Source organism: Pholcus phalangioides, unplaced genomic scaffold (genome assembly GCF_987345545.1).
Source record: "Pholcus phalangioides strain wild (caught in Gottingen) unplaced genomic scaffold, Ppha-v1.0 ptg000047l_1, whole genome shotgun sequence".
Lineage (NCBI taxonomy): Eukaryota > Metazoa > Arthropoda > Arachnida > Araneae > Pholcidae > Pholcus > Pholcus phalangioides.
In genome coordinates this window covers 86,164-158,252 of record NW_028301632.1, presented here as the reverse complement: position 1 = coordinate 158,252, position 72,089 = coordinate 86,164, and the positions used below count along the sequence as shown (strand labels likewise).

At 41.5% G+C, this 72,089-nt stretch overlaps 1 protein-coding gene across 1 annotated transcript; it reads right to left on the bottom strand.

Moving 5' to 3' along the window:
• Positions 1-12,350: 12,350 nt before the first annotated feature.
• LOC149063737 (uncharacterized) lies at positions 12,351-71,567 on the bottom strand (the record flags this gene model as incomplete). Its single annotated transcript, XM_089255667.1, has 17 exons — positions 71,327-71,567; positions 56,063-56,151; positions 48,167-48,253; positions 47,903-47,986; positions 46,494-46,610; positions 45,631-45,670; positions 44,829-44,899; positions 41,470-41,556; positions 41,286-41,366; positions 39,328-39,444; positions 38,406-38,445; positions 35,339-35,415; positions 31,907-31,993; positions 27,078-27,161; positions 22,500-22,616; positions 21,752-21,791; positions 12,351-12,854 (listed from the first exon to the last, which is right to left on the bottom strand). Coding segments are annotated over exons 1-17 (1,789 nt in total), but the record flags the coding sequence as incomplete, so codon positions are not given.
• Positions 71,568-72,089: the final 522 nt, after the last annotated feature.

Sequence of the window (72,089 nt, the reverse complement as noted above, 5' to 3'; positions counted from 1 at the left end):
GCCGTCTGTTGGCGGTTTCGCTGTCGTGCCTGGAACGATTGGTGTTGTCCTCACGGTGAGGTCAGTTTCGTCGACGGTCTCTATGCCCATCGAAATGGCCTCGCTGATAGTGATGACGCCGTATAGCTCATCTCTTGCTGGTGCCGTGATCACTTTGGTGTAGGTTGTTCCGTTCACGACCCATAGCGTCTTGTCGGGTGCTGTTATTCCATATGCCTCGCCGTCTGTTGGCGGTTTCGCTGTCGTGCCTGGAACGATTGGTGTTGTCCTCACGGTGAGGTCAGTTTCGTCGACGGTCTCTATGCCCATCGAAATGGCCTCGCTGATAGTGATGACGCCGTATAGCTCATCTCTTGCTGGTGCCGTGATCACTTTGGTGTAGGTTGTTCCGTTCACGACCCATAGCGTCTTGTCGGGTGCTGTTATTCCATATGCCTCGCCGTCTGTTGGCGGTTTCGCTGTCGTGCCTGGAACGATTGGTGTTGTCCTCACGGTGAGGTCAGTTTCGTCGACGGTCTCTATGCCCATCGAAATGGCCTCGCTGATAGTGATGACGCCGTATAGCTCATCTCTTGCTGGTGCCGTGATCACTTTGGTGTAGGTTGTTCCGTTCACGACCCATAGCGTCTTGTCGGGTGCTGTTATTCCATATGCCTCGCCGTCTGTTGGCGGTTTCGCTGTCGTGCCTGGAACGATTGGTGTTGTCCTCACGGTGAGGTCAGTTTCGTCGACGGTCTCTATGCCCATCGAAATGGCCTCGCTGATAGTGATGACGCCGTATAGCTCATCTCTTGCTGGTGCCGTGATCACTTTGGTGTAGGTTGTTCCGTTCACGACCCATAGCGTCTTGTCGGGTGCTGTTATTCCATATGCCTCGCCGTCTGTTGGCGGTTTCGCTGTCGTGCCTGGAACGATTGGTGTTGTCCTCACGGTGAGGTCAGTTTCGTCGACGGTCTCTATGCCCATCGAAATGGCCTCGCTGATAGTGATGACGCCGTATAGCTCATCTCTTGCTGGTGCCGTGATCACTTTGGTGTAGGTTGTTCCGTTCACGACCCATAGCGTCTTGTCGGGTGCTGTTATTCCATATGCCTCGCCGTCTGTTGGCGGTTTCGCTGTCGTGCCTGGAACGATTGGTGTTGTCCTCACGGTGAGGTCAGTTTCGTCGACGGTCTCTATGCCCATCGAAATGGCCTCGCTGATAGTGATGACGCCGTATAGCTCATCTCTTGCTGGTGCCGTGATCACTTTGGTGTAGGTTGTTCCGTTCACGACCCATAGCGTCTTGTCGGGTGCTGTTATTCCATATGCCTCGCCGTCTGTTGGCGGTTTCGCTGTCGTGCCTGGAACGATTGGTGTTGTCCTCACGGTGAGGTCAGTTTCGTCGACGGTCTCTATGCCCATCGAAATGGCCTCGCTGATAGTGATGACGCCGTATAGCTCATCTCTTGCTGGTGCCGTGATCACTTTGGTGTAGGTTGTTCCGTTCACGACCCATAGCGTCTTGTCGGGTGCTGTTATTCCATATGCCTCGCCGTCTGTTGGCGGTTTCGCTGTCGTGCCTGGAACGATTGGTGTTGTCCTCACGGTGAGGTCAGTTTCGTCGACGGTCTCTATGCCCATCGAAATGGCCTCGCTGATAGTGATGACGCCGTATAGCTCATCTCTTGCTGGTGCCGTGATCACTTTGGTGTAGGTTGTTCCGTTCACGACCCATAGCGTCTTGTCGGGTGCTGTTATTCCATATGCCTCGCCGTCTGTTGGCGGTTTCGCTGTCGTGCCTGGAACGATTGGTGTTGTCCTCACGGTGAGGTCAGTTTCGTCGACGGTCTCTATGCCCATCGAAATGGCCTCGCTGATAGTGATGACGCCGTATAGCTCATCTCTTGCTGGTGCCGTGATCACTTTGGTGTAGGTTGTTCCGTTCACGACCCATAGCGTCTTGTCGGGTGCTGTTATTCCATATGCCTCGCCGTCTGTTGGCGGTTTCGCTGTCGTGCCTGGAACGATTGGTGTTGTCCTCACGGTGAGGTCAGTTTCGTCGACGGTCTCTATGCCCATCGAAATGGCCTCGCTGATAGTGATGACGCCGTATAGCTCATCTCTTGCTGGTGCCGTGATCACTTTGGTGTAGGTTGTTCCGTTCACGACCCATAGCGTCTTGTCGGGTGCTGTTATTCCATATGCCTCGCCGTCTGTTGGCGGTTTCGCTGTCGTGCCTGGAACGATTGGTGTTGTCCTCACGGTGAGGTCAGTTTCGTCGACGGTCTCTATGCCCATCGAAATGGCCTCGCTGATAGTGATGACGCCGTATAGCTCATCTCTTGCTGGTGCCGTGATCACTTTGGTGTAGGTTGTTCCGTTCACGACCCATAGCGTCTTGTCGGGTGCTGTTATTCCATATGCCTCGCCGTCTGTTGGCGGTTTCGCTGTCGTGCCTGGAACGATTGGTGTTGTCCTCACGGTGAGGTCAGTTTCGTCGACGGTCTCTATGCCCATCGAAATGGCCTCGCTGATAGTGATGACGCCGTATAGCTCATCTCTTGCTGGTGCCGTGATCACTTTGGTGTAGGTTGTTCCGTTCACGACCCATAGCGTCTTGTCGGGTGCTGTTATTCCATATGCCTCGCCGTCTGTTGGCGGTTTCGCTGTCGTGCCTGGAACGATTGGTGTTGTCCTCACGGTGAGGTCAGTTTCGTCGACGGTCTCTATGCCCATCGAAATGGCCTCGCTGATAGTGATGACGCCGTATAGCTCATCTCTTGCTGGTGCCGTGATCACTTTGGTGTAGGTTGTTCCGTTCACGACCCATAGCGTCTTGTCGGGTGCTGTTATTCCATATGCCTCGCCGTCTGTTGGCGGTTTCGCTGTCGTGCCTGGAACGATTGGTGTTGTCCTCACGGTGAGGTCAGTTTCGTCGACGGTCTCTATGCCCATCGAAATGGCCTCGCTGATAGTGATGACGCCGTATAGCTCATCTCTTGCTGGTGCCGTGATCACTTTGGTGTAGGTTGTTCCGTTCACGACCCATAGCGTCTTGTCGGGTGCTGTTATTCCATATGCCTCGCCGTCTGTTGGCGGTTTCGCTGTCGTGCCTGGAACGATTGGTGTTGTCCTCACGGTGAGGTCAGTTTCGTCGACGGTCTCTATGCCCATCGAAATGGCCTCGCTGATAGTGATGACGCCGTATAGCTCATCTCTTGCTGGTGCCGTGATCACTTTGGTGTAGGTTGTTCCGTTCACGACCCATAGCGTCTTGTCGGGTGCTGTTATTCCATATGCCTCGCCGTCTGTTGGCGGTTTCGCTGTCGTGCCTGGAACGATTGGTGTTGTCCTCACGGTGAGGTCAGTTTCGTCGACGGTCTCTATGCCCATCGAAATGGCCTCGCTGATAGTGATGACGCCGTATAGCTCATCTCTTGCTGGTGCCGTGATCACTTTGGTGTAGGTTGTTCCGTTCACGACCCATAGCGTCTTGTCGGGTGCTGTTATTCCATATGCCTCGCCGTCTGTTGGCGGTTTCGCTGTCGTGCCTGGAACGATTGGTGTTGTCCTCACGGTGAGGTCAGTTTCGTCGACGGTCTCTATGCCCATCGAAATGGCCTCGCTGATAGTGATGACGCCGTATAGCTCATCTCTTGCTGGTGCCGTGATCACTTTGGTGTAGGTTGTTCCGTTCACGACCCATAGCGTCTTGTCGGGTGCTGTTATTCCATATGCCTCGCCGTCTGTTGGCGGTTTCGCTGTCGTGCCTGGAACGATTGGTGTTGTCCTCACGGTGAGGTCAGTTTCGTCGACGGTCTCTATGCCCATCGAAATGGCCTCGCTGATAGTGATGACGCCGTATAGCTCATCTCTTGCTGGTGCCGTGATCACTTTGGTGTAGGTTGTTCCGTTCACGACCCATAGCGTCTTGTCGGGTGCTGTTATTCCATATGCCTCGCCGTCTGTTGGCGGTTTCGCTGTCGTGCCTGGAACGATTGGTGTTGTCCTCACGGTGAGGTCAGTTTCGTCGACGGTCTCTATGCCCATCGAAATGGCCTCGCTGATAGTGATGACGCCGTATAGCTCATCTCTTGCTGGTGCCGTGATCACTTTGGTGTAGGTTGTTCCGTTCACGACCCATAGCGTCTTGTCGGGTGCTGTTATTCCATATGCCTCGCCGTCTGTTGGCGGTTTCGCTGTCGTGCCTGGAACGATTGGTGTTGTCCTCACGGTGAGGTCAGTTTCGTCGACGGTCTCTATGCCCATCGAAATGGCCTCGCTGATAGTGATGACGCCGTATAGCTCATCTCTTGCTGGTGCCGTGATCACTTTGGTGTAGGTTGTTCCGTTCACGACCCATAGCGTCTTGTCGGGTGCTGTTATTCCATATGCCTCGCCGTCTGTTGGCGGTTTCGCTGTCGTGCCTGGAACGATTGGTGTTGTCCTCACGGTGAGGTCAGTTTCGTCGACGGTCTCTATGCCCATCGAAATGGCCTCGCTGATAGTGATGACGCCGTATAGCTCATCTCTTGCTGGTGCCGTGATCACTTTGGTGTAGGTTGTTCCGTTCACGACCCATAGCGTCTTGTCGGGTGCTGTTATTCCATATGCCTCGCCGTCTGTTGGCGGTTTCGCTGTCGTGCCTGGAACGATTGGTGTTGTCCTCACGGTGAGGTCAGTTTCGTCGACGGTCTCTATGCCCATCGAAATGGCCTCGCTGATAGTGATGACGCCGTATAGCTCATCTCTTGCTGGTGCCGTGATCACTTTGGTGTAGGTTGTTCCGTTCACGACCCATAGCGTCTTGTCGGGTGCTGTTATTCCATATGCCTCGCCGTCTGTTGGCGGTTTCGCTGTCGTGCCTGGAACGATTGGTGTTGTCCTCACGGTGAGGTCAGTTTCGTCGACGGTCTCTATGCCCATCGAAATGGCCTCGCTGATAGTGATGACGCCGTATAGCTCATCTCTTGCTGGTGCCGTGATCACTTTGGTGTAGGTTGTTCCGTTCACGACCCATAGCGTCTTGTCGGGTGCTGTTATTCCATATGCCTCGCCGTCTGTTGGCGGTTTCGCTGTCGTGCCTGGAACGATTGGTGTTGTCCTCACGGTGAGGTCAGTTTCGTCGACGGTCTCTATGCCCATCGAAATGGCCTCGCTGATAGTGATGACGCCGTATAGCTCATCTCTTGCTGGTGCCGTGATCACTTTGGTGTAGGTTGTTCCGTTCACGACCCATAGCGTCTTGTCGGGTGCTGTTATTCCATATGCCTCGCCGTCTGTTGGCGGTTTCGCTGTCGTGCCTGGAACGATTGGTGTTGTCCTCACGGTGAGGTCAGTTTCGTCGACGGTCTCTATGCCCATCGAAATGGCCTCGCTGATAGTGATGACGCCGTATAGCTCATCTCTTGCTGGTGCCGTGATCACTTTGGTGTAGGTTGTTCCGTTCACGACCCATAGCGTCTTGTCGGGTGCTGTTATTCCATATGCCTCGCCGTCTGTTGGCGGTTTCGCTGTCGTGCCTGGAACGATTGGTGTTGTCCTCACGGTGAGGTCAGTTTCGTCGACGGTCTCTATGCCCATCGAAATGGCCTCGCTGATAGTGATGACGCCGTATAGCTCATCTCTTGCTGGTGCCGTGATCACTTTGGTGTAGGTTGTTCCGTTCACGACCCATAGCGTCTTGTCGGGTGCTGTTATTCCATATGCCTCGCCGTCTGTTGGCGGTTTCGCTGTCGTGCCTGGAACGATTGGTGTTGTCCTCACGGTGAGGTCAGTTTCGTCGACGGTCTCTATGCCCATCGAAATGGCCTCGCTGATAGTGATGACGCCGTATAGCTCATCTCTTGCTGGTGCCGTGATCACTTTGGTGTAGGTTGTTCCGTTCACGACCCATAGCGTCTTGTCGGGTGCTGTTATTCCATATGCCTCGCCGTCTGTTGGCGGTTTCGCTGTCGTGCCTGGAACGATTGGTGTTGTCCTCACGGTGAGGTCAGTTTCGTCGACGGTCTCTATGCCCATCGAAATGGCCTCGCTGATAGTGATGACGCCGTATAGCTCATCTCTTGCTGGTGCCGTGATCACTTTGGTGTAGGTTGTTCCGTTCACGACCCATAGCGTCTTGTCGGGTGCTGTTATTCCATATGCCTCGCCGTCTGTTGGCGGTTTCGCTGTCGTGCCTGGAACGATTGGTGTTGTCCTCACGGTGAGGTCAGTTTCGTCGACGGTCTCTATGCCCATCGAAATGGCCTCGCTGATAGTGATGACGCCGTATAGCTCATCTCTTGCTGGTGCCGTGATCACTTTGGTGTAGGTTGTTCCGTTCACGACCCATAGCGTCTTGTCGGGTGCTGTTATTCCATATGCCTCGCCGTCTGTTGGCGGTTTCGCTGTCGTGCCTGGAACGATTGGTGTTGTCCTCACGGTGAGGTCAGTTTCGTCGACGGTCTCTATGCCCATCGAAATGGCCTCGCTGATAGTGATGACGCCGTATAGCTCATCTCTTGCTGGTGCCGTGATCACTTTGGTGTAGGTTGTTCCGTTCACGACCCATAGCGTCTTGTCGGGTGCTGTTATTCCATATGCCTCGCCGTCTGTTGGCGGTTTCGCTGTCGTGCCTGGAACGATTGGTGTTGTCCTCACGGTGAGGTCAGTTTCGTCGACGGTCTCTATGCCCATCGAAATGGCCTCGCTGATAGTGATGACGCCGTATAGCTCATCTCTTGCTGGTGCCGTGATCACTTTGGTGTAGGTTGTTCCGTTCACGACCCATAGCGTCTTGTCGGGTGCTGTTATTCCATATGCCTCGCCGTCTGTTGGCGGTTTCGCTGTCGTGCCTGGAACGATTGGTGTTGTCCTCACGGTGAGGTCAGTTTCGTCGACGGTCTCTATGCCCATCGAAATGGCCTCGCTGATAGTGATGACGCCGTATAGCTCATCTCTTGCTGGTGCCGTGATCACTTTGGTGTAGGTTGTTCCGTTCACGACCCATAGCGTCTTGTCGGGTGCTGTTATTCCATATGCCTCGCCGTCTGTTGGCGGTTTCGCTGTCGTGCCTGGAACGATTGGTGTTGTCCTCACGGTGAGGTCAGTTTCGTCGACGGTCTCTATGCCCATCGAAATGGCCTCGCTGATAGTGATGACGCCGTATAGCTCATCTCTTGCTGGTGCCGTGATCACTTTGGTGTAGGTTGTTCCGTTCACGACCCATAGCGTCTTGTCGGGTGCTGTTATTCCATATGCCTCGCCGTCTGTTGGCGGTTTCGCTGTCGTGCCTGGAACGATTGGTGTTGTCCTCACGGTGAGGTCAGTTTCGTCGACGGTCTCTATGCCCATCGAAATGGCCTCGCTGATAGTGATGACGCCGTATAGCTCATCTCTTGCTGGTGCCGTGATCACTTTGGTGTAGGTTGTTCCGTTCACGACCCATAGCGTCTTGTCGGGTGCTGTTATTCCATATGCCTCGCCGTCTGTTGGCGGTTTCGCTGTCGTGCCTGGAACGATTGGTGTTGTCCTCACGGTGAGGTCAGTTTCGTCGACGGTCTCTATGCCCATCGAAATGGCCTCGCTGATAGTGATGACGCCGTATAGCTCATCTCTTGCTGGTGCCGTGATCACTTTGGTGTAGGTTGTTCCGTTCACGACCCATAGCGTCTTGTCGGGTGCTGTTATTCCATATGCCTCGCCGTCTGTTGGCGGTTTCGCTGTCGTGCCTGGAACGATTGGTGTTGTCCTCACGGTGAGGTCAGTTTCGTCGACGGTCTCTATGCCCATCGAAATGGCCTCGCTGATAGTGATGACGCCGTATAGCTCATCTCTTGCTGGTGCCGTGATCACTTTGGTGTAGGTTGTTCCGTTCACGACCCATAGCGTCTTGTCGGGTGCTGTTATTCCATATGCCTCGCCGTCTGTTGGCGGTTTCGCTGTCGTGCCTGGAACGATTGGTGTTGTCCTCACGGTGAGGTCAGTTTCGTCGACGGTCTCTATGCCCATCGAAATGGCCTCGCTGATAGTGATGACGCCGTATAGCTCATCTCTTGCTGGTGCCGTGATCACTTTGGTGTAGGTTGTTCCGTTCACGACCCATAGCGTCTTGTCGGGTGCTGTTATTCCATATGCCTCGCCGTCTGTTGGCGGTTTCGCTGTCGTGCCTGGAACGATTGGTGTTGTCCTCACGGTGAGGTCAGTTTCGTCGACGGTCTCTATGCCCATCGAAATGGCCTCGCTGATAGTGATGACGCCGTATAGCTCATCTCTTGCTGGTGCCGTGATCACTTTGGTGTAGGTTGTTCCGTTCACGACCCATAGCGTCTTGTCGGGTGCTGTTATTCCATATGCCTCGCCGTCTGTTGGCGGTTTCGCTGTCGTGCCTGGAACGATTGGTGTTGTCCTCACGGTGAGGTCAGTTTCGTCGACGGTCTCTATGCCCATCGAAATGGCCTCGCTGATAGTGATGACGCCGTATAGCTCATCTCTTGCTGGTGCCGTGATCACTTTGGTGTAGGTTGTTCCGTTCACGACCCATAGCGTCTTGTCGGGTGCTGTTATTCCATATGCCTCGCCGTCTGTTGGCGGTTTCGCTGTCGTGCCTGGAACGATTGGTGTTGTCCTCACGGTGAGGTCAGTTTCGTCGACGGTCTCTATGCCCATCGAAATGGCCTCGCTGATAGTGATGACGCCGTATAGCTCATCTCTTGCTGGTGCCGTGATCACTTTGGTGTAGGTTGTTCCGTTCACGACCCATAGCGTCTTGTCGGGTGCTGTTATTCCATATGCCTCGCCGTCTGTTGGCGGTTTCGCTGTCGTGCCTGGAACGATTGGTGTTGTCCTCACGGTGAGGTCAGTTTCGTCGACGGTCTCTATGCCCATCGAAATGGCCTCGCTGATAGTGATGACGCCGTATAGCTCATCTCTTGCTGGTGCCGTGATCACTTTGGTGTAGGTTGTTCCGTTCACGACCCATAGCGTCTTGTCGGGTGCTGTTATTCCATATGCCTCGCCGTCTGTTGGCGGTTTCGCTGTCGTGCCAGGAACGATTGGTGTTGTCCTCACGGTGAGGTCAGTTTCGTCGACGGTCTCTATGCCCATCGAAATGGCCTCGCTGATAGTGATGACGCCGTATAGCTCATCTCTTGCTGGTGCCGTGATCACTTTGGTGTAGGTTGTTCCGTTCACGACCCATAGCGTCTTGTCGGGTGCTGTTATTCCATATGCCTCGCCGTCTGTTGGCGGTTTCGCTGTCGTGCCAGGAACGATTGGTGTTGTCCTCACGGTGAGGTCAGTTTCGTCGACGGTCTCTATGCCCATCGAAATGGCCTCGCTGATAGTGATGACGCCGTATAGCTCATCTCTTGCTGGTGCCGTGATCACTTTGGTGTAGGTTGTTCCGTTCACGACCCATAGCGTCTTGTCGGGTGCTGTTATTCCATATGCCTCGCCGTCTGTTGGCGGTTTCGCTGTCGTGCCTGGAACGATTGGTGTTGTCCTCACGGTGAGGTCAGTTTCGTCGACGGTCTCTATGCCCATCGAAATGGCCTCGCTGATAGTGATGACGCCGTATAGCTCATCTCTTGCTGGTGCCGTGATCACTTTGGTGTAGGTTGTTCCGTTCACGACCCATAGCGTCTTGTCGGGTGCTGTTATTCCATATGCCTCGCCGTCTGTTGGCGGTTTCGCTGTCGTGCCTGGAACGATTGGTGTTGTCCTCACGGTGAGGTCAGTTTCGTCGACGGTCTCTATGCCCATCGAAATGGCCTCGCTGATAGTGATGACGCCGTATAGCTCATCTCTTGCTGGTGCCGTGATCACTTTGGTGTAGGTTGTTCCGTTCACGACCCATAGCGTCTTGTCGGGTGCTGTTATTCCATATGCCTCGCCGTCTGTTGGCGGTTTCGCTGTCGTGCCTGGAACGATTGGTGTTGTCCTCACGGTGAGGTCAGTTTCGTCGACGGTCTCTATGCCCATCGAAATGGCCTCGCTGATAGTGATGACGCCGTATAGCTCATCTCTTGCTGGTGCCGTGATCACTTTGGTGTAGGTTGTTCCGTTCACGACCCATAGCGTCTTGTCGGGTGCTGTTATTCCATATGCCTCGCCGTCTGTTGGCGGTTTCGCTGTCGTGCCTGGAACGATTGGTGTTGTCCTCACGGTGAGGTCAGTTTCGTCGACGGTCTCTATGCCCATCGAAATGGCCTCGCTGATAGTGATGACGCCGTATAGCTCATCTCTTGCTGGTGCCGTGATCACTTTGGTGTAGGTTGTTCCGTTCACGACCCATAGCGTCTTGTCGGGTGCTGTTATTCCATATGCCTCGCCGTCTGTTGGCGGTTTCGCTGTCGTGCCTGGAACGATTGGTGTTGTCCTCACGGTGAGGTCAGTTTCGTCGACGGTCTCTATGCCCATCGAAATGGCCTCGCTGATAGTGATGACGCCGTATAGCTCATCTATTGCTGGTGCCGTGATCACTTTGGTGTAGGTTGTTCCGTTCACGACCCATAGCGTCTTGTCGGGTGCTGTTATTCCATATGCCTCGCCGTCTGTTGGCGGTTTCGCTGTCGTGCCTGGAACGATTGGTGTTGTCCTCACGGTGAGGTCAGTTTCGTCGACGGTCTCTATGCCCATCGAAATGGCCTCGCTGATAGTGATGACGCCGTATAGCTCATCTATTGCTGGTGCCGTGATCACTTTGGTGTAGGTTGTTCCGTTCACGACCCATAGCGTCTTGTCGGGTGCTGTTATTCCATATGCCTCGCCGTCTGTTGGCGGTTTCGCTGTCGTGCCTGGAACGATTGGTGTTGTCCTCACGGTGAGGTCAGTTTCGTCGACGGTCTCTATGCCCATCGAAATGGCCTCGCTGATAGTGATGACGCCGTATAGCTCATCTCTTGCTGGTGCCGTGATCACTTTGGTGTAGGTTGTTCCGTTCACGACCCATAGCGTCTTGTCGGGTGCTGTTATTCCATATGCCTCGCCGTCTGTTGGCGGTTTCGCTGTCGTGCCTGGAACGATTGGTGTTGTCCTCACGGTGAGGTCAGTTTCGTCGACGGTCTCTATGCCCATCGAAATGGCCTCGCTGATAGTGATGACGCCGTATAGCTCATCTCTTGCTGGTGCCGTGATCACTTTGGTGTAGGTTGTTCCGTTCACGACCCATAGCGTCTTGTCGGGTGCTGTTATTCCATATGCCTCGCCGTCTGTTGGCGGTTTCGCTGTCGTGCCTGGAACGATTGGTGTTGTCCTCACGGTGAGGTCAGTTTCGTCGACGGTCTCTATGCCCATCGAAATGGCCTCGCTGATAGTGATGACGCCGTATAGCTCATCTCTTGCTGGTGCCGTGATCACTTTGGTGTAGGTTGTTCCGTTCACGACCCATAGCGTCTTGTCGGGTGCTGTTATTCCATATGCCTCGCCGTCTGTTGGCGGTTTCGCTGTCGTGCCTGGAACGATTGGTGTTGTCCTCACGGTGAGGTCAGTTTCGTCGACGGTCTCTATGCCCATCGAAATGGCCTCGCTGATAGTGATGACGCCGTATAGCTCATCTCTTGCTGGTGCCGTGATCACTTTGGTGTAGGTTGTTCCGTTCACGACCCATAGCGTCTTGTCGGGTGCTGTTATTCCATATGCCTCGCCGTCTGTTGGCGGTTTCGCTGTCGTGCCTGGAACGATTGGTGTTGTCCTCACGGTGAGGTCAGTTTCGTCGACGGTCTCTATGCCCATCGAAATGGCCTCGCTGATAGTGATGACGCCGTATAGCTCATCTCTTGCTGGTGCCGTGATCACTTTGGTGTAGGTTGTTCCGTTCACGACCCATAGCGTCTTGTCGGGTGCTGTTATTCCATATGCCTCGCCGTCTGTTGGCGGTTTCGCTGTCGTGCCTGGAACGATTGGTGTTGTCCTCACGGTGAGGTCAGTTTCGTCGACGGTCTCTATGCCCATCGAAATGGCCTCGCTGATAGTGATGACGCCGTATAGCTCATCTCTTGCTGGTGCCGTGATCACTTTGGTGTAGGTTGTTCCGTTCACGACCCATAGCGTCTTGTCGGGTGCTGTTATTCCATATGCCTCGCCGTCTGTTGGCGGTTTCGCTGTCGTGCCTGGAACGATTGGTGTTGTCCTCACGGTGAGGTCAGTTTCGTCGACGGTCTCTATGCCCATCGAAATGGCCTCGCTGATAGTGATGACGCCGTATAGCTCATCTCTTGCTGGTGCCGTGATCACTTTGGTGTAGGTTGTTCCGTTCACGACCCATAGCGTCTTGTCGGGTGCTGTTATTCCATATGCCTCGCCGTCTGTTGGCGGTTTCGCTGTCGTGCCTGGAACGATTGGTGTTGTCCTCACGGTGAGGTCAGTTTCGTCGACGGTCTCTATGCCCATCGAAATGGCCTCGCTGATAGTGATGACGCCGTATAGCTCATCTCTTGCTGGTGCCGTGATCACTTTGGTGTAGGTTGTTCCGTTCACGACCCATAGCGTCTTGTCGGGTGCTGTTATTCCATATGCCTCGCCATCTCTTTTCTCTGTTATGGTCAGTTTAATACAAATTTCTGACGAATTTCCCCTTTTCGATGGCTCCTCTATTTGGAAATATTTGTTTCTTTTAAAGTTATCCCAATTCTCGCATTGTAATTCTTCAAATGGCACACATTCGTGTGAGAGACTGCTATCACATTCGTGCTGAGGAACTTGGTCTTCTGATAGTAAAGCTCTTTTCGCCTTTTTTTCAACCATTTGTTTAGTTTTATTTTCTCCCTTTTTATTTCTTTGTTTAGCAGCGTTAACGTTCATCTTGTTTTTTTCGTCTTCATTATTAATCTTTATTATCTTTCGGTTTTTCGGTTTTTTTTCAAGTTTTGGTTTGTTCTCTTGCGATAATGCTGTGAATGAGATTAAAACTTTTCTATTAATTTTTATTCATCTAAAATGCATTTGATCGGGAAGTGGGTACTAATGAAAATATTCTAGGAAAACTTGTAAATCTTTCATGTGCATCATGATAGTAATATATTCTGGCCGGACTGTTTTATATATAGTGGAACCCTCCATAACGGACACTTTTCTGATCCCGGGTCCCGTGGAATAGTGCTTTAATGTATTTTACTCCCCGTTAGTAGACATTTTCGATAGCGGACAGTAAAATTAGGCAAATTCAAATATTTTCCAAACTATGATTTATTAATTTTTGTCATATATCGAAAATTTATCATATTCAACTATGATTATGTTTATCCTGAGCTCTTGTTGATAAATTGCCAATTAATTATTCAATTAACGGAACATAACTTTGTTCAAGAATGGTAAATGTGAATGGTTATGTTGGTTTTGTTGGTACGTGTGAGTAAAGTCTTCTAACATTAAAAGACTGATAACATTTTTTCATCTTATTCACATTTATTTTAGTTTAATTTGTACTACTCCATTTGTGAATTATGTATGTACCAGTGAAAGTGATAATTGAAGTTAAATTTAATCAAACTTTCTTTATCGAAACGATTGTTAATAATGCGGCGCTCTCACCACCGGGAGTGGGGGACTGCATCACTTTTACAGTAACTGATCATTTAAATGTATAAGAACCAATTGCGACCTAAGCCGAACGTCGCGTAAAAGTGAAAGGCGTGAAAAAACGAGGTTCCACTGTACATCGTATCTCTCCATTGGCGGACAGAATGGTTTTCCCATGGGTGTCCATTATGGAGAGGTACTACTGTACATAGTTGAACTTGGTTGATTCGAAATTCAAAATGGACAAAAGCTTCAAATCATTCAATTGTTTCGCATAGGATAACCATGGTAATACTGAATGGTAAGATACTCTTGATAGTTACTAAAAATTTGTTTCATGTGCGTGAAAACAGAAAAAATTTAGTTACAAACACGCACACAAAATATTAACAGGCTACGGTCGTTATGATTTTCGAAATTAGTTCTAGATGTTGCAAACATTTGGTAGTGACTTATTCATACTCGTCTGTCAGCAGAAACTAATTCTAGGCACCACCACTTTTGTTTAGGACTGAGGAGGTTAAGAAAATTCATATTTGGACGAAATATAAATTATGTTATTCACACTAGTTATAATACTTGTCGCTGTCCCAGTTTTCTCCATATACTGGCAGCATTTGGAAACCTTGTAAAGGGATATAACCCATATCTCAAAAACGCTTATACAAATACAAATATAACCCCTCAACAGGCAAAACGCCCAACGAGGTGCTGAGAAAAAGATGTCCATAAAAAATATGAATGTCATATATTTAAAAAAATACAGCAACCCAATTAAAAATGCAATTACAAACAATATACATATACAGGGTGGTAACTATCTTCCGCCCAATAATTACACACGTGATTCCTTGTGAAAAACTAATATAGAAAAGTGTTTTCCATTTCTCGATCGGACGAATATTAAGTGAGTTATAAGCTTTTAAAATTTTGCGACGTGTCATTTTTCTAACGGTCACAGTTATATGCTAAACACCGAACCAAAGTGCATTTCTCCGCCAGCAGCGGGTTGTCACTTCTTGAAAATGAGCTGAAATATTCAATCCCATTAGAAGCCAAGTTCGTCCTTCTTCCTTCACGATTGGCGCTTCTACTCTCAATGCAGTGTGATAGTATAACCTCGTTGTTACGTGTAATTACGTATTAGTTTCATCCACTAAATTGGCAAATTTATCACCAGATTTTTAAAGTGTTAGCCAAATGAGATCTACTTGAAAATTTTTTTTAACCAAATCAATACTTTTTGCCAAAATGTGGTAATTTGTTCTCTTTCAATATCAAGTCAACATTTTTGGGGAAGGTGCATACAGTGCGTTGTGTTGACTATGCGATCGTTTTTATACGCTGTCGTTTTAATCAGATTAATATTAATCAATGAAACAGGACAATATTTTTTGAGTTATTTTAAAATCTCATCGAAACAGTCATGTGTAATAAACTTCAAAGAAGATTGCAAAAATGGTAGCTTGACGAAGGTGACTTGTGAAAACAGTAAAATAATAATTTCAATCAGAAACTTTCAATCAAAGTAGTCATTTTATGAATTGGCATATTCAAAATAATTAGTGGTTTCTCGGATATTTTCTATTGATTATTCATCGAGTCACATTTTCATACCGATTTCTGCATGTTGCAATGGCGGTTTTTCATTTCCTTTTGACTGCAATTGATTTTTATCGCGATGAAATATTAATAAATTTTTACTTTATCTTTTCACAAGAAAGATTTGGACCACTTTGAAATTTTTATTCAGGGGCGTATTTATTCGATTGGACTTCGACTTTTGTAGTGCAAGAACCAATTAGGTCAAACTGCGCCAAAACAAATGACCAATTGAAAATAATTGTGCTTGTCATGTCAGGAAAGGAGGCAATTGCCCTGGCACCCCTCTTAACAGAGACGGACTTCAGGATTTTGCCGCCCCGTTGCTCTTATATATTAGATTTTTTCCGAAAAATCATGCTTCCCCCCCCCCCCCCGGTTTTCAATTTCCGAAATTTGAGAATTTTTTATCATCACGTCTTTACTGTCAGTTGCTCCAAATATGGTTTTGAGTAGAGCCTACTGTTTCATACGCACATTCATAACATAAATGTGATGCCGTAAAAATTTTAAACTGTAATCGTGAAAATTTGTAACTGTGACCGATTTCATTCATTGTGTTTGTTGTGTTACTCAGTTAATTGTGTTGCAGAATTTCAATCAAAAGCTGTGATGCAACATGTAAATCTTCCAGAACGTCTGAATTGGAACTGGGAAAAAAAATCTCATCTTAAAATTGTAGGAGATGATTTCTTCATTTAAGGGGTGTCATGACCCCCCGAAGTCGAATTTTCAAAAACATGACTTTAAAAAATATTTCATTCAATCGTGAAAATCAGATTCAAAAAATTTCTTGTCAATCGGGTTAATTTTTTTTTTCAAAATAAAATTAAAAATTAATGAACTAAAGTGAAAAGAAACTGGTTTACTTTCTCCATTGCATAGGGTTATAGCATTGTGCAGTTTAAAAAAACGCTAAGTTATACATTTGGTGAATTTGGCCGGATTTTTAAGTGACGTCATCAATTTTTAAAGCGTTATAACTCATTAATCATGGGTCAGATAAAAAAAACGGAAAACACTCTGCCATATTAGTTTTTCACAAGGAATCACGTGTGTAATTATTGGGCGGTCGATAGTTACCACCCTGTATATACGGGGTGATTATAAAAAAACTATCCCGACATATGGGCCCCTAACTATCATACCATTCACAGAAACTGAATGAAATTTTGGCATAAGGTATTTTGAGGTATGCGCTCAAGAATGATATGGAAAACAACAGTGTCACTCTAGCAGTTACGGTTACAGTGAGAAAATTTCGAAAATATCAAACGGCAACACCAAGTTTTTTGTATTGGAATGCGATCTCCATACTGAAAAACACTAAATAGCATTGGAATGGCACCTGTAGCACGAAAATCCCCGGAGCTAGGCAAGGAAAAAGTAAAAAGGACTTTGCCGTGCACAAGAAAAAAACGATCAAGTTTATCATTACTTAGCACGCTTCATCTGGCAGTCGATGTTGGCAGTAGTAGCCACAAAAAGTTTCCACACACACACACACAGAAACTATTTCACACTACAATTCAACAAAGTGTAACGATCGTAGTTGTTGCCATCAAATGCCCAGAAAATATTCGGTGAAGGTGGCATATCACAGACGTTTTCAACAACATCCTCGATCTCACTATAAAAATATTCCTGGATTTTGTATAGAGCAGTACAGAAGGCCAGAACTATTTTTTGAAAGCAGTTCCTCTAAAATGGTATTGAAGAGCTGCGTTCATATCATACGTGTTGCCCTTGCGCAAAAGGAAACGTTCGTGTGCTCTTGATCATGTAACTGTCGGTGAGCGATCTCAAAATAATAATAATAATAATAGTAATAAATAAAAATAAACGAGTCTCATATGTCAGGTAACGTAAAAATGTGGAAACAAAACTGTTAATTTTTGCATGGGTTGCACAACTTCAACATGCGATGGATATGCAAGAATAATGAAAAAAAAAATTGCTCCACTGCTCATCGTAAATTCCCCTCATCAGTAAAAAATAAAAATACTTATTTTTGACAGAATCACATTATAGACTTTTTCATATTCAATTTGTCACTCTTATTTTATATCTTTGTCGTATTATAGGATTACTGAAAAGCGTTTTTGGACTGAATAGAGTAAATAATGTATACTAAATCTTATTTTTAAATGAAGGAAAATAGAATAGGAAAAAGGAAAATAGGATTTATAACTACACTGCTCAAAACAATTTGGGGAGCACATGGTTTTAACAAAATTACGCAAAGATGTATACCGATAAGTAACATAAAATGAATCATCCATAATTTAAAGCCTAGCAGGAAACGGAAGAAGAAAACTTCATATTCAAATCAAAGTTCATGACGTCAGAAAAAGGAGATAAGGGCAGAAATCGGGATGTTGCAGAAACGTCTGTTTTACTGCCGTAACTGTGAAATTCGATTGCGCAGTATTGTTTTTTGAGACAAGGTGACTTGAGGATGTCTCAACAACGTGATTTACCGGAATCCATGGCATGGCGTGTTATAGGCAGACTGGAATCCGGGCACACACAGCGTAGTGTCGCGGACGCTGTTGGAGTCGCCAGAAGTGTTGTTGCAAGGCTGTGGAATCGATTCCAAGAAACAGTGCAAGGTCCGCCACGCGCCACTACAGCAACTGATGACCGGTATGTACGGTTAACAGCCCGTCGAAACAGAACAGATGATGCTACGCAGCTGCAAAGACTGTTTCTCTTGGCAACAGGACGAAGGGTGTCCAGCCAAACAGTACGTAATCGGCTTCATGAGGGAGGGCTCTATGCACGTAGGCCAATGGTCTGCATTCCGTTGACCCCACGCCACCGTGCGGCCCGAAGAAGATGGGCTGCTGAACATCGAGATTGGGAGCAACGTGATTGGAGCCAAGTGCTGTTTACAGACGAGTCCCGATTCAGTCTCGATTCAGTCTGGAGTGTGACACCCGACGTGTTCTGGTATGGAGGGACAGGGGCACTCGAAATAACCCCACATTCGTTCGTGAAAGGTCACAATACAGACGAGCTGGTTGGATGGTATGGGGTGGAATCAGCATAGGCGGACGTACGGACCTGCATATCATTCGGAATGGCACTTTGACGGCCCGAAGGTATGCAGACGAGATACTGCGACCTCATGCCATTCCTTACGCTGGAGCCATTGGAGATTCCTTTGTTTTCCAGGATGATAATGCCCGACCGCATAGAGCTCGTCTGGTGGAGAACATGCTTGAAGCTGAAACAATACAGCGTGTGGAATGGCCAGCGTGCTCTCCTGACCTGAATCCAATCGAGCATGCTGCGCGACCAAGGCCGCCTGTTACTGTCCGAGACTTGCAGATTGCACTTCTTGAGGAGTGGAACAGTATTCCTCAAAGTCTGATCGATAACCTCATCGCATCCATGGCAAACAGGCGTGTAGCAGTCGTAGCTGTTCGAGGAGACCACACGCCCTATTAAAACTCATGCATCATGTCTAAACAGTACTTTTTTTTATCGTTTACATGTAACCAAATTGTTGCCCTAAATCATCTTTTCATGTTTTTTCCATATTTTCAAAGAATTAAAGCTTAATTCCAAATTTTTTTACGTGTTTTTTCTGTATTGCGCATTGATACGCGTGTACTATCCATTGTATGCTAATACGTGGCTGTCTCGCACGGTTTTCTTCACTTTTTTGCTTGCTCCCCTAATTGTTTTGAGCAGTGTAATTAGTCATTCAAATTCGTGAAAATTAGTAAAAATGCGATTTCTATTATTTTCATAAATTTGAAAGCCTGTCATTTATTAATGACAGGCTTTCAATAAATCATTACGGTCATTACTTATCATTTTATTACTAATCAATTACTTTCATTTAAGTCATTACGGTCCCGATGCTAATTGCAATCATAATTAATTAACTAACTATTCGTTCAAGTTCACGAATTTTTCTAATTTCCCGCACACCATCGAGTGCTCATGTTCCGGATATTTTAATGATAATTGGCATTAAACTGTAATTACAGCTCACTTCGGTCTTTTTTCACCTCGGCAACAACCAAAACCAATCGGCGAGTTTTGGAAAAAATATGTTATTATACAGTTGCGATATCAATCGTAATAACTGTAATTTACGAATTCTGAAAATGATTGATTACGATTGTCTTGGCAAATTCATTGAATTTAATTTATAGTAATTTTGCCAGATAATTTTTTTCGAAATAGCCAAAAATCTTATATTCCTATTAATTATCTTTAAATGAATTTCCAAACAAAGTTGGTTCAAAGAATTATTCTCTGAATTATTGCCATTCCTTAAGCAGCGTGGGTTCCAAGCGCAGTGGGTACGCGTTGTTCCATTTTATTTTCTGCAATTTCTGGAACAGCTAGAAATCCTGTGTGATAAAAAAAGCCAGCCAGATCCAAAACCACTTTTATCAATTATTTTGGAATTATCACTTCATACCATTAATTCTGGAATTCTTGCTTACATTAATGCTGAAATTACCTCTTTCATTGATTTAGGAATTATCTCTTTCATTGGTTTTGGAATTCTCTTCCATTATTTCTATAATTTTTTCTTTCATTAATTTGAAATTATATCTTTAATTAATTTTATAATTTTTCTTTCATTAATTTTAGAATTATATCTTTCATTTATTTTAGAATTATATCTTTCCTTAATTCTGGAATTAGCTCTTTAATTAATTTTGGAATTATCTCTTTACATAATTCTATTATTTTTTTCATTAATTTTGGAATTATTTCTTTCATTAATTTTGGAATTATCTCTTTCATTAATTTTGGAATTATCTCTTTCCTTAATTTTGGAATTATCTCTTTCCTTAATTCTGGAATTCTTGCTTTCATTAATTCTGAATTATCTCATCGATGCTGAAAATAATTTCCTTCATTCATTGTTTTAAATTCCTGTGGATGCCATAAGAAAAATAACGGGGGATTGTGTGTGTTTTCACTGAGTCACGTGATCTTCCGGCGAATGAGATGTTGGGGGACACCGTTCTTACAGCATTGCCAAGGCGGAGACCGCTGACGTCATACTTTCTCCAGTAATATAAGCTCGATGGTTGCCATCGATCCTCCTTTTTGGTGTCGTTTCAAGAGCGTCCTCTTACGTTTTAGAAAATTTGTCATTTCGAAGATTTTGGAATCATTTTCTTTTCTTTCAGGGGGAAATTTCTTTTTTCACTCCGAAACACATATCTCTTCATAGGCATTGGTGTTTGCACGTGTTTTTTTTTCCACATATTTTTACACGCTTTGACCAACGCCCTCGAAATTCCCAGAGGAATCCAAGTTGCCTCCAAGCGGGACAGATGGTATTCTAACCGTGGCCCAGCTTGCCCCAGGAATCCTGGGTCGCAGCTAGGGGGGAGCAGGTGGGTCTCGTGCCCCGGGCGCTGAACCAGAGGGGCGCAAATTTTATTCTCAAACCTCTCCTTCAGCATTACAAGGGGACGCCAAAATGCGCCCTTGCCCCGGGTGACCAAGCATCTAGTTTCGGCCCTGCCCAGGATAACAGGAAAAAAGCAGTCGGAGAAACATCTCTTTCAACAACCTCTCTCTGGAAGAAAATCGCAACATCCATTTTAAGAGTACCATTGTTTGTTCACCAACAGCAGATGCCGTGTACTGAAGTGGGTATATAGGGGTTACTTATTCCATTCAGAAATAAAGAGAACACGATGCAAATAACGCTCGATGCTGATTCCTCTGGCAAAAAAAAAAACCATTTCCAAAAGATAAAATAAAAACTTCTGAGGGTATAGAAAGAAAACTCCCTCCTTGCTCCAAGCGAAGTAATAAAACTGATCAGAGATGGGTGGGCACAGTTCATTAAAAGCGAGAAGAGATTCCTTCTTTTTTTGCTCCGAGTCATGATGTCTGTGATAGACATGCCACAATGTCGAGATGATCGCGAGGCGAGATGAATTTGACTACCGCATAGACATATGCCGTGCATCCCAAGGTGGACATATTGAGCCACTTTAATTTGGTTTGTTTAGATTATGATTTATTAAGTTTATTAGTTTATTTTATCAAGTTTACGATTAGCCATGTAATATAAAATTAATCGTAAGTGTTTATGTTCAATATTTTTCCTAATATATTTCCGCATTTCAAACCGAGCGATTCCTTTTGAAACACCCTGTATAAATTTAAACTTTCGCTTCGAAATTTCTTAAAACCCTAAGCACGATCAAAATTTTTACTCGTGAGCGAAAACGAAATGGCCATTTTGACTTGACCACACTTGCAAAAAATGATTTGAGCCTAAGCAACCAGACAGAAACCCACACAACAAATGATTTGCAAGTAGTATAGCTTACATTGTCTTGTGTTCATCAAGAGAACTGGAGTAGAAGGGAGTTCAAAGAAGTTCCTTGAATTTCTCATTGGGAGAATATGTGTAAGCATTTATTTTTTTAATTCATCTCATACTCAAAAATTTCGAAGTCAAGAAAAATTTCCAACACTAAAATAATATTGAAGTTCCTGAAGCCGAGGGAAAGGAAAGTTTCGACTTAAACAGATATTCCACTAAACAGAATTCGACTTATCGAGGATTGACTGTATGAGCAAAAAATGAATAAAACATACAAAAATTAATGTAAGAAAAATAAGGAAAGAGGTAATACAGTATTCTAGTAATTTTAATATTTACACTCACCTTTACATCCCTCACGATAACAGTATCCACTTGCGCACACCTAAGGAGAAAATTAGAACGTCTCTAAATCTTCATCAACAGTAATTTGTTTACACGTACATATTTTACTATCCACCAAGAGAAGAATATTTGTTAATATTGTTCCGGATAATATATATATATATATATATACTCTTAAAGTCAACAATAGCTTTAAACTCAAATATTTTTTTTTCAACGGCGATTACACCCAGGGGTGTACGCAGGGAAGTGCTCAGGGAACCCGTGAACCCCCTTCCCCAAACCGACCAAAAATTACAAAAAAGTAATATTTCGGAGTAAAAATTTAAATATCGAAAAAAAAACAACATTTTATATGCTAAATTAACCCATTTCTGTTAATTTAAATGCTTTTTGCAGGATAATAATTCAAAATTTCTCGGGAGGAAAATTTTTGTGCCCCTCCAAAGGTCGATCCTGCTTACGCCCCTGATTATACCCAACTGAAAGAAACTACTTCACTAAACACCAACTCTGGCCATATAGCTATATTGCCATTAATGAGTTGGGTTGGAAATGAAGGCGCCATCTACCGGCGGTCGACTCAATTTCGTTAGGAGAAAATATATAATATATGTAGTCTCCCCCGAGTTTTTTTTGAACCTGGGACCGTGGCAGCAACCTTCACGGCGGTAGACGACCATCTTACCACCACGCCACTCGGGTGCCAACCAACTGAAAGAAACTGGAAAAAGGATGGTGTACTTACCCCAGAACGCAAGCAATCCAGACGAAAACAAACAGTTCCGTTGGAGTAAGTCTCGTCGTAACCTCCACTCTTCGTCTTGCTGTTGAAACAATGCACGTGGCAAGTGTTGTTTGGATTCTGTGGATGATGGAAGGAAATCACATTGAAATGCACCACAGGATATTTACGTCACAATTAAATTTTCTCTGCTCGTACTAACATGTCTAAAAAAATGGTTGAAAGACGTTCCCAAAGATATTTCACTGTTCTCTAGGGTGATTTTGGGTTAGGTAAAATTTCGATGGTAATGGTAAATACATAGTCAACATACAAACCAGATTGAAAAAAACTGCATTATAAATAAATACGCTTCATTTCATACCGTGCACCACCCTGGATGAGGTTCTGGGCGGTGTCAGGTGCTTTATTATGCATATGAAAATGTATTACATGCACGACATAAAACACGTTACAAAAATTACGAAATTAAACAGTTACAAATAGCAAAAATTAACAAGTGTATGGCTTTGTATCTTTAGTAAGCCCTTTGTTGTTTACCGTCGCCAAGCCAGGTCAACCTGGACCACTTCTACTCTTCTCGGCCTGGTGGCTCGGGGTGAGCCCTTCGCGTAACTTTGGCCAGCCCAGGGGCCAAGCCACATCTTCCGTTTTGGCTTGGTGGCTCTAGTGAGCCCTCTACCTACGTGGCCAGAACAGGTCCTGTATATCACTTCTCTACTCTTCTCGGCCTCTATAAACAAATATGGTAAATCATCGGCAAATATATATCAGGGAATTTAGGGTGATTTTAGGGCGTTGAGTCCGAATCTGGCATTTGTTTTGTCAGAGTAAGATAAAGTGGAAATTAAATTTCAGGCAATACATAAGCAGTATACAAACCACATTGAAACTGTGTGCGAAATGTAAATCAATAATAAACTTGATATCAATACATGAAGACCACTGCAGTCTGATGATGATATAAATGTAACAATACATTGAATAAAATGAAATAAAAAATCATAAGAAATTTAAAGTAAAAAACTTCAACGCAAAAATAGACTGCAGACTATTTCGGAAAATATGTTGAGAGCCCCAATACAGTCGAATCCCGTTATAACGAACTCCAAGAGACCAGAGAAATCACTTCGTCATTATGAAATTTCGTTATAAAGGAATTACAGGTTTTTGCATTGTTCCTATGTAAACTTATCTGGGGGATTAGAAAAGTATTCGTTAAAACGAGGTTTTTTTTCTTTTGCTATAACGGTATTCGTTAAAACGGGATTCGACTGTATACCGTAAAACCTTTAAACTTTCTCTGGGAAGATGAATTTTTTTTATTATTATTTTTTTTATTGAGCAGTGTTATGATGAACACAGCCCTTAAGAGGGCTGAACTGATATTCGCTGCTAGTACCTTACAGTCAGAAAGAGTCTTATGAATATATCATGCCTACATAGAACGCGCCTACATAAACATGTATCAGGACGTTCTAAAAATTTCATAGGAAAGACTAGTAATAATTGTTAACTGTTCTTCATTCGTGTTTTTGACCCCAGGGGCAGCAAATTACTGCTCGCAAGATGTTAATTGGGCTTCCGATCTTCGGAATTTTGAAGACAATAAATGGGGGTGGACGGTTGGTGCCCCACGGAGGAGGGGGCGGGGGACTCCGACCGGGCTCGTGGCTGGATGTCTGAAGGTGCTTCTCTCTCGCGTTGGGGGGGGGGGGTATTGTCGTCTTAGAGAGGAGATGTATAATTTATTTCTCCTCTTAGATTATCGTGGCGTCAACCCATTATGGTGCCACAGGGCCGTAATTAGGATTTTGGCCGCCCGGGTCAAACATTATTTTGCTACCTGTACAATTTTAAAATTCAGTAAATTAAAATTCTCTAAAATTCGATAATTTCACAACGGTGTCCTTCGTTCGCACTTAAAAAAAAAAACTGCCGCCTATTAAATTTTGCAGCCCGGAGCAGTCCCCCCCCCCACGCCTTCTATAGTTCGAGCCCTGTGGTGACATGTTACTAGGCCGGGGGATGAAATATATAACTTATTATCGTATTTGTTAGAACAAGTGACGCTGTTAAAGAAAGAGGAGCAACCAAAGAGTAGCCAAAGATGGGCATTGTTCCCTCAGAGACAAAGGACTCAAGCGGGACTCAGGGAAGCCGATATTATTTAGCGACAGCCAGTGGCGTCGTAGCCATGGGTGCTGTGTGTGCCAGGTTCAAAACACCTGCCAAAGATGAGCATTGTTCCGCAGAGACAAAGGACTCAAGCGGGACTCAGGAGACAGAGGGCTTACCCAGGGAAGCCGATATTATTTAGCAACAGTCAGTGGCGTCGGAGCCATGAGTGCTGTGGATGCTAGGTTCAAAACACTTGCCAAGGATGGGCATTGTTTCGCAGAGACAAAGGACTCAAGCGGGACTCAGGAGACAGAGGGCTTACCCAGGGAAGCCGATATTATTTTTCCACAGCCAGTGGCGTCGGAGCATGGGTGCTGTGGGTGCCAGGTTCAAAACACTTGCCAAAGATGGGCATTGTTCTGCAGAGACAAAGGACTCAAGCGGGACTCGGGAGACAGAGGGCTTACCCAGGGAAGCCGAAGTTATTGAGCAACAGCCAGTGGCGTCGGAGCCATGGGTGCTGTGGGTGCCAGGTTCAAAACACTTGCCAAAGATGGGCATTGTTCCGCAGAGACAAAGGACTCAAGCGGGACTCAGGAGACAGAGGGCTTACCCAGGGAAGCCGATATTATTTAGCAACAGCCAGTGGCGTCGGAGCCATGAGTGCTGCGGGTGGTTCAAACAACTTCCGCCAAAAAAAATCAAAATCCAATCCAAACACTTCCGTCGCCCCTGGCACCAGCTATGTCCTACTAGTGACTGTGAAGTACACCAGAGATGCGGCTAAAAAAAAGTTGATATTCGGGATTTTAACCAATCGGAGACGACGCGGGTTTCCAGAATCTGAAATACGGGCGCACTATGGTCGCACCCTTAGGAGGCAGCGAAAAAAAAAATCTGATTTATCTCAAAAGCAGCCCATGGAAATCTCAGAAAAGGAGCTGAGATCAAATTATATCGATTATCAAGAAACTATTGCCGCCGATCGTGGAGATTTATATGTTTATAGTTTAATAATTTATTTATAGTTTAATAATTTATTTATAGTTTAATAATTTATTTATAGTTTAATAATTTATTTATAATAATAATTTATTTATAGTTTAATAATTTATTTATAGTTTAATAATTTATTTATAGTTTAATAATTTATAATTTATTTATAGTTTCTACCTTCAAGGAAATAGACTTTTTTGGATATTATGCCGAGGTGAACTCAGAAAGAGACGTCACCTGGTCTTGCCAGAAATCGAACGCAGGTCCTCTTGCAAAAAAAAAAAGGAATGCATTGTCGTGTCATTTGCCCGGTTTAACCCTTTCAGCGGTAATCCCGAGATATCTCGTCAAACTTAATGTTATTTATTTCAGTAACCCCGAAATATACCCCGGCTTCTAAAACGCATTGAAGTTGTTTTTGCAGTGAAATAAGTTTTCCATCTTCCCCTTATGTTTTTTCGTTGTTAATTTTTATTGATAATTTTGTCTCGTTTATGTTGTACGTGTGTCTTTTTTTTTAATGTTTCTGTTAATGTCGTATTTTTATTTTATTTTATCGATTAATTATTATGTAAATTTTCAATCATTCGTACAGGCATCATAGCCTCTGAATGATAAATATGTTTTACTCTTAATGTTAAATCTCTGTATGTTGAAAATGGGTAAATTTGATTTGATTTGAAATTTGCGAAGGTGTTTCGCCATTTCAAATGCGGCGGAATCGGGAAAGTTTTAAAAACCCCTTAAAGAATTAAAAGAGGACCTTTTAATTCACCGCTGGGGAAATTCACCGACCGTTCAACACGAGGGAGTGAGCTAGTGAGTCAGTGAGCAAATGAGAGAGCGAGTAAAAAGTGAGCAAAAATGATTCAGTGAGTGAAAAAAAGAGCGAAATGGAAAAAAAGAGTGAATGAGCGAATAAGAGTGAGTCTATAAATGAGCAATTAAGTGAGTCTATAAATGAGCAATTAAGTGAGTCTATAAATGAGCAATTAAGTGAGTCTATGAATGAGCGAGTGAGTGAGCAAATGATTCAGTGAATGAGCAGTTAAGATAACGGGTGAGTGGGCAAGTGAATGAGAAATCAAGAGAGTGGCTGAGTGAACGAGTGAACAGAGTAGCTCACTCTGTCCTTCACACGATCGCTCACTAACCACTCTGTCACTCACTGACTGACTCACTCTGTCATTGGTCGCTCACTTGTTTGCTCAAATCACTAGCTCACTCACTCACTCGTGTCGAACTGTTCTCGGTGAATTTTTCGTCGATGGATTTTCCGGCGGTGAATTTTCCGTAAATCGCCTCTTGTGTGTTTTCTTATTTTTAGCGTTGATACGATGCCCAACACACATCTCTCATTCCTAACTTATGAATGCAAACAATATAAGCCACGGCTTTAATTCCGGGCGATGACGTTACAAGCATTTCGCAAGAACAAAACAAGAATAATTTGCATATAGTTACCAGAATCCCGATGTAATCTGGACCGTGGGTCTCATTGCAGGAATTTTTTTCCGTTTTCTTCCAAATCTTGCCTCCGAAACAATACTGTTGATGAAAATTGAATGCTATTTGTTATCAAAAATAAATAAATAAAATAAAATCACAAGAAAAACAAGCACCAAAAATCCACTGCCATTTGTTATTTAGAAGTTAGATGCACGGCACTGCTCTGACATCCCTTTTTCCAGCATGTACCGCATTTTCCTCCGTATAATCCACCGATTATCTGTTGAAAAAGTGCGGATTTGTCTACCGCTACTGGCAATCGTCAGAAAATGACGTCATTCAGCCGGATGAGCATTCTGGTGAGTCTGAATTTGAAAGTTTTCGATTGAACTGTAAATTTTGTTTTGCGTGTAAATAATTAGCATAATTTCATCAATTAGCGTAAAAATGAATTGATTATTGAGAAACACAAAGAAGTTAAGTTTTTACTATTCCTTTTTTAAATCCTGTGGATAATACGTTGTTTCTTTCCCCTTTCTTCAAATTATTCATGCGGATTATACGCCGGAAAATACGGTACCAATTCGTTGAAAAAGATGTGTACGAGATACACGCGGTTCAGTTCAGCATATAGTGGAAATTGTTACACGTGCCAGCTGCGGTTTCTCTCCGTTGGCGACTTTTCGGTGCCAAACACGTGCGACGGCCCGATGAAAAGTCGCCAACGCCGTAACTGAATCTATGGGCTCGCACGGGTTGCGTGTATACACTAGCGTGCCGATCTTGTAGCGTACGACCAGCACCTCCTAGAGATAGGTCTCCGCAGTCAGCTGGTGACGTCAGTAAGTAGTCCATTTTCCCCTCAGAATATTCAGGGAAAAAAAATTCCCTGCTCGTGACAGTATTATCGTTGTGAGGAAAAGAAATGATCGGGCTCAGAATTGGTGATTTTTATTTCCCACATCCAATCACAATGCGGTATTTGTGAGCCAATCAGAAAAATTCTACGCCAAAATAAGAAGAAACGAAATAGGATGCTGTGTTTCAAAATGTGTCAAACTTGCTAGGAAGTTTATGGCAAACAGTGCAGAGGCCTTCTATCTCTAGGAGGTGCTGGTATCACCCTCTGCACCTGCAGCGGTTCTAATCCACTCGTGGGGACAAAATTCCTTTGTGTTCGTTAGAAAAACCGATTCCAGGTGGGTCCAGTGTGAAAACAGCTCAAGAATCGTTCACAACACCGTACAAATTACTGAACAACCAATTGCGAATGCTTTCATTGCATTATCCGCGCGTCAATGTATACGTGCCTCTATAAAAAACGCCAATCTCGTGTACGCGCGCGCTCGTTGGCGCTTCTGTTGAGCCGCAGATTTTCGTGTACCACGTGCACGATTCTTCCTATTCGGTAGGGATTTTTTAAAAGGACAAAAGTCATTTTGATGGAGTTCGCATTCTCGTGTGAAATATTGTTTAATATCAATGTTATTTACATAAACACGATATTATCAATTATTTCTTTAATCAATTCCTGAATTATTTAAATTTTCTGAATTTTTATTAAATATTATTGTGTTTTTTTATTAGTTTTGACTTTTCATTAGCTCTAAATTTTCATTCATTATGGGATTCATTAATTTAGGAATTTCCATTGATACACCGAGTTTTCACTAATTGTGTGATTGTTTAATAATTCTGAATTGACATTAATTCTGAATTTTTCATTAATTTTTAGAGAAAAAATCCACTTTTATGTTTTTAATTAGCCTACGAAATAATTTTCATCAAATTTCTGAATTTGGCTTTAATTCCGAATATTCATTAACTATATTTCATCCATCGATGGAGGAATTATTTTTCATTAAATCTGAAATTTAATTATTAATTTCACTAATTCCGGTGTTTCATTAATCTAGTTTTATTCATTAAATATAAATTTTCAGCAAGTTTTGGAATTATTAATTTCAAATTATTAATTCAAATCCTTTCATTTGTTTTGACTTTCCACAAGTTCCAAATTTTCATTCATTATGGGAAAATTTTCCATTAATTTCGAAATTTTTATTCATTCCAATTTCTATAAATTATATAATAATACATAATAATCTTTATTTAATTTTATTAATTGTGTGAATCATTTTAAATTTTCATTAATTTATGAAAATTCACCGTTAGTTTTTTTACTTTATTTTTTCATTACGGAATAATTTTCCTTTACTTATGAATTTTCATTAATTATGATATTTCATCAATCAAGGCATAATTTATCAGAAAAATCTGAATTTTCAATAGTTTCATTAATCATTCACTAATTTCGAATAGTCATCAACCCTGATGTTTTATTATTTTTTTAGTGTTCACGTTTTTATAAACGGTATTTTAATAGATATTTTTGAGCATTCCCGTGCTTTTTATTTTAATTAATGTTATGCCTTCATGTTAATGCCAACTTTAATGGCCAATATTAAAGGCTCCAGGCCTTTTCTTCCGAAAACGCTCGTTCACTCGGGCCAGAGTTCGCGAATGAACTGCGTTCCAATATGCCCATCCCCTCGCTACGCGTGGGACGTGTTGACGTCATCACACTCGGGTCCCGCCCACTCACGAATGCAGCACGCGACTCAGTTTGCGCTTACAAGGAAACGCTCCTAAGCTAAACTCATAGAATTCGACGAAAATTTTACAGGCGTTAGTAGATGGCTCAAAATATGTACTGTGAGAAAAGTAGCTGAGGAATTACAATAGAGGAGTAAATTAATGTTTACAATTGGGTCTGGGATGCCAAACACGTACAGTTAGCATCAATTGGCGACTTTGCATTCCTGAAAAGTAACAAAAACATCTAATGCGTTTATATTATCAAAACGTGCTTTATGCTGTATTTAGAGGCATTAATATTTGAAAAATAGCTTCTTAAAATTATCACTTGAAAATCAGAATATGCAGATTAGATTCACCAGTACGCAAATAAATTCAGGTTCTTTCAAAATTTCCATTATTTTATTTTTTAAATTTATTTCGCCTTCTGTAAAGTCTGTCGGGCTCCGTTTCTTGAACAGAGAATTCGTGGTACAGCATCCACACCACGGTGAACACATTAATACGTGGTGACATTTTCTATTTGAAAGCCACAGCTGGTTTAAAAAAAATCGATTCAAAAACAACGAGGTTCGAGGTATACAACAATGCAATTCATACGAAAGACTTTTCAACATTAAACAAAAACTTATTGCAACTCGCTAATTCGTTTCACTTGTTATTACTTTTTATGTAAAATAAAAGTGTAGGAAATGTACGATTTTAAGACTAAAAAATATGTAATCAAACTCAATTTCAAACACTTTTAAATACCCAAAAAATAACTTTACAATAGATTTCAACTCATTTGGAGGAAACACGGACAGTTCATTTAAGAATTTGCCGCTTTTCTCTGAATCCTCGCCAAGTAGGCGTCATTTGGCGTTAAAAATGATCACTTTTATTCATTTTTAAGAGACAGACAGACATGACCGCTGACCGCCCAGAGAGACCATCTTGGGATGGTTTGCGCTCTTTCCCAAAGGGATGGACGGTCTCGGAGAGTATTCATTTTCAACAGCTTTTCTGTTGCAATTCCGCAGCTACTTTTTTCACAGTACATATTTTGAGCCATCTACTAACGCCTGTAAAATTTTCGTCCAATTCTACGAGTTTAGCTTAGGAGTGTTTCCTTGTTAGCCTTTAGTGATGAGCCCGCTAGTATTTCTAGGTTTCTTAGAACTCAGATTACGGCTGCGTATTCACCACTCAGCGTGCTGAAACGCGGATAAGTTCCAAAACTCGTTTCAGTTTTAACACGAATCGGTATGTATTCTCCAAACAGAACCAAGTGTGTATCAGGTGAAACTCGGTTCAGTTGGGCGAGTATTTGACGTGCGTTAGCTTGGCGAGAGTGGACTCTATGCTGATTGGATGAAAAGTTGAAGTAGAAAACTCGACTGTAGTATTATTTTGATTACGTTACGAATGTTTGGTAAACGTCAGAGAAACGTTCTGTGAAGAAAAACTCGAAAAACAGAAATGTTAAGTTTGGAATGTCAAGGTTTTGAATTATATTTCTTTCTTCCGGAGTTTGGTGAGGGAAATTTTTGAGTTTTGATCAGAGGGAAGTCAAAGATATGATCAAGCAGATTTTGCTGGCAATCTTATATTTTATGTTTTATATAGTGCATAGGGTAGTTGTCGAGATGTTTGCCTCCGAATTCGGAAGACAGGTGGCAGCACTTCTTTGAAACATATCACAGGCATTCCTCAGAAACGAATTTCATGTTAGGTCCACAACACATACAAAGCACATTCCGACATGCTTCAATTCGAAGTTCCTCTGAGGAATATTTACGAGGTAAATCAGCACCTCTTAGAGATAGAGGGCTTCTGCAGTGTTTGCCATAAACGCTCTCAGACTACTTAGTAAGTTTGCCATATTTTGAAACACAGCATCCTATTTCGTTTCTTCTTATTTTGGCGTAGAATTTTCCTGATTGGCTCACAAATACCGCATAGTGATTGGATGTGGGGAATATAAATCGCCAATTATGAGCCCGATTTCTTTTCCTCGCAACGATGATACTTGTCAAGAGCAGGGAATTTTTTTTTCTCTGAATATTCTGAGAGAAAATGGACTACTTACTTACGTCACAAGCAGACTGCAGAGGCCTTATATTTCTAGGAGGTGCTGGGTGAATGTACGGCTTAGTCGTGGTAGTGTGAAGAATTCATCGCATTCATTTGTCTCAGGCAACTTCTGAACAAGATAATTATCACAATTTCAGCATATTATCGAACAATAAGATAAATAACCTTACCAAATTTTCGTCATACAGGGTGTAGTCTTTTTCACGAAACCTCCTCTTTCCGCCCTTGCAACTGCACAAATACGAGCATGGCGTCAGCTGTAGGAGTGTACAAGAAAAACAGCTCTTACAACTAATTCTACAGTGCGATATAAACATTTATAAATAAGACTTTCTAGGCCTATTGGTGCTCATAATGACTATTGGCGTGTTTATAGTGTTAGTTCAATAAGGAATGGTGTTCATCGTCTGATTGTAGGTCCGGTATAAACTGTCCGTTACGGGCCTACATTTCGTATTTTAACCATTCATATTGAGCTATTAAATAATGATTGATATACAGGGTTGATATTATCGACCGCCCAATAATTACACACGTGATCCCGCGATATGTTCAGACAGATATGTACATCCATATATTACATCCCAGATATGTTCCAAACTAATATGGGAAAAGTGCTGTCATTTTTGTGATTTGGCCAATAATTATGGAGTTATAACGCTTTAAAACTTGATGACGTCACTTTTGAATCCTGCCAAATTTACCGAACTCGCACCAAACGTATAACTTGGCGTTTTTAAACTGACAGCAATGCTGCAACCGTGAGCATAATCAAGAAAGCTCAATTTATATATACATTGAAGAGCCAAAAAAACTGGTACACCTGCCTAATATCGTGTAGGGCCCCCGCGAGCCCGCAGAAGTGCCACAACACGACGTGGCATGGACTCGACTAATGTCTGAAGTATTGCTGGAGGTAGTTGACACCATGAATCCTGCAGTGATGTCCATATATCCGTAGGAGTAAGAGGAGGGGGTGGAGATCTCTTCTGAACAGCACGTTGCAAGGCATCCCAGATATGTTCAATAATGTTCATGTCTGGGGATTTTGGTGGCCAGCGGAAGTGTCTCAAGTCAGAAGAGTGTTCCTGGAGCCACTTCGTAGCAATTCTGGACGTGTGGGGTGTCGCATTGTCCTGCTGAAATTGTCCAAGTCCGTCGGAATGCACAATGGACATGAATGTGTGCAGGTGATCAAACAGGATGCTTACCTGTCACCTGTCAGAGTCGTATCTAGACGCAGGGGTCCCATATCACGCCAACTGCACACGCCCCACACCATCACAGAGCCTCCACCAGCTTGAACAGTCCCCTGTTGACATGTAGAGTCCATGGATTCATGACGTTGTCTCCATACCCGTACACGTCCATCAGCTCGAAGCAATTGGAACCGAGACTCGTCAGATCAGGCAACGTGTTTCCAGTCCTCAACAGTCCAATGTCGGTGTTGTCGGGTCCAGGCGAGGCGTAAAGCTTTGTGTCGTGCAGTAATCAAGGGTACACGAGTGGGCCTTCGGCTCCGAAAGCCCATATCGATGATGTTTCGTTGAATGGTTCGCACGCTGACACTTCTTGATGGCCCAGCATTGAAATCTGCAGCAATTTGCGGAAGGGTTGCACGTCTGTCACGTTTAATGATTCTCGTCAGTCTTCCCGTTCTCGCATGATCTTTTTGCGGCTGCAGCGATGTCGTAGATTTAATTTCTTACCGGATTCCCGATATTCACGGTACACTCGTGAAATGGTCGTACGTGAAAATCCAAATTTCATCGCTACCTCAGAGATGCTATGTCCCATCTCTTGTGCGCCGACTATAACACCACGTTCAAACTCACTTAAATCTCGGTAACCTGCCATTGTAGCAGCAGTAACCGATCTAACAACTACGCCAGACACTTGTTGTGTTATATAGGCGTTGCCGGCCGCAGCGCCGTACTCTGATTGGTTCCATATCTCTTCATTTGCATACGCATGCCTGTACCAGTTTTTTTGGCTCTTCTTATATATGTATGCAAATCAGTTTTTTCCTTTCCCTTAAAAAAATTATCACATTTTGGCAAAAAGTGTTGATTTTGGGAAAAGAATTTTTATAATAAGTCTCATTTGGCTAACGTTTTATAAATTTGCCAATATAATGTTGTGAAGGTAACTCGTAATACCTGTACATTACGAGTGTACAAGGTTAACATCACTCTACACTAAGACGAAAAAGCGCCAACCGTGGAAGAAAATAACTGAACTTGGCTTCTAACAGGGTTGTACATTTCAGTCCATTTTCAATTAGCTGCAACCTGGGGAATTTTTTTTTTTTTCGTTGGGTTTTTGGCGCGTAACTGAACATTAGAAAACTGACACTTCACAAAATGTGTTGCGATTGCTCTCGAATTTCTACTCCATTCCCCTAGTTTTGGAGGTAAAAAGTTATTCCCAAAATTTTTTTTCCGGAATAAGTCCGTTGCCTGTATCGCAATGCCCCCAAGGAGCGGTTCTTGGACCGAGAATACCATGTCACAACCAGGGCTCACTACTGCTCTCAACACAGGAGGGACACTCGAGTTGAAAATATGTGGAAAAAAAAAACGTGGTCGGGGGTTTGAAATGACCCCACATACGTAAAATAAATTGCCGCCACTGTGCCGAACCACGAAGAAATGTTTCATTTTAGCGAGGAAAAGGCAAAATTCGCTAAATAGCCAGCGCCAGTTCAACCTCCCCACAACCGAATCGGCGAAATGATTCATGTCCTTGATGACCATATTCGCCGTTTAGTCTATATGTCCCGTTTTTTTTTTGGTTTTCTTGTTGGCCCGATGGCGATTTTGGGTTGCCCTGATTTCGTATTTCAGTGTGATATTGGCGGGTGATTCACTCCACTGTTTAGCGGATACTGACAACTTTAAGCTAATTGATAATGGCTAGCAGGGGGGAATGTCACGTTTTTCCAAAAGAGAAAATTCCTCATGATTTTACTTTCAAAAATAAGAAAACAATCATTATATATAATATTTCGCCCTAACGCCAGTGGAATAAATTCAAACCAGAGTGTGTTCTCTGTGTTTTCTTTCCTCTCTCCTCATCACCGCGAAGCTTTTATTGTAACCTATTTAACCCCTTTAGGAAGTTTTTTCTCCAAATCGATTCTTCTATTCTTCTGTTAGTAACTTTCTCCCCCTACCATATCTTTATACATGGAGGAACGGAATCTGAACTCTACTGCTGTTTCTTTCTTTCTTTCTTTTTTTCTTTTTCTTCTCTTTATTTATTTCTTTCCACTTCTTTTTTATTACGTATGGTTAGGATTAGGACGAAATTACCAGATTTATTGACGATTCGTTGAATGGAGAACATCTAAATTTGTTGCCAAAAGCTTGTACGCGAAGGGATTAGATTTTAGTCTGTGTACGGTTTTTTGCACGGGATTCCATCCCGCACGAAAATATCCCTAATTCTCATTCTCTGAAGTTGATAGTACACTTGAGAATCGAAAATTCGCAAACAAAATATTTTGTGCAAAGAAATACCTAAATTGGAAAACAAAATTTCCAAGAGTCAGGCCGTTCTGTCTGAAAGAATAATATTTAATCATGTTGAGTCAAACCTACCTGTATTTCACTAGCGGCTTCGCAGCCCCGGTCCAAGCATTTGCTTGATGCTCCTCCTTTTTGTAAGCAGTTTGGTCCTGTAATAATAGAAAATTAAAATAAACCTGTTCTTATCCTTCACACACAGAAACGAATTTACTTTCATTTTTCCAATAGCTTGTTACAGTGAACCCCTCTTAACGGTCACCCCTGTTGTACGGCCAAATAAAAGTATCCCGACAAAAAGCCTATTTAAATAATGTATTTCGAACCCCTGTTTAACGGCCACGGACAACATTTCCATCATTCCTTCCATTGGACTAAAACCACTGTACGGAGACCAATAATTGCAATTTTGATTCGAATTATGCTCACTAGATGGCAGGAAAAGTTTAAATATTTGATCAACTTTTTTTTATATTCGGCTACTTCTGAATGAATTTTTTGCCTGAAGTTTGTTAATTTTTGGCATCTCTGATGTCCGTTTAGAACCCGAAGTCTTGCGTTGCTGATTTTGCTCCTATATTTTGCATTATTCCCCGCTGTTTAATATGGCTGGCTCTAGAAATTGTCTCTCTCTATCACTAAGAGGGGAAAAAACTGATGTCTCAAATACAGTAAAAAAAAGTAAAATTGGAGTTCGGCTCTTGTAAATGAATTCAAAGCATTGATTAAATAGTTTCCTGTGAATGCAATGACGGAAAGCCACTGGATTTCGTCTTTCAGCTTAAAATACATTCTGAAGGCGTTGAAGTACTCAGTAAAACCCATCACAGTGCGATTGATCAGTTTTTCCAAAAGATGTTAATTCAGTACGTAAACTTCGTATAATGCAGTATTTCCTTTGTAATTTTAATTTCGTATCCATCCAATTATGTATTTTCATGACTTTAAACGAATGTCATGTTGTTAGAATTTCATTCATATTCAAATAAAGAATAATTTATATAAGTTACGGTTAATACTATGTAATGCAATCAATAGAGGAACCCCCGCTTATACGGTCACCCCCCCCCACCCTGTTTCACGGAAATTTTTTTTTTGTCCCACGAGTGTCGGCAAAAGAGGGGTTTTACTACATTTACATTCAATAGTATGGATTTGCTGGGGAAGAAAAGCACGTGGTAAGTTAGTTTCGCGCTCTTTTGATGTTTGTTTACCTACATCTATATATATAAAATTGATTTTCTGTCTGTCTGTCTGTGTGTATGTTCTCTATACAAATCTACAATTTTAGATCGATCGTCGCCAAATTTTGCATATATACCAAATGGGACCCGGCTTGAACGATAGGCTACTTTAAAATTTCGTCAGAGCAGGGCAAATGCCCCAAACGGGCAAAAAACTGTCGGGCAACAATGGTTTTTGGGGCCTCAACAATCACTTTCCGAACGTTTACTTTGGTTACCGTGGTTCCCTAGCAATGCGTTTCAGACGTGTATAAGCCTTTACAACGGTTTGTCACTTCTTTAATCCTGTTAGTATATGTATAATAGTTTATGCCTTTATAATGGTTTGCCACTTTTTCAATCCTCCCAGTAATGAGGCTTTTCGAATAGACGTCATAATCATCATCAGCAATCGAGGGTCAGGCAAAGGATGATTCCCATAGAAATCAGTGTTATAATTGCCGATTTTACTGTAGAAATGCGGAAATTTGGTGGGATTTTCCGCCCCATCAATAATTTTAAAAATTGTATTTAATCCTCGATATTTGAAATATTGAGTTCGCTTAGAGATATACGAAGCCCAGGAGATTGAACATGAAGTAATTATCCGGACCTACTTTTGAGTTGGATATCCATCCATATCATTGATTTCAACTTTTTATTTATATCTTCTCAAGCATGAAAATTAATGCCTCCGTATAGTCTTTTGATATTTATTTTCATGAATTCATGTAGGTTAGGATATTTTAAAATTAATTATGAGCCCGTAAAAAGTGGATCGAAAAAACTCCACAGCTTTAATTAAGCATTTTTTAGAAGCTGAAATAGGCAGATGGGTAACTTGAAGTTCAGGGGGGATGGAGGTTTATCGAAATACCTAGCACGCCTTAAAAAAAGAAAAATATATATTCATTTCTACGTTTCTGTAAATCTAAATTTGTTCTTCACAGGGCTGGCATCCGCGTCTTTAATTCACTGTGACGCAGATTTGCATACTGTTTCTTCTTCCCCAGGTACATTTGCATGCATGGTGTTCTTTTTCTCCCGATAAATTTCAACACAGGAATGTCGTTTCAACGTTTGCGGAGCGGCCGTTTCGAAGCGCGCTAGCGCGTTTGCGTTTCATGTTAGACTAGTGTTTCCCAAAGTGGGCAATATCGCCCCACTGGTGGGAGATGGAGTGGTCCAGTGGGGCGATAGAAGCTACAAATATAACCTAGGAGCCTATGGCTTCGCTTGAGTCGGGGGCGATGAGAGAAAAAAAATTCTGAAGAAGGGGGGCGATGGAACAAAAAGTTTGGGAAACTATGTGTTAAACCATGCATTCTTTGATGACAAAAATTGTTTGTATTGGTGTGTACTATCACCTCTTTTTCCCATATTTTCTGAATCATCCTGTTTAATGTACGCACGTGTATAATGTACGTACGTCGTATAGGTAGCGGAGAGTGGCATCATTCTCGGATAATATAATGCATATGTTATGGACAACGCCCGAAACAGGCCAGTTTGGCAATGGGTCGATTTCCCTATAAATTGAGCAGCCAATGACCGACCGATCTTTCCCCGATTTGGAGCTTTGACCAGCCAGTTCGTGAAAAAGCATGGAGTAAAACGTGAGATAGCCGGCCAATTCGCAAACTGACTGGACTTCGGGCTTTGGCCGTAAAATATATAGTATGTAATGCTACTTGGAATAAAAGAAAAATCTATGAATTCATTGAAAAGAGAAAATTGAGGCCAATGGTTTTTCACGGCCTGGTGCCACCACATGGCCAGGTCTGGGTCTCCCCTCGCAGTATTTATCGAAATCTATCTTTGGTGAATGAAAAAATCCATCAAGTATAGGTGTGGTCAGGTAAATAAGGTCGCCGACTACTGGTGTGTAAATCATGTGGTTTGAGTTTAATAGGACTTACCATCGCACATACTTCTTCCACAAGTTCCATTGCTGCATACCTGAAAAAAAAAAAAAATTATATAAAATTATACAGGGTGTCCTGTAAATGCTAATGAGGCCTTCTTCTCATCAACTGTACGTCGTAGAGGTATGATTCCAATTTTAAAAAAAAATGCTCAAAAGGCGTTCAAAAATCACCTTGCACCAATTTTGAAAGTGGGAATACAGTGTGTCAAAAACAAATCTACATTTTTATACGATCCCTTTGTCCTTTAAGTTTCAATTAGAAAATTGTTGCCCTGTATTTCCCGAGTCTAACTGCAATATTAGAATTCAAAAATTCGAGGGCGGGGGGGGGGGAAAGTTGGCAAAGGACTGCATAATGAGAGAAAGGAGCGTTATCCTTTAGTTTTTGCTGTTATTTTTCAACTTTTCTCCGGTTTGTGAATTAATATATCTCAGTGAATATTGCAGTTAAAAACATGGTATTTTTGGGGGTATCAGAAGAAACCAAGACAACAAATTTTCAATTTGAAATTAAAAGAAAAGGAGACCGTATGAAAATTTAGATTTTTTTTTATCACACTGTATTTTCTCTCTGAAAACTGGTACAGGGTAATTTTTGAATGCCTTTCGAGCATTTTTCAAACTGGAATCATATCTCTACGACGGACGGTTGAATGAGATAAAGGCTGCCCTAACACTTACAGGACACGCTGTATAAAATGTATATTTAATTCGTTTGAATGTAACCAATATGCTTATTGGTTGCATATTTCCATTTTTGTATTTAAAAAAAACGTTTATAAATTTTTTTATAAAAGAACGTTTATAAAACCATTATAAAAGAACTCTCATAAAACTTTTATGAAAGAGCTTTTATAAAACTTTTATGGTGTAGACCCGGCCTATATAAAACTTGTTTTCAGCATGCAACTTACGCCGAACGTTCTTCTTTTCGTGTCGAAGCAAACTTTGCCGTTCGAGTAATTGGTGTCGTGAACCTCTTCTTTATTCTCTTCATTGAAACATTTCACGTGGCAAGTGTTCCCGGGATCCTGAAAAGAATTATTACGCATTATTTTCTTGTCCTAATCGAAATTGACCACTTGACGTACAAGCGTTCGGCAAGAAATCTTGATTATCTCTGTTTCACGAATCGGCGATAAATATGGCAACCTTGTCCTAAGCTATCCGCAAGTTTGACAAAAGGGGAGAAAGAAATATGAAAGGAAAAAGCATAATAGATGGGAGTTTTTTTTTTAGAGCCATGTTTTCACCCTCACTCTACGTGTTCTCTTTCGCTCCTACATGTATGTAGTAGAAAAATGCATTATGAAGAAAGCAGGGAAGAGAAAGTAAATTACTCAGATAATAGAGTTACTGTAAAGATTCGAAATGGTGAAGAGAAAGAGAGAGGTAATGATTTAAGTCGCCCGCAACACAGTCCCAAATCTATGTAAGTCAGTTGGTCTCAACTAGGGGGGGGGGGGTAAATTCAGGGGGGAGGTGGTTACGGGTGAAAATCAAATGGAAGGGGAGCCGTGAAATGTAGTTAATGGGGGAGGGGAGGCACTGAGAGCTGCGAAAAATAAATTCACATGAGAAGAAATCACGCTTATAAGTTAGATTTGGTGGTAAAAAGTGTGACTAATTTCAGAATCCAGCGGATTTATACATGGGCAACCCTTTGCTGCCCGACGCCTTCCTCATTTTTAATGCATTTAGGCATAGCCGCCCTTCAGAAACGCCTACACTTTCCGAACCATGCATGGGGTTCCCCCTGATGAAGACCCACTGCATATAAGTTCTATTTCGCTCTCATAAAATTCAATTTTATTTCCTTTTTTCTTAAAATAATATTCTTTTTTGTATTGCCCCCTCCCCCTGGAAAAAGTTGAAATGACGGACCTGGTCAATCGTCGGGCCTACATGTTGAGTTCTGGTAATACGATTTTCGAAGGCAAGTTCTAAATACTTGCCCCCCCCCCCTCCCGATGTTGAGACGGCCTTGTACAGAATCTCCACGAGAGGGAAGCTCACTGAAGCCCAGGATCTGGAAGTCGACGTTTCTATAACAAGAAGAGGGAGGCAAACCTGTAAATCCGCGTTGCTCCTGGATAAGTCCGGGAAGGGGGCTGGGGCACGAAAAGAAAATATAGTTCAAAGTGGGCCATGGATGAAAAAGAGATTAAGAAACTCACTGACTTAAGTGACCAGGCGGAGAGAGACTTGACAGTCTGGGGGAAGGACACGGTGAAGATGATGATGTTATTTCATATATACGCATGTACGGATCAGACGGCACCGCCTTTGACGCTGAGGGAGCAATGTGCCCCATGCCTATGCCGCAGCATATTTAGGTATCACTTGAGTGACGTACACGGCAAAGCTCCAGAGCAATTAAGCAACCTACGCCACATTTCAATTCACTTGAGTGATTTGGAACTGCGTTACATGCCGCCCGTTATGTTACTAGTCACTCAAGTGATTTGTAAATGCGTCCCCCTTTATACAAAATTAGGTTTGAGGTCGTAAGGCCACTTTGGATGCCACATTTAGCTCGCGGTCCATAGTTTGAGCATATATGCTTTAAGTAGAAGGGCACGGGTTCACGAAATTTCTATGATTGTCATCCCATTTGACCGTAGAATTTTTCATAATTTTCCTGAACTTTGAGTTACAGTAAAAAACCCTCTTAACGGACACCCATCAGATGCGGTCACCCCCCTCATTCACGGCCAAATAATAATTTCCCCTCGTATAATAAAAGTATGCATTTAAAACCCCGGATTAACGGTCATTCCCCTACTTTTACGGACGAAATTTTTTTGTCCCGTCGGTGTCCGCAAAAGAGAGGTTTTAATTGTATTTTGTATAATATTGCACCAGAACTCACCACAACACCACTGAAGCTTTTGCCATAGCTTTCGCAAGGATAGTCAGATGATCCTTTCCATATAGCACCACCGACGCAAAACTGAATGTAAAATGATAATTGGTATGAGTTACGCTTATTTAGATATTGATAACAAAATTGCAAATCTGAATGTTCAATGCTGTTTAATTGTCTTTATACTCACTCTATTGGCACCGATATGCGTGAAATCTTCTTTATGGAACGTTTTCTTACTACCACTGCAATTGCACGAGTAAGAGCACTGCCCAAGCTAAGAAAGGGAAGTACATTGTATGATAATGTCAACTATCAATAGCTGTTTTGATTAATTGACGAAATTCGAAAACAATTTAAAAAACAACTCGTCAAAATTTAAAAAATAATTCATAAACAATTTAAAATGTAATTCATAAAAAATCTGAAAAACAATTCATAAAAAAATTTAAAAAATAATTCATAAAAAATGTAAAAAATAATTCATAAAAAATGTTTAAAAAAAATTCATAAAAAATGTAAAAATAATTCATAAAAAATTTAAAAAAATAATTCATAAAAAATTTAAAAAAATAATTCATAAAAAATTTAAAAAAATAATTCATAAAAAATTTAAAAAAATAATTCATAAAAAATTTAAAAAAATAATTCATAAAAAATGTAAAAAATAATTCATAAAAAATGTAAATAAGGAGCCGTTCAAGTAAGCACATTTTTAGACATTTTTGACGCCTTTGTCAGCAAAATTTCGTCATCAGCTCTGCCCCTCTGAATCCTAACTGCCTTTATATATGTTATTATAATCAATTTCTGTTAATTTCAATGTTATTTGAAGGCTATGAACTCAAAATTTATCTTTAATAAATTCATTGCGACCCACCTCTAAGCCAGTGGTTCTCAACCTTTGTAAGCTCGCGGCCCGGTTGAGTATTTTTTTTCGAGGGTAAAGCCCGGTCATAAGCACGACTAATGGGAAATGAATGGGGGAAAATTAAACGATGAATCACCCTCTCTCTCTCACGGCCCAGTTTGACTGATGTAATGGCCTAGTACCGGGCCGCGGCCCGGCGGATGAGAAACGTTGCTCTAAGCCATACAATGATAAATCGCATAAAGGCCCTTGGCCTGCGGACCAAATATGGCCCCGGGGAGTTATCTGATGCGGCCTGCCCTCCTTAAACCTAATTTTGTAAGAAAATGAACTAAGCGACACATCTACAGATCGCTTAAGTGTCCCGTGGTACAATTCCAGAACATTTAAGCTGCCCGTGGCTCATTTTCAGATCACTTAAATGACCCGGGACACAGTTCCAGAACACTTAAGTGATTCGCGACACATTTAGAGATCCCTTGAGCGACTGAACGTAGTTTTAGAGCACTTAAGTGCCCCCCCCCCCCAGTGCGGTTCTAGATCACTCAAGTGACCCGCGGCACATTCTCAGATTATTTAAGTGATTCGTGGCATATAATTACGGATCACTTGACTGATGCGTTTCACAGTTCCAGAGCACTTAAGCGACCCGGACACATTTCCAGATCACTTGGATCTGCAAAACAGTTAGAGATCACTCAAGTGGCTCTGTAGTGTACTTATCAATAGGGGGATGTTACTTCAAGTGCCCACAAACTATCGAAAGGTTTTTCCCGTTTTTGGCGCACTGAATAAGATGCCATTAAAAATATTTCATATTTTCATAAAGGGTGGTTGATGGCGTAAGCATTATCCAACCCCCCCCCCCCATCAAAAGTCAGCAAATCGGAATCCCCCATCGATGCTGACGTAATACTTGAACGGCTCCTAATCATAAAAGAATGTAAAAAATAATTCATAAAAAAATTGATAAGTAATTGAGAATTTCATTTCGGGGTTTTCGTTAATATTGGATTACTAGTGTCTTAATCGTGGAGTTGGAAGACCATTTATCTCCTAGACTACGGTTCCTTAATCAGTAATCCGTGAACCAATAAGGGGTTCAAACAGACTTCAAGAGATTCCAGGGGTTCCGGGAGCTTGGATGAAAAAGCAATTAACTCATTGTTTTTTACTCTGCTATACAGCAGGGGTGCACAACCTCCGTCCCACCAAGGGGTTTCACCTGTCCTACTGAAGGTGTTCCAGTAGAAAGTATCAGTATATAATAAAAAGCTGACGTTCCCTTCATAAAAATACGAAAAATCGGGGTCCATAGTTTCTTAAGACAGAAAAAATAATAATAATAACTCACAAAACAGCCGATAGGTGGCGCTGACGTACACAAGTCAAAGAAAAGATACACAAATAACGAACAGAATGCCTCTAAATCGTTTATTACAGCAGTAGGTGTTCCAAATGACTAGGCTGACCATATTTCATCGAGCGAAATACGGGAAATGGGGATTCCAAATTCGGGAAAATACGGGACATCGCCAATTATCGCCAATAAACTTTTTTTTTTTTTTTTACTTGTGTGCGTCAGCGCCACCTATCGACTGTTTTTTTAGTTTTTTCCTGTCTTAACTTGTGACCTAGCGATGTTTTACCCTGCAAAATGTTTTTATTTCGGTTATTTTTCCGGTTTTTTCGCATTTTCCAAGTTTTTACGAACTTTTTGCCCACCCTGTACAATAACTAGCTGTTGACCACGGCTTCGCTCGCGTGGATTTCGTAATCTGAAAATTACTCGGTGTGATGATTCCCACTTGCAACATTTCAACACCTCATGACCCCCATTGGGGGTTGAATTTTCAGAAATCCCGCTTCAGTGTGTATCTAAATAATAAATTATAATGTACTGGCCGAATTTCATATTTTATAGTTTCAGTGGTTTCGGTTCCGTCATGATTGCTCCGTATAACCTTTGAACCGCCTTATGACCCCTCTAAGAGGTTCGAATTTGAAAAGTCCCTCCTTAATGAGTCTCCAGATCAGGTATGTTCAACCTGGTGCTCTCTGAAGTACTCAGAGTGCTTGATGCTCGTGTCCGATTTCGTGCTCGCGAGCACTTGATCAACGGTTCAATTAAACACCTTGGAGCGATTGCATTCAAGGATTGAAATCATCGCCGTTTCATTCATTCATATGTCAAACTTGCCGTAAGGGTGCTCTTCTTTTGATGATGGGTAGAGGCAGTGCTCGCGGCTGGAAAAAGGCTCAACTTTAGATCATAAAATGAAATTACTGAGTGAACTTCATATTTATAGCTTCAGTGGTTTCGGCTAGGCGGTGATGAATCAGTCAGTCATCCAGGGCATGTTTTGACAGTCGATTCCCGTTTCAACGAATACCGTTATAGTGAAAATCTCGCTTCAACGAAAACTTTTCTAATTCCCCCAGGTAAATTTACGTAAGAAGAATCTAAAAATCTGGAATCCCTTTATAACGAAATCTCCGGTCTTTTAGAGCGGCTTGTCTGTTTGATTTGCGAATTGGCCTGACCGGACATTGGCTATTATAATTATACAGGTTTTGGTTGGATTTACACACACACACACACTCACACACACACACACAGACTAGCGTATTTTTTTTACCAAACACTCTTTTCACTGCGATAAGATACTATATCGTACCTCTTTATAACTGGATTCCTCGCATCCATTTTCTGAGCATTTTTGATCCAACGCATTCTTTGACAACTTTTCTGAAAAATAAATTTTATATATTGAGTATAAGGCCGGGACCAAACTACAAAAGTTTTGTAAAATAGCTTTTATAAAACTTGAAAAACACAGCCAATAAGCTGATCAGTTACATTCGAGCATATGCAACCGATCAGCTTACTCTGGCAGTATTTTTCAAGTTTTATAAAAATAACTTTTATAAAACTTTTACAGTGTAGTCCCGGACTAAGAAGATTTGTCCGGCACAAGATCTTTCCCTTGACAAGAAGATTTTCAGGCCACTGTGGCCTTGCTTAGGCTAACGTTTGTAACGTAGTTCTTTCATATCGAAAATACTCCATGCAAATACTTATAAGAAATCGCACCAAACTGAGTAAGACGGAAATACAATTTAAGGTAAAAATTATCGAACATTCCTATAAGAAAATTTTATCAATTTAGAGATAACTGTAGGAGGGAACTGTGTATTCTACCCTTATAGTAAGTAATTAAAAAAAATATCCACTCTAATTAATTAAATTGTTGCGTTTGTATATTGTTTCCATTGAAAATATGCTGTAAATGCATCAATTTTCACCCGTCTTTGAATGAAAAATAGTAATTTTCCCATCTCGCGCACTTTTATGGGGGGGATGAACCATTGCTAGTTAAGTACTGATAAATTAATTTAATTTAATTTAATTACATATTTTAAGTAAAAATGTAGGTAAATTCTGTCGTTAAAATTATGAAATATAATAAAATTTCTCACCATCATCGCTTGATAATTCACATTTTTTCCGGTGACAAATCTGTAAAAGTAAAAGTAATATCTCAAGATTATTCTCGCCATTTATTGTCAGAATATGGACGAGGTGCATGTGTGGTTTAGTAGTAACAACTCGTCATAGACTCACAACTCAACATAGGGGTGTCGGACCAGCACCTCCTAGAGATAAAAGGCTTCCGCACGGGTTGTAATAAACGTCATTCAGACTACCTAGCAAGTTCGCCGCATTTTGAAACACAGCATCCTATTCCGTTTCGTCTTATTTTGGCGTAGAATCTTCCTGATTGGCTGACAAATACCGCATAGTGATTGGATGCGGGGGCATAGAAATCTCCCATTCTGAGCCCGATCATTTCTTTCCCGCACAACGATGATACTGCCATGAGTAGGGAATTTTTCCCCCCTGAATAGTCTGAGGGAAATGTACTACTTACTAACGTCACAAGCAGAAAAGCAGAGGCCTTCTATCTCTTGGAGGTGCTGATTGGACACACTTTGGGAACCACGGTTCTAGATATTCATGCCCTTTGGGACGCATATACTCGTTTTCCGTGATGTCTGCTACGAATTTATTGTTAAACATTGCTTTGAATAATAAATTGTTTTTGAAAGCATTGAAAACGATTTCAGAGGATCGAGCGAATCGTGGGGGTTCCAAAAGTCACTGATGATTTACGAATTAACTTATTCACGTTAAAAACTTACGATCGTGTCTTCCCATAGCCTAAATTAAGTTTTCGTGTACCCTGTATATTTAAAACAAACCGAATTCGTTCGAGTAAGTGTTTTTGTAGTCAATGTGTGTTCGAGTGTAAAGGCTTTAAAAGTCACAAAATAATACTCACTCCTATTTTTTCGGATGCAGAATCGAAACAAACTTTCCCGTCTGGATATGATGTGTCCCGAAACTTTTTTCTGTTTTGATGATTCATGCATCGCACATGACAGTTATTTTCTGGATTCTTGGCCACCGAAAAAACAAGAAAGGTAAGAAATCAACGAAAGAATAAAACATTCTTAATTGATTTATCATTAATTTAATCGATAACTTAACTGTTACGCCACACTCGGCGTGCTCAAGCTGGTACTTGAGTTTAGGAAATGGCCGGAGGGGTTCTGAAATGTAAGGGTGTGATGATGATGATGCCTCCGCAGAAAAGGGAAGAGAAAAAAAGGAGAGAAACGGACCAATATCAGCAGATAGCGGAAATCATTACCTCGAGGTGGAAACAAACACGGTTGTTCGAATCGCGTACTACCTCGTTGAGTGCATCTTTCCCTTCCTCTCGAGTATGTGCAGTTTAGAACAAAGCAAAATGTTTGTTGTTGCAATTGTTTTCGTCCCTAGTCTCCATTATGCACTTCCGTACCTCGTCGGTTCTTCCCCGTTGATCCGATGGATGGGGAGTGACGGATGGTGCCGTCCTGCTGTAGGTCCGGCGGGACCATGGGCTGCCAGGGTGTTCTTACTGGTCATTTGCGTGGGTCGGAAGTCCAGTGATGCGATGCCGGCCGGCGTTCGACCGGTGGTCTTCGTGGCTGGCGGGGCTTTTTCAACATGGCCCAGCCGTAAGGTAACCTGCTTATATTCCACAAGGGACAGAGCGGGGGGGGGGACATGTTTGGTGTTTGAGTACTTCCGTACCTCGTGCTCGCCTCGTATTCGTCCTAAGGCAGCAACCGGTACTACTCCCCTCCCCAACCCCCAAGAAACGTTGTCAGAGCATGGAGATGCAGAAGATTTCACTGACAACGATGACGACTCGGACTTTCTCCCATAGTCACTGGTGGCTCCGAGGTGCCACAGAAAGGCATGGGATAGCGAGTGACCAAGTTAAACGTGTACGTTCTTGAACTTACTTGGACAATTTTAAACTTTTGTGTCCATAGCCTCTTGATAGTCGTATTTTTCTGTGGCCCCCCATGCATTTGTCATACACTGTCCCCAATATTACGTTATCCAATATGTCTGCACTGTTTTTTGATATTTAATTTTTTGTGGGCCCATTCGTTTGTTTTGCACCGTCCACTGTACTGCTTTGCACTTCAGCCGACTGACTACCACTGTGTCGCAAACGGGGTTCAAAAAGCCTGACGTGTTTTCTGGAGAGGAAACAGTCCCGACAGCACGCGTTAATGCCATCTTCACCATAAGGACGGACTTTGAATACGATATCGTGGCTATTCATGAAGTGATTTCCAATTCTTCTCTGTCAGCAAATCGTAATTAGTCTGAAAAACGATGTATACGCACCACTATAGCTGTGTATCCCTGTCCATGGATATGTTTACATGGAAATCCGGGGTCTTCTTTCCATGGCTTTCCGTTAACGCAGAACTACGAAAAAATATCGAAACGGACATTGAAATATATTCATATTTTATCAACAACGTGTCACACAAGCACACATATAAAGAAATAGACTGACACAAAAGGTTTCATCTCATACGATATCATAATAGAACCTGATAGGAATGCAACCGGAAGAACAGGTGAAATTAGTGGTCTATTACGTACCTTATGGGGTTCATATTGTGTGTTGTCCTCCAACGTGAATGTTTTGCGTTCTTCATGACAGTTGCATTCATATTTACACGGTGAAACCTGGTGGAAAAAAAGCAACATTCTCTTGATATGAAGAATAAGTAATCGCAATATATAATGAATATAATTGCGTAATAGTTGATATATAATGAATATAATTGCGTAATAGTTGATATATAATGAATATAATTGCGTAATAGTTGATATATAATGAATATAATTGCGTAATAGTTGATATATAATGAATATAATTGCGTAATAGTTGATATATAATGAATATAATTACGTAATAGTTGATATATAATGAATATAATTACGTAATAGTTGATATATAATGAATATAATTACGTAATAGTTGATATATAATGAATAAGTTCCATTCCATTATATTATTGAAATTTTAAAAAACAAAAACGTGATCTATATTAAGAGCCAAAGTTTTGTTTCTAACTTTTCTGTTATCTGGTGACTCAAAATAAAATTACAAAATACAGTCGAATCTCGTTTTAACGAATACCGTTATAGCGGAAATGTCGTTTTAACGAACACTTCTCTAATCCCCCCAGATAAATTTACATAGGGACATTTTTAAATAACCTGGAATTCCTTTACAACGAATATAACGAAGTGATTTCTACGGTCTCTTGAAGTTCGTTATAACGGGATTCGACTGTACATAAAGATTCCTCAAAGGATGTATTGATTAAAAGAAAAGTCATCACGTATGGAGGAGAACATTGATGTACCGTTTATGTGCAGGGGCGGCTCAAGCTTACCTGCCGCCCCTATAAACGCCCCTGGTGGGAGACTGACAGGGCTTTAGCAAGGTGGTACCCTGTAATTAATACAATCTTCTTTTAAGACAAAGCCGTGAACCGTTGTTTAATGCAGAAAAATGTCTGTGGTCATACGTCCCGCTTTTAAAGAAACTTCCCGTGTTTAAAGCGAGATTGGTCTGCTCTTTTTGTCCCTGAATTAATTTAATCTTACTTATGTCAGATAACTCAATACTTGCTCCTTGTGATGGAGTGCATTGTTTCTGGTAATACGGTCCCAGGCCTTCACTATTCTCCACAATTTCGTGGGTCCAGAGGCGGTCCATCCAGAGGCGGATTTAACGGTGCACGCCCGGGGTCTCCGACCAACTTTAATCCACCATTGCCTATGGCTCAAAAGCGTGATGTCATGTGAATTTTTACTATAGGAAATTAAAAAAAAATTGGTGTCCGAAGTTCAGCTGTCGCCCCTTCCAACCTGCCACCCGGGTGCACCACGCCCCTTGAACCCTCGCCTAAGCCGCCCCTGATATGTAGTTAGTTCTGTAAGTTACTAATTATGAGAAAATTTGGAGGCACCTCGGATTTGGTGACTCTCTGTGGAGTGCAAAACCACTGGTGTGTCATCATATGAGTAGATTTCATTAACAGAAATTTCAGAGATCGTAACAGAAGAAATAACATTACCTTCCAGAAACCCTTTAGGACATTGTTTCTCAACCTATGGTCCGCAGGCAAATGATAAAATAATTCACCCGTTGTAATTGATATTAGTACTATCCATATGGGTTCAAATAAAATTATACCTTCATACTTAGGTTCACCATTTACCATTAAAGAGAATGCAGGAAATTTCGATCAATCATAAGTACGAGATATCACCAAGTTTTGCCGAAAATTGCAATTAATTGCTTTAAATACAATTTGCTAATTGCTGCTAAAATTGCTGAAGGGTGTGGAAATAAAGGGCTGCTAAAAATTGCAATTAACAAAAATGTATTTCACGAAAAATATATTGATGACTATATTTCATTGAAAAAAATAAAAATTCGGTAAACTGGGATCTTGATCCGTAAAATACAGGACATCACCAGTTGTCATCAAAAAACCTTTTCAGAAGTAGGCACAATTACCAATCGCAATTAAAATTCCACAAATTGAGGATACAGATTCAAGTAAGTATCGTTAAACAACCAGGACAGATGCATAAAAAATAAAATCGTAACAACAAAAATTACTTTTGAATGTCCCGTAATAGTTGACGCAAGTGGTCCGTCAAATTGTTTCACACATTTTACTGGTCCCTGTTTTTAGAAAGGTTGAGGAAACACTGCTCTAGGAGACAAGAGTTACTAACGTTTCATGTTTCACTAACCTTTTGTGCCAATAAGATAAAGTCCATGGACCCCTCTATGCCGATAAAATCAAGGCCAAGGACCAATTTACAAAATATTATTTAGTATATAGCTATGTTACCCCCAGGTGTCCGATACCGAAGGGTTCGAGCCCCAACCTCTCGTTGGGTGTAAAAAAGAGCAAAATGTCGAAAACGCATTTTTCGTTCGGAATCGGCGATAAATTATAGGTCCCGGTCTAATTAGCCCTAGTGTGCGAAAAATGACGGTGGTTCGACAAAAATGACCATTGATCAATTACATAGCTGTGTTATTTCATTTTTCGTTTCCTCATCGAAGTTCGTGGACCCCACTCCACCGAAACCCCTCCAAGTACTGAAGTCCTCCCGGAAAATCTCTTCACCCGGAGTTCGCGGACTCCTGGTCTAGGAGGTAATGGTCTTCCCAACTAAGATTAACACTAGTAATCCATTATTACCAGAAATAGAAACGAAATTCTGACGATGAAAACTCAAAATATAACATGGAGACCATACGTTTAGCTGTTTTGAATTTACGTTGTTTTTTGGCTTTATTATTGTTTCTGTTTACTTTGCTAACATTGAAATTTAACAGCTTTTGAAATGGCAGCTGGAATAACCGCGTAGAAAACAGTGACGTAAAATATGTTTTCCACCCTTTTAAGTGATTCAAATAATAGCCGAAAAAAAATGTTGAAAAGGAAATTGGGGTGGTTCAGCAAGACAGAGCTTCTGTTCGATGGGTCTGGAGTTTAATCCCGGAAATATCCGTTGAAACTTTGAAGAATTATATGGCGGCTATTATGGCAGTGGTCGAATATTTTCTTCGGGGGGAGGGGGGGGGGAGATTTCCAAAAATATACCGCCATCTATCGGTGATATGCAGTCAAGTACATGCAGAGCCGAAACTAGGAATTTATAAATTACCCGGAACTAGGGTAATAAAACCCTCAACGATATTCAAGTAGAAGACGTGGAGGTCCTAAATCTTCCAAGAAATGTATGAGCAAGCAAAGCACCAGGACCAGATGATATCTATCCCAGGGTCCTCAGGGAATGTGCTAATGAATTGTTGGGTCCAGTCGCACAGATATACAGGAGTAGTGTTGCTGAGGGTATCGTCCCAAGGGATTGGAAACTTGCTAATGTTGTTCCGATATTTAAGACGAGTAGTAGAGAAGCTGTGTCCAATTATCGTCCAGTGAGTTTGACGAGCTCCCTCTCGAAAATTTTGGAAATTATCATCAAAAGGCAGTTTGTGAAGTGGATAGACGAGAATAATGTATTGTCGGATAATCAGCATGGGTTCAGGAAGGGGAAGTCATGTGTGACTAACCTCCTTTGCTTCTATGATCACGTGACTAAGGCTTTGGGAAAGAGCAAAAATGTAGATGTTGTTTACCTTGATTTCCAGAAGGCATTCGATCGGGTCCAACATGGCAAACTCTTGAAGCGTTTACACGAGATTGGAATTGGGGGCAACTTGCTGAATTGGATAGAATCGTGATTAAGAGATAGGTCGCAACGAGTTATGGTGAACGGGGAATTCTCTGGTTGGACAGACGTCACAAGTGGAGTTCCTCAAGGAAGTGTCCTTGGCCCCCATACTTTTTTCACTTTTTATCGATAAACTCGATCAAGGTATCGATGGGATTACTAGCAAATTCGCAGATGATGTGAAGTTAATGGGGGTAGTCGGAAATCAAAGCGATAGTGAGTCGCTCCAGACCAGTCTAAACAGGATTGCAGCATGGGCAAATGAATGGAGCATGACGTTTAGCGTTGATAAGTGCATGGTCGCTCATTTTGGTTCGAACAACCCACGGTTCTCTTACGAGTTGAATGGTGTCACTATCCCGGGTGCAACTAGGGTCACCGATTTGGGAATTCTCATTGACGAGCGGTTTGAGTTATGAAGAGAGACTTCATTTTTTGAATATGTTTACATTGGATGAACGCAGGTGTCGAGGAGATATGATCGAAGTGTTCGAAATTTTCAATGGGTTGGATAGGATGGACCATGAACTTTTAGTACACCGCCTATCGACTGCTTTTACAAGGGGGCACCAGTATCGAGTGGTAAGGGACAATGCGAGGTTATGGTATCGCAGGGAATTTTTCTCTGATAGGGTTGTTAACAAATGGAATAGCTTACCGCCGGAGGTAGTAAATTGTAACACAATTGGCACGTTTAAAAAGAAATACGATGAACATGTTGGGGTAAATCGAGAAGCTCTATCCATACTTAGAATCAGACATCTATCCATAGCTATCCATACTTAGAATCATATTATACAATGCCCATAAGTATTCTTTATGGGCATTGTATAATACTTTATCATGTGTATATCTTGTTTATAATTTTTGTTAATTGTATTTTTAATTGGGTTGCTGTATTTTTAAAATATATGACAACCATATTTTTATGGGCATCTTTTTCTCAGCCACCTCGTTAGGCATTTTGCCTGTTGTGGCGTTGTATTTGTATTTATTTGAATAATTTTGTCGCCTCCACAACAATGTAAAATTCTATAATTTAACACAGTAGTGTTCTTTGTCCCCCAGCCCCCTCCAAAAAAACTTACCGCCCCCTAAATTTTTCCGCCTGGGGCAATCACCCTCTCTGCCCCTTTCCTAGTTCCGGTCCTGTGTACATTTACAATTAGTAAAGCATTGCAGCCGCTGTGGTGGTCGAGTGGTTATAGTGACGGACTCTCATCGCGAGAACCCTTGTTCAAACGCCACCGTTGCCACAGCGGTGGTCAGCTGAAGTTGGTTGTCTGTGGTTCCCAACTTCGAGGTGTGAATGCAAACCGATCTCCCCGTTAAAAAGTCTTGCCACAGAGAGCAACGGCCTACGAAAGTAAAATCTTCAATCATTACACTTCACTCATAGTTCGAAAAATAGATGGCAGCACTATAACAAGCATTACACAGGAACAAGCTTCCCATTAGGTGCACAACACTGACACGTACATTCCAACATGTACCAATTCGTTAGAAGTTCCGCCGCGGAATATGGACGAGGTGCATCTGTGGTTTAGTAGTAGTAAAAAGTATTGCACTGTATTCGGTAATTTTTGTTTATGCAATTATTTTTCTGCATTAACTGTATATCTATACAGTACAATAATAACAATACTCTGTCAACGCACCATTAACGTAAATAATTTGCGCAAAGTCAGCCTCATCGATATCTGAACATCAACGTTGGAAATCATTATTTAGGTCCAGCAGTTGCCATCGGCAATGGTTTTTTGCAAATTGCGAAAATTCATACTCTTACTATTCTAATTTAAAAGATTTATTATATTTTAATGATAAAATTTTTTCTAAGCATATAAAAATATTATTTTTTATTTTCAAATATGTTATAATTTTAAAAAATACAAAAGATACAACAGATTTAAAAGATAGCTGATAGATGGCAGCATCAACATCCGGGGAGGGGGGGACCAAAGCGAGTATAATAGCTTGTGTTAACTATCCCCTTTCTCCCTCCTCCGGTGTTTCTCAGTAATAAGTAGGGTGACCATGCGTCCCGTGTTTCCCGGGACAGTCCCGATTTTCTTGGTTTTTCTGGCTGTCCCGACCTTTTTGCATAAGTGTCCCGGTTTTTCCCGTTTTTTACATGCCGCCTACTTAGATTTTTATTCTTTATTGAAGTCAAAGATTGAAATTATGTTATGATAATTACAACTATAAGTAAAAACATTAATCTCCCCCATTTGTCTTGTTGAACGTTTTATTTCGTGGAATTCATTTTAATCCACCGCAATTTGCAGTAACGCTTCGTTTCTCGCCATTGCGATTTTTCCGCAATTTCAGCAATATTTGGCAACTTTGTACACTTTTAGCGTTATACTTGGCGATAATTGGCGATGTCCCGTATTTTCCCGTATTTGGAATTCCAATTTCCCGTATTTCTCTCAAGGAAATATGGTCAGCCTAGTAATAAGGATATCTCGTTTCGCTGCACGACGGAAAGCGCCCAAAGAGGAAAGAAGAACACGTATCTTTCCATGTAAAGCTCCGCCGAACCTTGACCATATGATATGTACATTACGGGACATTTTTTTTATCAGTACCCCCTGTAGTACCCTCTCAGTAATAAGTAGGGTGACCATGCGTCCCGTATTTCCCGGGACAGTCCCGATTTTCTTGGTTTTTCTGGCTGTCCCGACCTTTTTGCATAAGTGTCCCGGTTTTTCCCGTTTTTTACATGCCGCCTACTTAGATTTTTATTCTTTATTGAAGTTCTGCACCCCTTCAACCAAGTCTATGTCCCTCTGTAGGTATGGTCTCCAAAACCTCACAGCATACTCCAGTCCAGGACGAACTAAGCCTCGAAAAAGCGGAAGAATGACTTTAGGAGAACGCGAAGAGACCTTTTGAAAATGAAACCAAGCATTCTATTCGCTCTTTTGACCACCGCTGAACAATGTTCAGAAAACCTAAGCCGCTCGTGAATGTGAATTCCCAAATCAGTGACCCTAGTTGCATCCGGGAGTTACAAATATTAAGGGAGTTACAACGTTTTGAAATTTTGTGACGTGTCAGTTTTGTCACGATCAGTTACGCTCTAAACACCTGCCAACATTTTTTCCCCATGCATCGGGTTGCCGTTAATTGAAAAGGAATTAAATATTCAATCCCGTTTTAGAGGCAGCCAAGTTCAGTTATTTTTTTTCACGATTGGTGCTTTTTGCTTTTGTGTAGAGTGATGTTAACCTTGTTATCGCGGCTACGTTCGCTCCACTATATTGACAAATTTGTCAACAGATTTGGAAAGTGCTAGCCAAGCGAGATTTACTTAAAAAATTGTTTTCTCCCAAAATCAACGCTTTTTTGTCAAAGCGTGGGGTTTTCTCCACTCTTCACTGTTAAGTCAAATTTTTTGAAAGAAAGGCTAAGGAAAGAATCTGGATTGCACACGGCTTTAGTTATCTTGATTACTTTCAGGGTTATAGTAACCCTGCCTAACCTATCGACTGCGTTTTCAAGGGGACACCAGTATCGATTGGTGAGGGGCAATGCGAGGTTATGGTGTCGCAGGGATTTTTTCCCCAATAGGGTTGTTAATAAATGGAATAGCTGACCCCCGGAGGTAGTAAATTGTAACACAACTGACATGTTTAAAAAGAAATACGATAAACATGCTGGGGTAACTCGAGAAGCTATCCATACTTAGAATAAGACAACCATAAGTATTCTTTATGGGCATTGTATAATATTTTATCATGTGTATAAATTGATTATAATTTTTATTAATTGCATCTTTAATTGGGTTGCTGTTTTTTTTAATTATATGACATCCATATTTTTATGGGCATCTTTTTCTCAGCCACCTCGTTGGGCATTTTGCCTGTTGTGGCGTTGTATTTGTATTTGTATATAGTATTGGTATCGCCAAGTTACACGTTTGGTGCACGTTCGGTGGATTTGCCAGGATTCGACATCATCAAATTTTAATGCGCTATAACTCCATAATTATTGGTCAAAACTGAAAACACTTTTCCATATTAGTTTTTCACAAGGAACACGCGACTGTAATTACTGGGCGGCCGATAGTATCCACCCTGTATACGTGTAGATGCAAATGAATTTTATTTTAAGATAAAACGTATAGAAGGTCATCTAAATAAATTGTTTCATCGTAATATAAGAAGAGCACTTTCAAATTAAAGTATTGTATTGTCCCAAAACGTTTTAGCTTACTTTTCTGTAATAGCTGCTGTCACAGTTGTTTGCTTGACACAATTTCTGGTATACTCTCGCATTTAGTGAATATGATTCAGAACCTAGAGCTGAAAAGAAATGGACGTGTTATTATATGCCTTTATTCTTCAAGTCGTGATCATTTCTACTGTAATTACTACAATGAAATACGACTTTTTGATAATATATAATAAAATATGAATTTTTCAATCTTAACGATTGATATTTCTACCCGTTATTACTTATTTCTTCCTAGTTTTTAAAGTAACCCTGGTGTGCAGCATTGAAATAAACAATACACGTTATCATATGTTGTTTATTTCGATGCTGTAAACCGTTTTTAAACGAATAACCAATTTAACAATCAGAACCATAAGAGAGATAGTGGATTTTTTTTTCTTTTTAAAAGGTGGTAGCAGAGTTCCGCTGCTTTCTCTCTGATGTACAAAATAAAGATCATACTATTGTTATACGCTGGAACCACTGCTGCCACCTACAAGAAATAAAAAATATATGCGTAGTATATATTTCTAGAGTTATTGAAATAAATATTTTTTCAGAATGAATGAAGATTCATATTTGTTTAAAAAAATTTTTACAATACATCTAATAAAATTCTTAAGTAATACATTGCCTTCTGTTCACTCGGAACCCTCGGCCCCGTTGAGCCCACCCGTTAAGAAGGTTAAACACCCTGTTATAAGCGGAACTCGAATGTATGCACATACCACCATTGGATGATCAATGCCATTGATCATGAGCTATTAGCTGAGTTAGATTTAACTGTGTATCGTACAGTCCCGTTTAGTAAAGTCTTACTTTAATTGAAGTCTATATTTTCATATGATCAAAATCACTATAATATCCAATTGTAATCTGAAAACATCAAAAAATTTCTTTTACCCTGTTCAATTGCATTAATTCATATACAGTGTGCACACAGCTAACTCCTCTCTCCGCAAATTACTGGCGAATCATTGATCCTAGAGGCAGACTTCCAATTAGAAAAAAGTATCCAAATAACGTTTAGATTTCAGATACGTCATTCATATTGCGCGGGATTGTATAGTTACTAAAATAAAAAATATATAATTTCTCTATATACGGGCACCCTATCTTCAAAAAAACATCTAGAAAGTTGTTGCCCAGTCTCTCCTAAGGCCTTTGTCTGAATGTTAATTGTTATTTAATAAAATTTCCGAACACATCCATCCTTCGGGAACACTTCGATATCTTTCTGAGAGATGTTGAGTGGGATATCTCCGGTCCTTCAATGTTCAATGTCTCTCCTAAGGCAAACAAAAAAAAAAGGGTGCGCGTTTCCAAGTGCAATATTTGCTGAGATATTTTAATTCTAAAAATCAGAGAAAAGTAGGGGAAAAATAGCATAAACGAGGGAAATAATTTCCCGTTAGTTTCTCTGCTGTTCTTCTCCAAATTTTTTCCCGATTTTTGAATTCAAATAATTCGGCGAATGCGGCACTTAGAAACGTAGATATTATTTATTTATTTTTTTTTTCTTTTTGACCTCACGAGAGACAGGACAACTACCTTCTAATTGTGTTTTTGAGAATATTGTGTCCCTACAGTAATTTTTAAAAATCTTAATAACTACACAACCCCTTGCAAAATGAATGACGTATTTGTTATGAGTTCTAGACGTTATTTCTGTATTTTTTTCTAATGGGAAGTATGTATGCCTCTAGGATCAACGGTTCGCCTGTAATTTGCGACGAGAGGGGTTAGCCATGCACCCTGCATATCAATATGTTCTGCCGTCCCACCTATGCAGGCATACGACAAGGTGGGTTCGACGCAGCGATCGTAATTTCACAGCGATAAAAGTAAACACTCCTGACAATATACTGAGCACACAGACAGACAGAATTTAATTCTTCTCGTCGCTGCCCAGCCCGACGGGACTGCCTGGCGACTTACAGACTGCCCTTGCTGGCTATGAAGGGGGTTATAGACAAGTTTGTGCGTGCTTGTGTAGATGTGAAGTGCTTGTAAGTTAAATAGAAAGAAAAAACACAAACACATACGGTCCGATAAATGTACCATCAGAATACTACAATACACAAAGATCAGCCATACTTCATCAAAACGCCTCTCTATGCAATAGAGTTGATCAATAAATTCGATAGCAAGGTAAAAGTACAAAAATACAGTATTATAATAGATAGACAAAGATTTTACATCTCAGTAATTCAGACTAACGTACTGACCATGGCACGTGCAGCACGTTTTGAGGCCTGAGAAATTTTAGTCTTTGACGTGGGTTGTAGCAGCACCCCCTGGAGATAGAAGGCCATCGCACGCTGCTTGTGACGTCAGTAAGTAGTCCATTTTCCCTCAGAATTGGCGATTTCTATGCCCCCCACATCCTTTCACTATGCGGTATTTGTTAGTCAGTCAGGAAGATTCTACTCCAAGATAAGAAGAAACGAAATAGGATGGATGCTGTGTTTCAAAATGTGGCAAACTTGCTAGGTAGTCTGAATGACGTTTATGGCGGAGACCTTCCATCTCTAGTAGGTGCTGGTCGTAGTCGACCAGCTCTCTCAGATGCTCGTACTCGGAGTTCCTCATCCTTTCAAAGTGATCCTCTGAGATTTGTTGGATGTAGCTGATGATGGTTGGAATATACAGGTCTTTTCTAATGTCAGCGCCCCCCCCCCCCCCGATGTACTTTGGGGCACGCACAAGGGTTCTCAGCATTTTATTCTCTGGAGTTTGCAGACGCTGCATGTTGGTCTTTGAAACATGAGCCCATATTGGGGCGGCCATGATAGGTCATAATGATAAGATTTAAACAATATGACTTTCTTTTTAAGAGTTAGTCTTGCACTTGGAAATGCAATGCGTGACATCATTCCCATGGTTTAGGTGCCCTTAGTTATTATGTGATTTGTTTGAGGAACGAAGGATATATAATGATTGGTTTAGTGATTGGTCTTATGGCTTCTCTGCCCAGTTAGATTGGTGCTCTAGTGAATTTGGTTCTTCTTGTTAGCCAGATGAACTGACACTTGAACCTCACTTGACCCGATGAATGAACACTCCTGACAATATACTGAGCTTAAAAGAAGTTAACAACAAAGACATACAAATTTCAAAATAAATTGGCAAATAAAAACACAAAAACATTAAGACTTGAAATCAAAAAGCTAAATATGTAAGATTAAAAGCATAGTGCAAATTATATCCACCCTGTATATAAGATCATCTTCAAGTTTTTTTTCATTAATGGCAGTATACACATTCCCTGGCAGTATTGCTTGTTTTTATTTTCGAAATTTAGCATAAGTGGGGAAAGCATAAGTCGTTCGGTTTCTTCAGCTGCTTTAAGCAATTGGCTCTACGTCCTACATTTAGTGGGGGAACAAGAACTCATCTGTTAGCATAAATTCTTGCATCAACACAGTCCGTTTTTTCTCGTGCATAATGATCCTCAAACAGCAGCGCAATGCTTCGTAAATGCTGTTGGGCAATCGGATGGACGCCAGTCTTTTTCGATAGTTAAATATTCGTCTCTTTCTTCTTCTTGTTTTACTCTCGAAATTTTTATCCAATTATGAGGAAGCCAACTTCTCGGATGATGACAGCCTTGTTTTCCTCATAAAATAGTCGCTGCGACCGCGAAAATAAAATAACATAGTTGCGAAAGTAGAAATATCTGAAGCGTGGGATACACCGTGTGTGGGAGCACATAGTAACGACCCTACAGACAGACAGGGCCGCAACTAGGAGGGAGCAGGCGGGTCTCGTGCCCTGGGTGCTGTCCCCGACGGGGGCGCAAATTTCATTCTGAAACCTCTCCTTCAACATTACAAGGGAACGTCAAAATGCGCGCTTGCCCCCGAGTGACCAAGCATCTAGTTGCGGCCCTGCAGACAGAAACGATTTCCGTTCTTTTATAAATTTGTCGATGTTCGAGAATGAATGGAGGTTTTATATAAGGAAGGTCGCATCCATTATTAACTCCCATGGATAAAGCAATTAAAAAAGGGGAATATGCGAACAAACGACTTTCAGTTTATCCGTAGGGTTAACCAGATTGTTTTAATTAAGACAGTGGTTCTTAAAGTGTGGATCACGACCCCTGGGTTAAAAAAAAAACGCGTGGATAGTGTGAAATTTCATGGTAAAACAGTTCTGACATTCAAATATTGAAAAACAATTTTTTTAGTTCATTTTGATTATGGAAATTAAAGCACATTTATAAACAAAAAATCAGGAATGTCCCGGAAAAATGGGACATATGCTTACCCTGTTTCAGGGTGGTCGCAGATGAAATTCTTGTCTTCTTGAAATTCTTTGGGAACCACTGTTCTAAGATTTTTTGTATGAACTCTACCCGTGAAAAAGTCCGAGGATGATGTCACTCTCCGCTATCCATACGAAGGTTTTCAACAGCTGGCTAATGCGAATATATATTTTGGAAAGAGAGAAAATTTAACTACCCCTGCGGGGAAACGAACCCACGTCCTTTCACTTCCCCGGTGAAAGTCCTGAACCACTAGATTACCCCCCCCCCCTTCTTCTATTTCCAGGTCAGTCACTCCAGAAGCTATCTCGGAGGAAAAAGAGACAGAGGTAATCGCAGATACTACTCAGCCGATGGAAATCACAGATTCCGCTTCAACAGACATTAGTCTGTCGGCAAAGGTCACTCTTTCTTCCTTAGATGCAGAAATAATCCCAACTTCATCGGGAAATGAGAGCTCAACGCCCATTGGTCCAACTCCGATCACCAACTAATCAGAGGTCTCGAAAGAAAATCTCTCGCTTAATGTCGTCAGCAACGGGAAATAGATTCTCACGGATATTCAGCTCGCCCGTCTATACCACAGCCCTTACTCAGCCAAGCTCAGTGGCAATCTAATTGAAAGCTAATTTCAATCAGCTGACGATCTCAAAATCGCCCAAAAATTGTTTGAGTCAGAGGACCTGATCGCCAAAAAGAAAGAAAAAAAGACTGACTTTTTCGATGTGCTTCTCCGAGGCCTCGAAAGCAGTACCTCAAACACAGATATTCAGCTCGCCCACGGACATCTGGGCTTTACCATCAAGAAAGTTGAGGTATTCAGGAAAACTAAAACCAAAGCTTGGAGAGTAACTCTCCCAAGAAATGACTTGAATTTCAGAATTCTCCAGCTTAAGAGTATTCACCATCTGGAAATTCCCAGCAATAATGACCGTGTCCCTCCAGACTTCCAAGTCTATCTCCGCCTATGACCTGCGTTAATGCTTACAGGTGCGTAAAGTGTACGGACTCACGCGAACCCGGACGATGCAGCAAAGTACGGTGAAGAGATACACCGACCTGCGTTCTCTGCCTTGGTCCCCACCCGGCCGATTATCGAAAATGCCCAGAATTTCTGAAAATTCAAAAAAAAAAACAAGACTTCTTCAATTCGGCCACTGGTCAAGGAAACCACCATCTGTTCCCAAACCCTTCAGCCGAAAAAGACAGTTTCAGCCATCTCTTTTCTACCAAGGCAAGTACTTGTAAAGTACGAAAAAATTTCTTGTCGCAGAAAAAATGTTCTCCCACGGCAAGACCGACGGCAACACCCCCCTCACCGTCAGCGGCACAGCATTCGGTCAAGGTTCCGTCACCAGCCGAGCCATCTATCGTTGTTCCCACTTGGACGCCGAGCCGTCCCAAGACCTTTGAAAAAAATTGCGCAAAAGTCAGCAAATGATCTCCGAGCTATCGTCTCTATCATGGCACAAGACAGGCTAATGGACGGCGTTTCACTTGGACTTTACCGTGAATTAACCATCATTGCTGACAAGCTGTGTGGAACTTCAGCTGAGAAACCTAGGCCTTGGCCTATTTCTATTTTTCAGGTTCTCTTCTATCTCATCTTCTCTTTATTTTCCTACTTCACCCTTTCAAAAATCAAGAAATTCTCCTAAAAAAAACTTTATAATCTCAAAAAAACTTTTATTTCATTAAAACTAACATTTTACTTTATTGTCTAACTTATTGAGTAGCCAACTGTTGCCACTTTTAATAATTTGTTGTAGCTTTAATAATTGTATTTGGTCGCTAATTTTTGGTTTTTACGTGTTTCTGGATGAGATGAATGTTTTTAAATTTTTTCATAATTTTTTTGAGGATGGCACCTTTGGACTCTTTCCTTGTGAGCTAGGTCTCACTATCCATGTATGATCCCATACAGCGCATACGATCTCCCGTTGCCTTTTTAGCGTACTACTTTACCGAACACCAACTCCGGCCATATATCGGTGGTTACTCCAGGCTCGGTAGGTAAAGAACTCGCTTCTGACGTTCTATGCCCCTATTCGAACCCGTGGACCTTGATGGTAACCTTCATAATGGAATACGAGAATCTTACCACTATATATATATATATATATATACTACTACTTGACTGAATGTGCAATTCGTACACATTCCTCTACAAAATTTCTAACGAATCGGCACTTGCCGGAATGTGTGTTCTGAGTTGTATGCTTGATCTTAACGTATTTATGTTGTCAAGTTGCGCTTGTTTCGTGTTCATGCTGCCATCTGGCTTCCATCTTCTGAAGTAAAGATGGAAAAATGCTCGAATTTTCATGTTTTGTTAGCATCGTGTTGTAGGCCTGCCATCTCTCTGCGGAGAGACTTTTTGAAATGGGAGACCGACTCACACACACATTCGTGCCTCGAAGCTGGAAAACCGCAGACAACCAGCTTCAGCCGACCACCGCTGTGCCGCGTCAACGGGGTTCGAACCTGGATCCTCACGACGAGAGTCCAGCACGATGTCCACACGACCGCACAGCGGCATCTCACCACTGCTCGTCTTCCACTATGAAGGTTTTTAGCGTAGCTGAAACTGGTCCAGTGCGCTCACCAGGTAAGTGAGAGGACGTGGGTTCGATTCAGCGCATAGGCAGTTGAATTTCTTTCCTGAATTCATCTTCAGATCAGCCAGCTGTTGAAACCTACGTTAAGTCTCGACAGATCTCGCCTGTGGTGATAGAGTGACGCAACGAACGAGAGAGAACAAAACTTCCTACTCTACAGTCCACAGAAGCGATCGTAGTTATGGCAAGTAAAACCCTGCCATACACGCACACTAGCAAAGAGCTAATGACGATTTTCTAGAAGATTGTGCAGTCAAAGACTTGGAGGAAAACAAAATGTAATATTCAAAACAGACCTGAGAACGAATCAGACGGCTTTATGAGAAACTGGAGTAAATCTATGCTTTAAGGTATCTGACTACCTTTCTTGTCACTTTTCTTTAAAATGGTTCCGGAGTGAACACTTTAATTACATTTATTAATAGAAAGTGTCTCGAAAAGGTGAAAACAGTGACAAATTTTGGTCTACCTATTATATTTACTATGAAAAGTCATTTTTATGTCAAATTTTAGGCAAAATTCATGTGATATTCAAAACACGATTGCAAAAAATTTTATTAATGAAATGCTTTGTGATTTTCACAGTGCATTTAGCTAGTAATGTTGCAGGTTATGAACCAAAATTTAGAGGATTGCATGACATGTTCATAAGTTACACCAAAATATGTTTAAGTACGTGTGAATTTTTTGAAATTTCATCCTACATTTTGTCTGTAAAACACTGTAATTCACAAAATATATGTGACAGACCTTAGATTTTGGTTCATAACCTCAACAATATACAGCAAAATATCACATTAAAATTTCGTAAGGATGCAATGCATCAATTTTTACAAATCATGTCACAAAGTCAAGTAAAATGTCAAAAATAGCATTCTTCGTAAAACACGTTTAGTCTTTACTCGCGTATTACTTGTATGTAAAAACGTAGCACTAAAGTGAACGTAACTTTGATTCTAAGCGTCATGTAAACAAAACAAGGCCTGTTTTGGAATCACCACAAATAAGGGGTTTTATAAAAAATAAAAAAAATGAAAATCTATATTTTCTTCCAAAATGACGTTTTCAACGTAGTCGGGTACCTTTACTCAGAGGACAGCGAACGAAATTCGTTAAAATTGGTGAAAGATACGGTTACTAGGGGCTGTAAACGAGTTAGGCTGCGATCATAGTGGAGCGAAGAGTTACCAGTTCCAAGAATAGCGACTAGGAAGAAAAAAAATGAATAGTGGTGGAGGAAGAGATGCCCGTACATACTAAAAGAGGAAGAGGATAGAGAGAATGGCCTGACGGATTCAGAAATGCAAGGGTGAGATGATGATGATCCCTCTACAGAAAAGGTAAAGGAAAAAAAATGGAGAAACAGAGATCAATCAGTAGATCGAGGTGAAAACCAACAGGATTGTTCATGTCGCCCACCTCTCTCATTGAGTGCCCTCTTCCTCTTCTTTGTCTCACTGCTCGAGTATGTGCGGTGTAGAACAAAACAATACAATTGTTTTCGTCGCTAGTCTCTACTGTGCACTCCCGTACCTCTTAGTCGCCTCTCTATGTGTATCGGCCTCAGTCTAGTGCAGTTTTCCCCCCAACCGTTTCGATATCACGGAACCCTTGTAGTCAAGGTCGATGCACAGCGCTGCCCCTCCCCCCCCCCCCTCCTCACCCTGTTGTGCAGGTCAATGCTCCACAGTCCCCTGTAGCGTCAAAAGCTCAATTTTGACGCCACCCACGCATAAAATTCAAAATTTATCTCTGATTGTGAACTGTCGTTAGAACGGAGTTTTACTGTAATTATCACCTTGAAGGCAGTGATAAAATAGCATGGCATCAATGTAATTAAGTGAAAATCGAGTTTAAAATAAAGAAAACTGTTCAGTTCACATAAAATGAAGCAAAAGATTGAGATTTTCAATGACTCAATCTTATTTCAACGCAAATTTGTAATACAGAGTTTTTGAAATTAACACTTTATGAGGCACAACAGAAATTTCTGAACCTCCTTCGAAATGTCGTACCTTTTTCAATGAAGTAGAGAGAGGCTTCCTTCCGATTTTCCGGAAGACTGTTTCACTGAGAAATCCAATTTTACGAAATATCTTTGCTTGTCGATGCTAAAATGGGAGTGGGGTGTCCCACTTTAAGGAGGCGAGATATCTCGTCAATGCCGCTTAAAGGGTTAAAAATAAAATTAAATATTTTTTTTTTTCACATTATTTATGAATGCATCTCAGATACTTTGCCTCATTTTATATGAGCTAAACAATTTTCTTTATTTTAAATAAAGTAAATCTATATTCAATTACATTGATATGCCATGCCATTTAATCATGTGGATTATGTTCCCCGCAAAGTGGTAATAATGCACTTTTCTCTTAATGGGTTAGAAAATTTGCGGGAAAAAAGTACTAAAGATATGTAAAACACTGTAGTAGCATATACAATCAAAACTATGAATACTAAATTTGGAATAAATAAATTTTTAAATGATATTTAAAATGGTATTTTTACTAGAGCATGATTTTTGAGGATTTTTAACCATGTTGAACGGTATGTGAACTCCCTTTATAACGATATCATATTTTTATTTTTGATGTACAGAAAATGTAATGGATACCTGATATTCCTAAGTTACATCAATACAGCTGCTGAGAAAAAAATTGCGCAACATCATTTATTTGGCATTTTCGAGGATTCTACAAACATCAAGTTTAGCATGCCATTAAAAAATTGGGTGGTTTCATACTTTTATGATACCTATATGTACAACAGCCAGGAAATTGTTTTGCGGGAAGTCGATTCGAAATACTGATGGCCAAATGGTAATGGATAGAAAAAGTGTACTGCGCAAGATTTTTATGAAAGTCATTAACATCTTCTGCCCACTTTTCGCAGTGGATCTATCATCTATCTTCGAAGCAGGTTGACTTGAATTTTTTTCCTTTGAACTTTTCGTTAACTAAAAAGTCTAATAGTGTCGGAATATTACGGCAGGTGGCAGCACTACACACAAACAAACTTCACGTTAGGTTCACAACACGTATACATATATTCCGGCATGTACCAATTCGTTAGAAATCCCGGAGAGAATGTGTGTGTAAGAGGTGCATGTACAGTTAAGTAGTAGTAATAGTAGTGTCGGAATGTTAATCTGTAATAACAACAAGAACAGCTGAACATTCTATCAATTTTATTGCATCCGTAAGGCCGGGATTACACTATAAAAGTTTTATAAAATCCCTTTTATGAAACTTTAAAAATCCAACCAATAAAGCTCATAGGTTACATTCGAGCAAATGCAACCGATAATCTTATTGGCTGAGTTTTTCAAATTTTATAAGAGAATTTTTAGAAAACTTTTATAGTGTAATCCCGGCCTAGTTCAGATAATTGGACTTGGTTCTAAAGTATGATTTTCATAGAAATTTCTCACAATGCGATTACTTGGGGCAAAGATCAGGGAAATTAACTTGTCGTGAAAGTATGAGAATGTGATATTTTGACAGGTTATCTGACACCGGGAGGGACCTGCGAGTTCTTAAACGTCTGCATGATTCATTGCGACCAGATGTTCTGAAAGGCCAAGACGTGGATGCGATGCTCCATCACGACATTGCGACGGCTCACAGGTCCCTCCTGGTGTCAGATCACCTGTCAAAACATCACATTCCAATACTTCTACAACCAGCTTATTCCCCCCCCCCCTGATCTTGCCCCACGTGAGAACCTGAGAATCGTTAGCCCTAAAGCAATCACTTGGGGCAAAGATCAGGGAAATTAACTGGTTGTGAAAGTATGAGAATGTGATATTTTGACAGGTTATCTGACACCAGGAGGGACCTGCGAGTTCTTAAACGTCTGCATGATTCATTGCGACCAGATGTTCTGGAAGGCCAAGACGTGGATGCGATGCTCCATCACGACACTGCGACAGCTCACAGGTCCCTCCTGGTGTCAGATCACCTGTCAAAACATCACATTCCAATACTTCTACAACCAGCTTATTCCCCCCTGATCTTGCCCCACGTGACATTTCCCCCCTTTTTTCCGCGGATAGAGAATTTGCTTAAGGGGAAACGATTCTCTCATGTTCCGAAGAGGAGCAGCGACGAAGGCACTGACTGGGGCATGCGGCAAAGAAGGCTTGCACAATCTGCATTTACATCTTTGTATGAGTAATGACAAAAAATGCATAATTATTACACAGGGTAGTTACTTCGAAGGAAACACCAAATACACGGGTTCTATCTGTATATTCGCTCTTCCGTAATAAAATAAGTCTCGGAATTTTCTGAACGTAGTAGTAGATGTTATTCTATTAGTTTTTGTATTAGAAAATTTCAGGAAAATCATATTTTGGAGCGAATTGCCTGAATTCCCGATGAAAAGACATTATTCAGAAATTGATGATGAAATTTCACGCATTTTCTTATTGTCATTGTATAGAAAACTTCCCCTGCATTTACAAATGAATAACTCACAGTCTGTGTGAATTTCATTTTCATTTTTGAAGTTTCGTAATATATATCTTGTTTTGAAATTTTCGAATATTATGAGATGACAGAAAGATGTTCACCGATTTTGTTGGAATCCTGCACAGGGCTTACACGCATAATAGATCATTTTCCCACGCTGTTGAAATTCAGTCCAACACAAATCAGTTTTTCGACTTACCCTACTGTTTGTATACTGAATTATGCGAAGAGTCATGCAATCTATGACCTTTTTTTTCTTGATTTACTGTAGAATGTCTCAGAGAAGAAAAAACCTCATCTTTTGCTGTTCATTGAAAATGAAAATTCTGTGATCAGATGGCAAAATGTAATAAGTCACCTTTTAAAAATTTCACCAGGGTGAATTTCAAAACAATATTTTGCAAAAATGTTATACTGTGGCTTTTTTTTTTTGCCTTGATTGCAATTTTACTCCGTTGGTTCCTTACAAATTGAAAGAGATGGACGAAATTTTATCACTTTCCAAAATTTTGACGAACTAGACTCCAGAATGCGAACAACTCAATTTTTTGGGAAAAGTGACTTGTGTGTGACATTTTGCCACCTGACCACAGAATTTAAATACCGCAATCGTGTAAGAAATATTTTGTTTTACCTTTTTAACGAAGTTTTCTGATACATTTGACGTTTTCCGCGGTTTCCAAAATTTCACTGATCCACATAAAACTGCCACAGTTCAAATCACTAAACCCTCTGTAAAATGTCACACCTTTTTTCAAGAAGAATATTTTTTTCCGATTTTATGCTGTGGTGATAGTGCTTTCCCCCAACTGCAAGAACAATCGACCAAGGAAGAGAAATACTATATCTTTTCCTTATTATTTATACTGTACGCATGTTCCTATACTACCCCGAAGGGAAGGGAAAAAACAGAATCACTCTCCTGTTATCAAACTTTGAACAAAAGCTAACTACGCTCACTGGCAGTTCATCTGCCAGGGTGGGTGAGTGTGGGAAACGTGTTCGCGAAATAAGCCTGCTTTACACAGAGATCGGGCTCGTCATTGCCAAAATAAGAGGGTTTTAAAGACGCGAGATATGTCGTAATTGCCGAAATACAAAGAATCAGGTTTGGCGAGATAAGCTGTCACCGAGAGGGTTGAATAAGCAATATGACCGGACCTCACAATTTATTATTCCAGACCAAACTCGGAGATTGAATTGCTGGAAACTGTATCTTGGACTGAGATTTGGTTTCTTCAATGCTGGTTTTTTACTTGGTTACAGCAAATTCTCTGGTAAATAAGGTGTCCATAAATAATCCAGGCCTGAAGCACCTGGAGTGCTCGATGCTCGTGTTAGATTTCGTTTTCGCGAGCACTTGATGAACGTCCCAATTCAACACCCTATACAAATTGCATTCAAGGATTAGGATCATCCTGATTTCTGACATACGCATGCTAAACTTGCCGTAAAGGCGCTTCTTTCGATGATGGTTGCCGGCAGCGCTCGCGACAAGAAAAAGGTTGAAGAGCTCTGACTAAGAAGGAAGAAAAGGGATTTATCTATCCGAAACATGTTTCATGATTCTACAGTATACGCATTTCTACAGTAAAATCGTCAATTTTAACACTGATTTCTATGGGGATCACCCTTTGTCTGACCCTCAAATTGATGCTGATGATGATTCTGACGTCTATTCAAAAAAGCCTCATTACTGGCAGCATTAAAGAAGTGACAAACCATTGTAAAGGCATATACAGTCGAATCTCGTTATAACGAACTCCAAGAGACCGGAGAAATCACTTCGTTATAACGAAATTTTGTTATAAAGGAATGCCAGATGTCTGTATTTTTCCTGTGTAAACTTATTTGAAGGATTAGAAAAGTGTTCGTTAAAACGAGAATTTCGCTATAACGGTATTCGTTGAAACGGGATTCGACTGTACATGTCTGAAACGCATTGCTTGGGAACCACGGTAACCAAAGTAAATGTTCCGAAAGGGATTGTTGAGACCCAAAAACCATTGTTGCCCTACGGTTTTTTTGCCCATTTGGGGCATTTGCCCTGCTCTGGCGAATTTTCAAAGTAGCCTATCGTTCAAGTCGGGTCCTATTTGGTATATATGCAAAATTTATTGACAACCGATCAAACATTGTAGATTTGTAGAGAACATTACACAAACGAAAATATATTTTGTATACACTCATGTCCATAAATTAAGGATAATTCAGAATCACACGGAAATCGAAATCTGAAGTAAAAATTTCACCTGTAGAATTATCACACACATCTGCAAGAATGATATGCAAATTTCAGGAAGCCACCAGATGATGCCGATAGTACGTCACAATGATGAGAGTGTAAGAGGGGGGGGGGTATATAAGGAATGGTGGCAAAGAAGTAAAATTGTTCACAAGAGTTCTGTAAGGCGCTCAGTGCCATAAGCGAATAGTTATGACGCATGTGGATGATTTTTTACGTGGTAGAATTATCGGCCGCCTGGAATGTGGGCGTACTCAGATGGAAGTATCCGAGGAACTTGGAATTGTCCAAAGTGTCATCTCTAGGCTTTGGCAACGATTCCAAGATAACGGAAATGTCAGTAGACGTTACAGTACAGGTCGCCCCGAGTTACAACGCCGAATGAAGACCGATAATTGGCAGTAACTGCCGAAAGAAGCAGACGGAGCACAGCATCCAACCTGTCTCGTCAGCTATCTGCAGCCACGGGTACCACAGTTTCAAGGCAAACCGTGTACAGACGTTTGGGAGATATTGGTCTATATGCTCGCAGGCCTTTCAGATGTGTTCCGCTCACGGCAATTCACTGTCGGCAGCGATTAGCCTGGAGTAGAGAACACGCATTGTGGACATCGTCACAGTGGGCTTGTGTGATGTTTTTCGACGAATCCAGGTTTAGCTTGCAGTCTGATTCACGTCGGACTTTCATATGGAGAACGCCAGGTACCCGTTACCACCAAGACAACATCATTGAACGACACCGTTACGGTGGTGCAACATTACTCGTTTGGGGTGGAATTATACTGGGTTCCAGAACAGATCTGCATGTTCAAACCGGAACCATGAAAGCCCAAATTTATCGGGACATCATTCTGGAACAACATGTACGTTTGTTTAGGGGTGCCATGGGCGCAGAATTTGTGTTTATGGATGACAACGCCCGTCCTCACCGAGCAAACATCGTAAACGAATGCCTTGAATATGAGGATATAACCCGTATGGAATGGCCAGCATTCTCACCTGACTTGAATCCGATAGAGCATGTGTGGGACATGCTTGGCCGACGAGTTGCAGCCCGTCAACCACCTCCTACATGTGTACCGGAGAGCATTGCTTGCTGAGTGGAGTGATCTTCCCCAAGATCAGATCGATAATTTGATACTCAGCATGCCTAGGCGTTTTACGGACTGTATTTCATCGCATGGGAGACATACAATGTATTAACCATCATACCAACCATGTAATAGTAAGTTTTTGTAAAGGAGATATTTTTTACAATTGCTCCAGGGAGCAAAAATCGTTGTTTTTATGAATGGTATCATACATACACCATCGTTTTTGTTCTTTATCTTTTGTTTAATAAATGGGCTTTATGAATAAGTAACGTTTGTTTTGTTTCTGAACCTTTATTTGCCGGAGCTGGCATTATCCTTAATTTATGGACATGAGTGTATATATAGATTCACCAGTTAGGAATATGACCAAGAGGTAAACTGAAAAATTTGAATATTTTCCGTGGAGATTATACCCGTGGTCACAATAATTTTTATTTTGTTTTAACAGCTCTTCAGTGTATTTTCGAACACATTACGTTCATATTATCACTGAAGTTTAGGATTGGCAATATTTTACCCTCACTTACCTCATATAAAAATTTCATTTTCCGAAGTGTGTACTTACCCTTTGCGTATGTTACTACTTGAAAAATCTGCAGCACCGTCAATATGGCAGTAAATCTTATTTCCATTCCACGCTTGTGAAACTCTTCATAAAAAATAATAGCAATAATAATAATAAAATGGAGTGTAAAACTTGAAAAAATGAAATAAAATTTCAAGGACACTTCTTCTATGTCGGGCTCCTAAACGCGTACATAGACTTAAGCAGCACCGCCATAATGGTTTACAGGTTCTGTACAAGTGAGGAGGTTTCCCCGACAACTTCTATACATGAGGGCATTTTCTCCCATGTTTTCTTTCCCTATCATGTTGATGTAGCTGTCGTGACATTGCTGTGTTTATTCTGGAACTATTGGTCACTGCCTTCGTTGAACTTGCGTTCCACTAACGATGTTATTTCGCCGATCGTAAAAAAATAAAAATGGGAAAAAGTAAAAGAAACGCACATATTTATATGTGTACTCTCGAAACCTTGGTACCAGGCCGTAACATGGCACCGCCAATCAAACTATTACCACGCTCTTTCTTCCGTCATCACTTTGAGGGAAGCTTTTGGCCAAACATATGCAATTTGTGACAGATCGAGAAAAATCTACTGGAATCTTTCTGTACGCAAAATTTCATCGCGCCATCTGCTGCAGAGTTGATTAGTTTCCAGCTTCGGGTATCATCCTGTAGTGATCTTTGTTGATCTACGATTGCTTAAAAAACAGGGTGTTGTGTATGAAAACTATATTCCCCGGTTGTATAATATATGTGCAATG